Below are 69,266 nucleotides of genomic sequence, written 5' to 3' on the forward strand. Positions count from 1 at the left end.
GGACTGAGGAAAGATGTTAAAAGCAGAGCTCTCATTTCCTGGAGGATGAGGTCTTCTCCAGCATCCCAGGTGGAGGAGAGCAGAGGAGATGCCACAGCTCAGACCAGGAGCAGGATCTGCCAGCACTTTTGTCCCTGTCACATACATCGTGACAAGGAGCAGTGCACATGTTGCAGTGTGCCCAGCACTGAGACAGGCTGTGGTGAGGGCTGTGCTGGCCTGACCCAGAGAGCAGCAGGGTCAAAAACATTTGCAAGAGATTGGTTTTCAGTGTATGACCATTTATACCAGTCATAGATTCATCCCACAGTCATATTCCTATGGGTCCATACTTCTCCTTCACACCTGTTTTAGCCCTGTCTAACTCCACTCAATGCTAGGGTATTATTGCAAGGAGGTAAATTTGTCCCCAGCATTAAAGAAATGCTTTGGACAGCACTGCTGAGCTCAGTCCTTGATGAGTGTCATGGACATGCAGAAGTAATTCCATAAATGATCTTTCAAGTATGGGAGACATCAGTGAGAAAGCAGGTCTGAGTCTGCTGACCTGTCACAGTCTAATTCCACTGTTCCACCAGCACCTGGGGAAGAAAACACTCCTTCCTAAAAACTCAGCATGCCCAATCCAGTCACTGCATGGTGAGACCTCAGGTAATATTTTTACAAGTGCCCCAGTGAGGTGGGACATGGCTCCACAGCCCTGGCATCACTGGCAGCTGTGAGCCAGCTGGATGTTTCAGATAAAGAGCAGGTAACAGAGCACATGAGAACCTTGCCTGGAGCACCAGATCCTCTTTTGGTGAGCTTTTTTGCCTTTACTCTTCATGGACACTTCACACAGCCATGTCAATGGCCAGGCCTGGCTATGATGAGTTCTCCTCTCTATCAGATGGGAATAACACTGGGGAAGGCATTGTAGCCAGAACAGCTTCTGCATCACCTTCCCTTTGCAGGTCCTCATCTGCCTCCCCATCAGCAGGCACTGCAGCACAGGTTTTATGTTGCTACAGAGAGTAATCAGGGCTGTAACCCAGGGAGGCAGTGCAATTAGCCAGGCCAGCTCATTAGCCTCCAATAGGACTCATTTGGAGATCAGAATCCCTTCCTAGAGGATTCAGCAATGTTGCTGTTGGGGTTGGAGTTTGGAGCTGGAGGCAGAGGGGATGCAGGAGGCTGCAGGTAATTTTAAGCATTTGGGTACAGCAGAATTGAAGTTGTGGCCATGCAGCCACTGCCCCTCAACTTTCTTTAGGAGCCCACAGTATCTGAGGTAAGATTTGGCTAGGAAAACTGAGTCTTGAGCTGGTCAGCCCAAGCTTTCAGGGGGATGTGATTCTGCACACAAGTGGGTTGGGGCATGGGGATAAGCACTGGATCAAGGAAAACCCTAGGATTCAGCAGCCTAGCAGGGAAATCAGCTCAGATGGCTGCTGATGGGATCTTCAGTGTGCTGCCTCTTGGGCATCCTCTCCTGCCTTCCAGAGCCTACACGGTCAGCATGGATGCTCTAAACCCATGCTGCATCCACCAACATGGTCCAAAAACCTGCAGAGCTTCTGTTGCCACTACACTTCCCAGTCCAGCCTTGAAGTGTAAACACTGACTTTGACCCAAGGTGATCTGTCTTGAAAGGAGTATTGGCAGGCAAAGAAAATCTCACTTCAGAATTAATATTGTCCCTGAATTAGAGAAGCCATTCTGAAAAGCTATAGAAGACTGCCGTGATGGAAAAATTAATGCATAAAGGACCCACCCTGCAGAAGAGGCAGGGGAAAAAATAGATCACAGTGTATTCAGGGCTCAGACAGGACCACACTTGCCTGCAAAAATAAATCCTTGCATTTGACACATTGCTTACATATTAATTAGTTTGATCAGATTGCCTGGGTGTGTTAGCAAGAGTGAGAGCTCATGTCTGTTTAGTGATAAGCTGTTAAACCTCCCCAAATAGAGCTAGAAATTATGGCAGACTGAGATCTTCCCTTTACTCATGGCCTTTCTTCTGGTTTTCTAGTGCTTTTCCACCCATATTTTCTATTTTATTTCACTGTGTCTCTTAAGTACCATTTCTTTCTCAGTGCAGAACCAGAGACTCACAGGAATGAGAGAAGCAGCTTCTGCACTGAGAAACCAAGGAACCACAACCCCCCACCAAAATACAAAGACAAGAAATGGAAAAGAAAATTTTACTTTTTTCACTCTATCCCCTTCCCTTCCAGCTCCTCTAGGATTGCTGGAGGGACAAAGCCTGTGCAGAGCTGGAGGTACCATCCCCCCTTTAACACAGCCTGACATCAGCGAGCTCTGGAGCCCGGCAGGGCTGGGAGCTGCTGCTCCCGGACTGGTGCCAACACATCCCTGTTTCCCTGCCTCTTCCCGGCTCTTGTTTTTGTGTGCCTTTCAACATGCTGCATGTGTGTCCTTGCCTGCCAGTGGATATCTGCGGGGTTTACATTAACCAGCTCAAGCTGAAGTTGGTAAACAGCTATCAAAGTTTTGCTCCTCATGTATCCAAGGATATTTCTGAATGAGGGAGACACTTGCATCCTTTGACGTCCTACGTGCTATTCCCTTATTTGCAGCCGAGATAGATCTTCTTCCCACTTAGCTATGCAGACAGGGGAGTTTGGGTTGGTTTGTGCCTGGCACAGGGAGGGGAGATCAATCTCCCGCGGCTCAGCGGGGAGTGGTCATGTTTTTACCTGTTTCCTGAACAAGAGGGAATCAGGCTCAAAACACTGAAACTTCAGTGTTTAAAGTTTTCACTCCTGAGCAGAGTCCACTTCTAAAGCTGCTCTTTTGCCCTGGGACAAAATACTGAATCTGGCAATTCCTCCATTCTACAGGAGGATGCAAATTAGGGCTTCATTTTATTCATACTGTCACAGCTCCAAAGTTTCTTGGAAGCCAGAATCCCATCCCAAACGCTACTCGGCACTAAGCAGAGATGCTGAAAGCAATTCCCGAGCGCCTATCCCAGCGGCAGCACCACCACTAAAGCTATTTATCCCCGCACAGGATTTTTTTTTTTTTTTTTTTTTTTCACACATTCTTGCCTTCTGTTTTTGCTGGAGCCTCAGACTCTATTGAGAGGCAAATTTTAGCCATCTGGCAAAGCAGGCTGTGAGCGGGGAGAAAAAAAGAGGGAGAGAAAACACGATGTGCATGGGCACACACACATACACAAAACTCTGGAGATCAGGGAAGACAAAAAAACTCCGCTGAATGCTGGAGCGCAGGGCAGCCCCGCCGCGGAGAGGAGGGAGAGGCGGGCGGGGAGGAGGGCTCGGGTGCGGGCAGGTCTGCCTGCCTGCCTGCCTGGATGTGGGGAACGGCTGCAGGCACGGGAAGGCGTGACCTGCATGGAAAATGCCAGACAGCCCCAGACGCACACACACATAGGCGCACACAAATCTCCGGACAGAGATAAGGCGGACAGCGGAGCGCTGGGAAAGAGGCGAAGCCGTCCCCCGCAAGCGAGCCATCGCTCCTCCGCACCCAACCCGCCGGGGAGCTCTCCCAGCGGCACAATGAGGTGAGTTCTCCGCACGGGCTCAGCCCGGCTCCCTCCCCGGGCCTCGGGCACGGCCGGGCAGGGGGGCCGTGCTGCTGAGGAAAGGCTTCTCGGTGATGACCGCGGCTCCGGTTCCCCTGTCCCCGGGCGAACCAGGCGCTGCTCACGCCCCGGCTTCGTGCCGCAGCGCAGCTTTGAGCGCCCGCATCCCGGCCAAGCCAAAGGCGCAGCCTGGCACGGGCAGCGCTGTGCCACGGCCGAGGGGAAGGGACGAGCGAGGTGGGACCGCGCGGGCTTCAGGTTTCTGTGCGCACCACGGTCATTTGTCGCTTTCACATGAGGTTAAGACTTTCCTGTCACGAGGAAGAAGTTTGATGCTGTCTTGCCTCCCCTGCTTCGGAGAAAGCAGAGCCGCACAAGAAAAGAGCTCGTTGAAATGGAGGAGGTGATGCCCATTTACACCGGCTCAGCATCCAGCCCCATGCGTGTACTCTGACCAGAGGAGTAGCAGTTTTTCCTCTTCACACATTTTTGTGGTTTCAGAACATCTGTCAGAAAAGGGCATGTTCAACCTCACTCTTCTTGAAAGAAAAATCAATCCGAATTTCTCAGCTCCCATTTACTTTTCTTTGTAACGAAGAGCTGAGAAAAGTGATGGCACTACACAAAAGAACCCCCGAAATTTACTGGTTTTGAAAGAACACAGGTTAAAAATAATCCACTGATGCAGCTTCAATTTCCTCACCAGCATACCTAAATCAAGCCCTGATTTTGAAACCAGGTGTACATGTGAGTAGTTCCCAATGTCTGTTGTACACACCTACTAGTCTTTGCCAGGCCTTAGCACCTATTTTAGAAATTTTAATCTCTAAGGGCTCTTATTTCCTGCATGTTTCTTTTCCTTTATATGCTCCACTATGTATAAAGAGCCTGAGGTCTGCTCTTTTTGGTGCTATGCAATAGCACAGGCTTTTGTAGTCACACCTCCAGCATGGGTGGTGTTCTCTCCTTGTGCAGAGGAACACAGTTCATGCTCCTTTTCATATCAAATGAAGCTCAAGGCTGGTGTGAAGTCAGCTGGACCACCACAGATTTACCTGTTTTCTCTGCCCTCCTCTGGGATAAATAAGTTAGTGACAAGTTGGGACAAACTCTTCAGACTGAGATTTTTTAAAAGAGAAGTTTGATGACAAAACATCTTTATGAATCTCAGCCTCTGCATACCGAAGAGAAAAGGGAAGGGAAGGGAAGGGAAGGGAAGGGAAGGGAAGGGAAGGGAAGGGAAGGGAAGGGAAGGGAAGGGAAGGGAAGGGAAGGGAAGGGAAGGGAAGGGAAGGGAAGGGAAGAAGTAACATGCAGGGTTGCAAAGCTGAGGTCTGGTTCCATCTTTGCCCAGGTGCAAAGATGTGCATTGTTTACTGAGGGCTAATGATCCCAATTTGGCAGGATGAGGCTCAGCAGTAACAGTGATAATAATAATAATAATGATACTTAGCAGTTATTGCCATGATGCTTCCACTAAATCGATTTAGAAAGCATCATTATTTTATTAAGCATGCTTATGTTTATTCTTCCATTAAATTAAGATTTGCCCATCAGAGCTCCATTAGTTAACGGATGCGTTGCCAATGGCTGCTGCTGCCAGGAGCATGGAAACACCAAGCTCCTGATGGCACTTGAGGCTGGCTGGGACCTGTGGAGGTGCCTTTGCATCACTTGTGGCACCCATCTTTCAAAGGGGCATTCTCCTCATGGGAGCCACATGAAGATCCCCCTCCACCTCCCAGGGGTTGCTCATGTGCCATGGTGCTGCATCTCCTCTTGCGCGATCCACTTGGGAAAGAGATGAGCCTTGCACAGGTATTGTCACTGCCAGATTTTCATCTCACCTCCTCACATGTGTGTTCCAGGTACCCCCTGGCCTGGCCCTTCTGTGCCTTGCTGCTCTGTGTGGCAGATGCCGTGGAGCTGACAGACATGTTTGGGGAGATCCAGTCTCCCAACTTCCCTGACTCCTATCCCAGTGACTCGGAAATGACGTGGAACATCTCTGTGCCTGATGGATTTAAAATCAAGCTGTACTTCATGCATTTTGACTTGGAGTCATCCTACCTCTGTGAATACGACTATGTGAAGGTGAGCTGTGACATCTCAGGGCACATGGTGGGATAGACAGCAGAGCTGCTTGGCCAGCTGAGGAAGGGTAGTGCTGGAAAAGCTGAGAACAAGACGGTTTTCTCCATTTTATTGGGCTCAGGAGTTGTCAGTCCAGTGGACCACAGGGAGAACACAGGTAAGCTGGCAGCATCCACTGAACCAGCAGTGAGTGAGATACCAGAGTCAGAACTTACCCAGAGATGAACAAATTTCTGAAAGTATTTGTGCACCTCATTCTTACTGCACCCAATGGGATTTTCACACCTATGGGCTGATAATAAAACTGGCTAAACACCAGTTTGTGCCACTCTGATGCCAGCAAGGAGAACCTCTAAGCTAGGCACACTTTGTCAGGCCATGGCTGTGGGTGCCTCTTGCAGCCAGCCTGGATCCTTGGCCACACCTTGCAGGCTTTTGGGACACTGTCCAGCCCCACAGGAAGCAAAAGGGAAAGGTCAGACCTGAGCTTGAGGCTGCTATGGAGGTTTCCAGGGAACTGTCATGGCCAAAACCTCCAGACATTTCAGTCTGCTTCTCTGCTGAGTTATGGTAACCTACCCAAAACTGTGGTGGCCACATGCTGTTGCCCCAGAGCAACCTTGCCTTTACACCACAGGTTTCTCCAAGCAGAGCTCTCCTTCACATCCAGGACAAGGGTGGCTCTCCACATCTCTGAAAATGAAAAAGTGTGGTGCTTCTGGCTGATCAGCAGTAGCAAGCAGGTGCTTTCTAGATTGCCTGCCTGAACATACCTTACACCATCACCCAGGACAAGCTCTACCCTGATCCTTCACACAGAGGCAGGTGGAGCTTGCTCCCAGGTCTGGAACCACAGAACTTGGCCCTGGTGCTAGTTGCCAGATAATTGAGATTATTGTTTTATTCTTGCCCTAAAAAAACAAAGCAAACATTTGTGTGTTTTTTCCTCTAGGATCTGTTGCTCCTTGCTTTAATTTCCCCTTTGTGCTGGCACTCACTCTGCTACTAACAGCTTTCATTGAGGTTTGATTAGCTCTTTCTGCTTCTCCTGGATCTTCTCCAAACACAAGGGCCCAGGGACATATATAGAGATATATTGCTTTAAAAGCCCAGTAAGCTCAAGGAACAGATTTCTTGGAAACTTTCCCCATTCCAAGCTTTACCCCTCCTCCTGCCCTTCACCCCCTGGTCTTTTTAACTTTTTCATTAAGGTCCCCGTTATTTGGCCATGGTGCCAACTTGGCATCACAGCTCTCCCTGCTGCTGGATTTCCATAAGAAGTAGTTATTTTTCACAGGGATTTAGATCTCAGCTGTATAAATTTGCTCGGGGCTGTAACTCAGTTTTTGGAGCCTCCACCACAGAATTACATTTGGAAAGTGATGAAAATTGATGGATAACAGGAGATCCAGAGGTTACTCTGCTGGGTAAGGCTGCAGTGTTGATGCTACTAAACCACTGGCTTAGAAAATATTAAGGAGAGAAGTGAATGATTCCGTGGCTGTTTTCTTCCTTGGGTTTATGTGTCCAGCTCTGTCTCCACCAATGCAAGCTGTAAAAACAGCATCAAACAGCCCCCTCTTTGACAGAAGCCACAGTGCATGGCTGTAGAATATAACTATAGACCTAGCACATACAGGTGCTTCTCTGTAATATTCTGCTGGTGACAGTGAGGAAGCTCAGAAACACAGGCAGAGTTCTGTGTTCCATGGTGCCCAATGGATTCCTCATCTCTGAATTGTACCATTGCTTTCTGAGCTCATGGGTAACTTTAATCTCTGCAGCACCACATGCCAGAGAGTCAGACAGGGTAAATATATGATTATGTGCCTCTGTGTGTGTGAAGAAACACCTTCTTGTTTGTTCAGGGTCTTCATCATCTTTACTGCCATAGGAAGCAGGTTAAAAAGGGGCTGAGCAGGCGGGGACTCAGTCCAGGACAGGCAAAATGCCCCTGTGCCCTGGCCTTTGCTTCCCTCACTCCCTGCCTGCCCACACACCCAAGCTCTTCAGCAGTGTAGAAGCTCATCCCAAGTGGCAAGCTCAGGGTGATCTGAGCTGTAAACCCACAAAGACCTCTGTCTTCGGGGTGGTCTGCAGAAGGGAACAGTTTCCAGAGCTCTGAAACAATGGCTAATTAAAACAATAGCTGTTTATTTATATATATGCACATTCACGCGTGCCTGTGTGTGTATATATATAAAAAGAACGTGGCTCCTAAAGAAATGCTCACAGCATGGGAGGCTCGTATGTGCAAATGGGGATGGCAGAGGAGGGGAGCTGCACTTCAGTAAGGAAGTGAGCCAGGAGGAATGGGAGGAACAGACATCCCCAAAATACCCACCTGGAGAAGCCCCCCATGCAGGTAGAAAACTCCAGTCACATGCTGGAGAGCCAAGCTCTGGGCCTCAGCACTGGATACAGCCTCTCCTCAGGTTTTGGGTGGCTGCTGTCAGCCACCTGCCAGGTGCGTGTGGACAGGGATGGAGCAGCCACCCTTCCTGGGCTGCCCTCTTCCTGCTCCTTCCCTTTGCTGTGCCCAGGCTCTGCCCAGCTCATCACCATCCACAGGGAACCAATCTGGGAGTTCCTCATTTGCAGAGGGTTTCACCATGGTTTGCAAGCCTGTAGCACTGGCCCAGGGCACCCAAAAAAGCCACAGCCCTGACTAGAAAATCAGGTTAAATTACTTGAACAGTGTCAGTGAGGAGCACAGTGACAGGGAAATGGGCAACGGGGTCCTGGCTTCCAAGGGACCATCATGAGTAGATCCCCAAGCTTATTACAGAGGTCTGAGCCTGGGGACCTGTCTGTGAGGTTTTGCACATTGCTCAGTCAAGCCCTGGAATTAAATCAGCCCCCAAAAGCTTGGCAGCTAGCTCCTTGATTGGAATGAAGATGGGAGGACACCCATCAATGATTGATGGGGCACTGGTAGGGCACATGCAGGACCAGGTAACAGGCTTGGTTTTTCTTTCAGGGCAGTGCATGCCCAGCCTGGGGCTGCAAGAAGGGTGCACAGGACCCATGTACACCCTCCTCTACTCAAACAAGGGACAAAAAGCACAAATCAAGGTTTGGAATGGACTGGGGGGTTCAGGAGGAGAGCATCATTTTTTGATCTTGTCAGCCAGCCCCAGCCAGAGCCACTCATTCCCTGGGAGTGTGGGGTCCCAAAAGGAGCACTTTGAGCCCCAGGAGCCAGCTGGGAGTAGGGAGAGCCCAGAGCTTTGCTGCTTGTCTTTACTATCCTGATAGGAAAGTGCCACCAGACACCTCTGCAGAGGCCATTCCCCTGTGCCACTGAGGATAGTGCAGGAGGAAGACCCAGCATGGAAGCAAATGATCAGCTCTTGCAGGACCCCAGCATCTTGCCTGGGTCTCTTTTCACCCCCAGTCCCTCTAGGGAACAAACCTCGCCCAGAAATAGGGCACATGGGTGCAGCTGCCATGCAGCAGGGGACAATCTCTGGAACCAAGCCAAATCCACAGCACAGGAAACCAGCTATCCACCTTTGTCACCCATAGGGGCTGCCACCTATGTTCCCTTGGAAATTCAGGGCAATTTCATGTTTGCATATGAAAGGACCCTTGATGAATCTTGGGGAGAAGATCTCCAGGAGACTTAGATGGAGGCTTTTGCAGGGGCTGTCCCTGCTTGATTCCCAGCAGTCGGTAGCAGCAGCATTCTGGAAAAAAGCCCCGTTGCTCTGGGTGTTGCCTTCTTGCCACACTCTGCGGGGCCGCTCAGCGGGGGCCGCTTCATGCCCTGCCCTGGCTCTGAGCATCTCCTCCCCATGTCATGTTCCCAGTGTCTTCAGCCCAGCACTGCGATTTCTCTGCCTAATGAGCCATTTATATATATTACAAGTGGTATGTTTGGCCTTCATCAGTCCAATTAGTGCATTCCTGGAGGGCTGGAGTGGGGGGGCTGGTGGCGGCTGTGTTTCCGTATTGCCGACTGCCTGCTCCTCTCCAGCAGCAGACACCAAACTGCTGGGCCAAATTCCCCATGGTGTTTCTGGCATTTCATTAACCCCCTGGCTGCAGGAGGCACCTCCAGAGCATCAGAGCTCCCAGGCATCCCCAACAGCCCCTGCCCTAGGAACAGCCTTTTTTTTCCTGCCAGCCAGGGCATCCCAGCTCCTTCACCCAAGGAGGGAATCAGTGTGGGGCAGAGAGGGGCCCCACATCTTGGGACACCCATTAGTCACAGCACCAGCCAAAATGCAGAGGGATAAAGCCACAACCAGAGAGGGAAACCAATCTGCCTCCATCCAGAAGGGCAGAAGTCTTAATGAGGCACTGAGGATGCAAGAAGAAGCAGGGAAGACAGCAGCAGGCATTGGCAAGGGTAAATTTAAGGCACAAGGGTGTCACTATATTTTATTTTTCAAAGGAAGATTCTTTCAGCGTATTTTTATAGGGAATTTCTCTGTGGCAATTGATATTTCCCTCAGGGACACATCTTCTCTAGTGAAAACGTCGACATCGTGACCCGAGAGGGAGAAACTCCAAACAAACAACCAGGATTTAATTACCAGCCTGCTAGCTGGATGTAAATGATCTACAAAAAAGTATACAGTCCCCAGCAGCAGCAGCAAATATTAACCAGGGATGATGACCTCTCTGTTTAGTTTACTGCTGAAGAGCTGCCTCTGCTCCCTGTGGCTGGGGGCATGGGACCCGTCTCAGATAAGGGGCTGTGGATACCTCCAGTGAGGAGAGCACAGCTCTCCCGGGGCATCCTGTGCTCCAGGGCTGTATCCAGGGATGCTGGGGGCAGTGTTGGGGCTGGCCCCATGGCTGGAGCATCCTCAAGCCAAGACACAGGGTACTGGGAAGATTTTCCAGCACTTCATGAGTGCTGCGCTGCAGGTCCTGCACTCTGGGGCTGAAGGTGAGGAATGGGAGCCCCCACCGTGGCTCTTGAGTCCTGACAGAGGTGACAGCCACCAGCCCCACACAGAGCAGCTGGCTGGAAATGCCTCCTTCCCACAGATTTCCTTTAAAAAAGGCATTTTCTGTGGAAGAGGCTGTGTCCCACGTGCTGGCACAGCCTCGTCTGCGCATCAGGGCTGAAATGCCTTTTTCCTTCGCTTCTGGTGATGGCACTCCTGTTTTTCAGTCTGAAACACTATTTCATTTCAAAACAATCTTTCAGATTTAAAAGCAATTCTAAAGCACCACAGTATATTTCAAAGGGATTGAAACCAGATGGAGCCCGAATTACTTGTTTTCTTTTTTTTGCCCCAGAATGCTGTTACAAAAAAAAAAAAAAATTCAATTGGGTTTTTGTCCCCAAAGCAGGGTACGTGTTTTTTCTCGAAATTCCCAAAATTTATCATCGGAAAGTGTCTCTCTTTTCTGGCCAGCTCCAGCTTGTATGAGAGGATGGAAAATATCTGGAGGCAATGTCAAGGCATGCTGAGTTGCCATTTCCATGTTGGCTTTCCCTGGTGTGAACGAGTTTCCGCCTGTTTGTTCAGCTCTGGGAAATTTCCCTTTCAGCCCCAGACCCTCCCCAGCAGGCACGTCCTGAGGGTCTCTAGGTGACAGGGATGGAGTCAGCGAAGGGTCTTTTCTTGCTGAGGCCAAGCAAGCCAGGGACAGCATTCCAACACCTCCAGGACCCCAGGGGCCCTTGAGCAAATGACTGTTTTCCCCAGGCATGTGCCGGGGGGCTGAGGACTTCATCACAGCCTCAATAGCGGTGGCTTGGCTGGAGCAGTGGAGGCTGCCTGGTGGTGTTCATCACATTCCTCTGCCGAAGCTTATTCAAATTCAAATCCCCTGGGGAAAGCAGGCAGGGTGCTGGGAACTGCCTGGGAGAGGTCGTAGTTGAGACAGGGGTTGGGGATGGGATGTGTAGGAGAAGGAGATGGATCAGTGCTGGAGAAAATGGCAAGGAAAAAGGAAAGGAGAGGGTTTCCAGGGAAAATGGAAGTGTTTTCTGCAGGGATTGCAGTGTTTTAAGACACAGATAAGGCTGTGTTTTAAAGGGATGCACATAGAGACTACTGAATGTGCTAATATGACAATAGAGCACCCTGGCTCATCACTCCTCTTCCTCAGCCCTCTGGGTGCATGGTCAGAGTCCCAGCAGTGCCTGGAACCACAGCTCTGGAGCCAGACAGAGAGCCCAAGGTGGAAGGGACAGGACCAAGCTTGTCCAAGGCAGCCCAGGGGACAGAAATTACAGCTGCTGCTTTGAGCTGATGCAAAACCAAAAGGCAGGAACTCCTCTAGGTCCTTCACACAGATGGATCAGTGTTTCATCCATGGGAAGAGGTGAGGGAAGCATCTCAGGTACCACCAGCTCTGAGTGGGAATAACACAGCCCAGGGCTGATTTTTACACCCCTTCTTCTGCACTGCCACCCCATCATCTCATCCCACTTCCCAAATGTGCTCCCACCCTGCATTCTCCCCTTACACCTGCTCTTGGCATCTGCCTCACAGGCCCCTCCAGGCAGAACAGGCAGACACTGACTGGTGAGTCCTGGCAGGGGACAGCCTGGGCAAGCACAGGCAGGGCTGTGAGCTCCTGGATAGAGAGGATTATTCCAATCCCAGCCTGACCTCCCCAGGGAACACACAGCAGGCTCTCCAGACTCACCTCTTCTTTCTGCTAACAGATTGAAACTGAGGACCAGGAGCTGGCAACCTTCTGTGGCAGGGAGACAACGGACACAGAGCAGGCTCCAGGACAGCAAGTGATCCTGTCCCCAGGGCCCTACATGGGGCTTACCTTCAGGTCTGACTTCTCCAACGAGGAACGCTTCACTGGCTTTGATGCCCATTACACCGCTGTGGGTAAGCAGCATTTGAGCCTGCAGGGCCAGCTTGCTGGGATAGGGAACCAAATTTGCAGGGACCACATCTCAAGTCAGCCTTGGGTTCCCTGGGAAGAGAAGAACTCATGTGCAGCCCTTGGGCTGTGCGGGACTCACTGGGTGCACATGCGACCCGCCACATGGGGTAACAGATTTCTCAGTGTTGTGACAAATGTCCCCACAAAGAGTGACGTGTGGAGAGCTTCAGGGTGACCTCCCTTCCTTGTTAACTTCATTCTAGATGTGGATGAGTGCCAGGAGAAGAGTGATGAGGAGCTGGCTTGTGACCACTACTGCCACAACTACATTGGCGGGTACTACTGCTCCTGCAGGTTTGGCTACATCCTCCACTCTGACAACAGGACCTGCAAAGGTACCACAGGCACAGCCCAGACCCAGGGATGGGCACACAGAGGGCCCCTGAGTAGGCATCACACCTTCCAATCACAGGCAAAACAGCCCTTTTTGTGCTGCCAGGAGGGATGAGGTGCTTCTTCCCGTACAAACCAGTAGTCTGGGACTCCTTCTCCCAGGGGCTGTACTCCTCAGCTAAGCTCTATAGATCTCCTCAAGTCAGAAAAATGAAAAGCTTTATTCCCTGCTCTGAATCTGCATCATATAGATTAGCTAGGACTAGCTCTCAGCCCAGGGCTTCTGTGCCATGGCATATTTGGAAGTTGGCTTTGAGGTTTTCCTTGTATGGACATATATTTGGGGTCCATGTACCCATATTTGGAATCCATGGATCCACCCAACAGACCCCACTCCACTGGGAGGATTCCTGAGTATAGTCATGGCTGGGGCATGACTGTCAGGGCCCTGATGGAGCCACAACTGTGTTTCAGTGGAGTGCAGTGACAACCTCTACACCCAGAGGAGCGGGGTGATCACCAGCGCCGACTTCCCCAGCCCCTACCCCAAGAGCTCGGACTGCCTGTACCGGATCGAGCTGGAGGAGGGTTTCTTCATCACCCTGAATTTTGAGGACAGCTTTGATGTGGAAGACCACCCCGAGGTGACCTGTCCATATGACCACATCAAGGTGAGCTGGGCTCTGCACACTCCTCTTGTGATCACCTTTCATGTGCCCAGTCTAAACAGGCATGACATAATCAGCAGGAGCCTTGTGCTCTGCTGACCCCACATCTTCCTGTGACCCTTCTAACCAACAGTAACCCTCTTTTTGTTCACATCCCTTTAACACATGGTGCTTGAGCCCCACTCCAGCCCCATGCTTTGGTCTCAGGGATTAAAGAGCCCCCTTAAATCACTCACTCATCTTTGTCTCGGCAGATCAAAGCAGGACAAAAGGAGTTTGGACCTTTTTGTGGAGAAAAGTCCCCAGGACTCATTGAAACCCAAACCAACAGTGTGCAGATCCGCTTCCACAGTGACAACTCCGGAGAGAACAGGGGCTGGAAGTTGTCATACACAGCAATTGGTAACTCCTGCTGCTTTCCTTTGTTTGCTGGGCTTGGGAATGGGAAGGGCTTTATAAAGCCTGCAGGTAGACACCACAAATTTGGTAGTCCATGATCCTGTCTCTAGAAAGGATCTGTTCCAAAAATCACAATAGGAGAGGCATAAAATAACACTAAGCCCTTCCTTCAAAGGATTATTTTTTTCCTACAGCAACTGGGCTCTGAAACAAGACCATATTGCAGAGCAGAGCGGTTTTGGGCAGGATAATTGCACAAGCTACTGTTATTAGCTCCCAGATTTTGTAATTCTCAAAGACAGAGAATTACAGACTGAAGGAAAGTCATGGAGCCTCCATGTCTTTTAAAAGAGCCTGGCTGAGCTGTGCCAATGTAGATTAAGGGTAAAAGCAGGGCAGAGATGCTCAAATTCTGCTATATGGGCTGGGTAGAAGAGCTAGAACTTTATGTTTGCTCCATTTATTCCTCTGTTTAGCCTCATTTGTTTTCTATTTGAAGGTAACCCATGCCCACTGGTGCAACCACCAATCAATGGGAAAATTGAGCCTTCTCAAGCCAAGTACACCTTCAAAGACCAGGTTGTCATCAGCTGCAACACTGGATACAAAGTGCTGAAGGTATGGATTGACAACATGGAGCTGGGAATATGGGTAGGAAGAAGAGGATACTTCCTCTCAAAGCCATTGCATCTTTGGGAGAGTGAACACAATCACACATCATCCTCATCCCCTTCCCAGGGGCAAGGAAAACACCTCCTCTGAGAGCCAACACTTTTCCTTTCCAAAGATGCAGAGGGAAAGAGGAGATAGCACTTCCCTGAGCCACCCTCTCAGCATCCCCCCGGAGCAAGCAATCTCATGGTTGTTGAATGTCAGTCCTGGCACCCCTGCCAGAGGAAAAAATCAGCAAAACCTCTGAGGTAGCTGCCAGGGCTCTGCCTGCCCCCCACCTCAGTGGACACTGTCTCAGCAGCCCTGCAGAGGCCAGCCTCCTCTGACTGGGAGGTCCTCGGGGACTTGGGGACAGCCTCAGTGAGTCAAGGGGGCAAGATTTTGGCAGGCTCTCCTAGGAAACAGCTGAGAACCACAGAGCATGGCTGACTCATGGGGTGGCTGTCTTCCCTCCAAGCCAGTAGCCCACTTTGACTTCCAACGTGGACTTGGGTATTTCTCTGATCTCCTCCCAGTCCTATCCTTCATGCAGAGCTGCCTCCTTACCCATCTCATCATTTACAACAGGAATAAGTGACTCCAGTTCTTTGGCTTTCAGTGTGCCACTGAGTTGCTGGCAGCAAGAAAATGCCTCAAGTTTTTCATTACGATTTTATTGCAATTTTTAACTAAAAGAGCCCTCTTCCAGGGGACACTAGCTATAACCTGACTAAATCACTAAGAAATTCCCTTTTTATTGAGAGATTTATTTCTTTTCTTGAACATTGATAGGTTTTTTTTTTGTTTTTTGTTTTTTTGTTGGTACCTTCTGCACAGGATAACGTGGAAAGTGACTCCTTCCAGATCGAGTGTCTGAAGGATGGCACGTGGAGTAACAAGATCCCTATCTGCAAAAGTAAGGACACCCTTCCCTACCCTGCCAATGTCCTTCTCCTGCTAAAATCATTTCATGCTAATGGGAGCTGCCCTGCCAGAGTGGAGTTCCTTACTCAGAGACACAAACCCAGCCAGAGAGGCTACGTAACCCTGCAAAGCTCTTTTGGCTTGTACTTGGATAACATAACAGGGCTCAGGCCAAATGCCACAAGCAGGAGATTGGTGCTTTTATTTAGGTTACTCATATAACTTGATTTGTGAGCCACTTTGCTGTCTCCTTGTCAAAGAAAGAGCAAGCCTGGCTCTTGAGAACTGGCTCTGTCAGGTAAGCCTGGGACAATGGGGGATAATCTAGTTCCTGCTCCAAATTTCCTTCCAAATGAAGGCTGTTAAAATGCAGGGCATTAGAGAGGTCCCAGGTACTAACCTAAACTGAGCACTGCTCAGGTAAGTGAGAGGGGAGAGAAAAATGTCCAAAGATTTACAAACCTTGAAATGGGAGAAAATGGAAGAAGAAAAGAATGCCATTTGAAAGGACAGGTGATAATTTGAATCACCTCTTCCTTCATCTAGCCCAGCTCTTCTCTCAGCTCAGGTGTGGGAGATGTACCTGGTCACACCTTTTCCCTTTTCCCCAAACTTCTCAGAGCTCAGGGAGCCTCTCGCTGCTGTTCAGTGCTGTAAGTCTGGCCCAGAGAGAAGAAAAGCAGCAAACATGGTCAGAGATTGTCCCAGGTCCTTCCAGGAGAGGCAGGGGGGGATGCTTTCTAGGGGTGTTGGGATCCAGGTTCTTTTCATCTGGGCAGACTCTTTTAATAATTGTGCACCTTACCTTGGAAGAAAGAGCATTTCTGGAGTTCTAATTCATGTTTTCTCAAGCCAAATGGAAACTGGGAGGTTTAATAGATTGAAAACTGAAAGGGCTCCTTAAAACTGTTGGGTCAGTGATGCCTCTGCGCTACTGAGGAACTCCCCACTCCTACACTCTCACTGCCACAGATTCCTATTGATTTTATCCAGCTTGAACAGTGATCAGAGAAAAATTTGCATTGTCTAAAAATTAGAAAAAAATCTAGGTAAATATTTTAACACCATTTTTTTTTTTTTTTTCATAAAATTTAAATTATTACCTGCATTCTTCCAGCTGTGCTGGAAGTAATCCCTTCTTGTGTAATATGACTTACTACACTAAATTTCTAAGACCTCTTTGGAAAGCCAAGAAGCCCCTAAATGGGCAATTTAGGCCTCCAGACTGCAAAGATTCCCACCTCCCTGGGATGTCTGTGCGAGGCAGGGCACAAACAATGCAGAAAATAGAAAACTTCTTAGCAAAGTGGATAAAATCCAGCTCCATAGCCTGGAGAAGCTAAACAGAAACCTGTGATAGCTTCTCCCAGCCACCTCCCCCAGGTTGCCCTGGCAGAGCGGAGTGAGGGGGTCCCCAGCAGGGCCATGGCTCCGCTGGCATCCACGGCACCCTGGCACAGCTCACTGGGAGCTCATTAACGATTTCTGGTGGTTTGGGGGCTGGGTTTCCTGCATGTCTCTCTCTGCTCATCTACTAATTGGGCTTTCTCTCTCTGCTCTCCTCCTTCCCCTCTGCTTTCGGTGCAGCTGCAGATAGAGCCGACAACCAGACAGAGGGAAGAGCCGGCTCGGAGCAAGTGGCCGCGTGAGGCTGGCGCCGGCCGTGCCGCCCCGACGGGCAGCCTGTCTCCGTGCCCCTCTGATCTGTCCAGTACCCAGGGCAGGTTCCCTTTCCACTGGCCTGGCTGCCAAATCCATCTCTGTGGCTTGTCTAACCGGCATGGCACTCTTAACCCCCACGCCTGGTGCTTTCTTAACTCCGTCTCGAGAGGGGCGAAGGAAATTGGCATCGAGCCCCCCTGTCCCACTGACACACTGCCCCAGGGGAAGGGGGCCCACCTGGCCCCAGCACTGCTGCCTGGGCAGCGTGGGCTGCTGCCAGCTCCCAGCATTTCTGCATCACTCCCTCTCCCTTCGGACTCCTGGGCCGCCCTGGCTCCCCCTCCAAGGCAGCCGTGCAGGGACTGTGGCACGGCCGCCCGGTTGGTTGGTTGGTGGGTTGGATTCAGTCTCCCACTGTCCTTCCTCACTGGCCCAGCGTTACAAATAAGAAACACTCCTTCCTCTCCTCTCTCCAAGAGTCCTGGTGCCTTTCAGACCCTCCAGACAAGGAGGCCTGGAGGATGGGTTGGCATCCCCAGCCCTTTCCTGCAGGCACCGAGCCCTGGCACTGAGACAGGTGGATGGATGTTCCTCTGCTTCCCCTTTGCTCCCCACAGCTGGCCTGGCAGAGGTGAGGACAGACTGGCCTCAGGCTGACTGCAGCTGAAGGAGGTCAGAGCCTGGTATCTGGCCCCATTCACATCCCCAGGAACCATGGGCACACACCCTGTGCTCTCTGGGGCATTGGAGGCTCCACTAAGAGGATGCTGGGATGTGGACCACAGACTGGGAGAGGAGGAGGAGGAAGAGGTGTGTGTTGGGGATGTCAGTCCACCTCTGGTCCTACAAAGAGATGCTAAATGGCCCTTTTCCTGAGGTAAAACTCTAGAAAGGCTCACAGAAGGAATGACCTCCCCTCACCCTTTCAGCAGGACCTGGGACGCTGGTGCAGCAACACCTCTCTGAAAGAGCCCATTCTCCAGGGATCAGGCCTGCCCAGGTCTGAGGGACGCAGGGATGAGATGGGCTGTGAGGGCCATTGAATGCTGCCCTGCAGCCCTAAACAATCCCAGAGCAGAGATGGTCAGGATGGTCCCCTGACATTCATGCCCTCTTTCCTGCAAGGAAACAGGTACCCAGAGTCTCCACCCAGCCTGCCTGCACCTACACACTAATCCCATCACCTGCTGTCTCTACAGACAGTGGAGGGGACCCTGGTAAATGGTGAGCTGCAGTATTTTGCCATAAATCAGGCTTTTTTCACCCAAGGAATTAGCAATCCTGAGCAGTGGTACATATCCCTGTTTCCAGCTACTGTGTCTATGTCATTCTCTCTTTGTTAGCCTGGATCAGTTAGGACTTCTGTCCTCATTCCTGTCACATCCTGGAGCACGTGGGAACCAACAGACCTCACATCATCCCTGATCCACAGGATCTGCTTGTTGCAAAGTCACTGTTTTCCTACTCGACCCCTCAGCCTAAACATAGCAGAACCCAGCTCCACAGCACTGCATTTTTTGGCAGGATCAGACCCTGGTTCCTGCCCTCCACTGGGGCAGGTCACCCAGGATGGGGTAGGGGAAAGCTGCACAGCATCACCTGAATGTGCTGTGAACTGCCCACGTGGCAGGGAGGCTCGGTTCCAAGGAGGTGACTCCTGGATTTGGCAGATGAACCCTCCCACAGCCTGGGGTCCTCCCTGGGGTGTCTGGCACAAACCTAATAGTGGGGACAAGCCATGGGGAGAGGCTAGGAAGGGCACTCTGAGGGATCATGGGAAGAAAGGGAACCATGGACAGGCCATGGGGAAGGGCAATGGCACCCCAAAATTCTTCTCCCTCCATCACACCCTGAATCAATACCGAGGACTGGTAAAGCAGAGCCAACCCTGCTGATGTCTTGGGGGATGGAGCAGGTTTGGTCTCACCCACGTGCACTGTCCCTACCCCTGCCTGCAGACCAGCCAAGCCATACTCTCAATGTCCTTCATCTCCTGCTGTCATGGGACAACCAGGATCAGGGGTTGTTCCACCTGATCTGTACATGCTCACAGCACTGTTTGGTGAGCAAGACCAGAGCAGGAAGGACAGGGCTGTGCCCTCAGCAAAGCCTTGTGCATAGAGAAGCACCCCTGAAGCACAGCTGGTGAGCCACTGCCTGCCTCTCCCTGCACACTTCTTCAGTGCAAAGACACACTGGGACCATCTCACAACACACCTCACCTGCCAGGACAGGCTTCTTCCCCTCTCACTGGTGCAGCAGAGAGATCTTGATCCCTCATGGAGGGGCTCCCGAGCCTGAGGTCTCCAGCAGAGAGTGGTGTTGGTCACAGAGCCTGCAGGTGGGACACACTGCTGGTGTTCCATGGTGCCACTCATGTGCTCTGTCTGTGCAGGGTGGCTTTGGGGGGTTTCACAGAACCAGGCTGCCAGGACAGAGCCTCCTGCAGTGCCATAGAGAAAATGGACACAGCACCACACAGGCCCTTGGTCTGCCCCACAAGACCACCATGCCATGCCAAAGCCCAGCACCACCTGCCTGCTGGCTGGCTGAACACCCCAAGATGCAGCACAGGGTTCAACCCCCCTTCTGTGTTGGCTTTCAGTTGCTGACTGCAAAGCGCCGCCGGAGCTGGAGCATGGCTTTGTCACCTTCTCCACCAGGAACAACCTGACCACCTACCAAGCAGCCATCCAGTACCACTGCCAGCACCCCTACTACCACATGGCCCCCAACAGCACCGGTGAGCAGTGGGGCCAGGCCACGTCCCCACGGCACAGTGAGGGTGGGCACACGGGATGCACGCGGGGCAGCTTGGGATGGCAGCTCCAGGGTGTTCTGCAAACAGCAGGCTGTGGATGTAGCTACACACACCAAGCCCTGTGTCTGCCTTGTGACTGTCAGCCGGGACAAATCCTGCTCCACAATGAGGTAGGATGGAGTTGGCCCTGCCAGCTGCTTTGCCTGAGTGTTTCACAGCCTAGGCAGAGCAGTGTGGGTGTTTGTTTTGCATTCTGCCTTCTTACCCTGCCATCTGCTCTCTGCAGACTACAAAATTTTCTGTTGTCTCTGTGAAAAGAGCTGCTGTTGGAAAAAGCACCAGGTCCAGCAGCCTCTGGAAGGGTTCTGCAAGGCTTCTAATCCCAACACCCAAATGTTCAGCACAGACAAAGCTGAACAGATAGCAGTGGGATCATATCAGACTGAGTTTTTCCTGCCATTCCCCCTTGGTCCACAACCACAGAAAAACCACAAGGTGGTTTATCAAGCACCACAGTTCTCTGTACCCTTCAGACCCAGTTCTGGACAGTAGAAAGGGTGCGTACACAGCCCAGCCCTTCTCCTTTCTCCTCCCTCAGCAACCAAAGCCAAAAGAATTCCTCACATTCTTGTTTTCCTGCTTTTATCTCCCTGCATATGGTCCTACCATCACATATGAATTAGCAGAATGGGCATTGGCAGCATTTTTATATGGAGGCAGCTGCCAGCCGAGGCTGAGGCTATAGCACACCCCTCCAGACAACTCAAGGCAATGAAACTGAGGATGGAGACATACCCCTGCATGGGGGCTACCATGACCCCAGGAATGGAGCACGGAGGGCATTAAAAGGGAGGTCACTTCCTGCTGTGAAAATTAGTTCAAAGGGCCATGACAGCGGGGCAAGGTCTCCTCTCTGGAAAGGACAATCCCCCATGCCAGGATCAGAGCCCAGCTAACACTTTGCTCTCTTGCAGCCACCTACACGTGTGATGCACTGGGGCAGTGGAGGAGTGAGGAGCTGGGGACCAAGCTGCCATCCTGCCGACCAGGTACTGCGCTGGGGTGGCTTCAGCACAGCAGGGAGGGGATGCTGCCCTGCAGGAGCCCTGCTCCTGGCGACAGTGCCAGCTATACGTACCCAAGTGCCACAATGCGTGGCCAGGAGGGTGGTGGGGATGGAGGCTTCCTGCTACCCCAGCAGGCCCAGGTGGTCAGGGTGTGGTGGTGACACTGGGGTCACAGCCATCCCAGCTGTCAGGGCTCCCCAAGCTCCCCACTGCAGCACACAAGAAAACCAGCAGCCCACTGGCCAGGCTCAGCCCCCAGCATGCCTGGAGATGATTTTAGCCAAGAGCAGAGCATTACCTGGCTGTCAGCTCCTGTTGGCAGTGTGTACGCATCCAGTAGCAATTATCACCTCTTCAAGCCTTACAGAAAAAAAACAAACGGATTTACAAGGAAGGAAATGTCCTAAGTCTTTCAGCAGTGGTAGAAATGTTTGCAGCAAGCAAGTTTCCAGGCCAAGCACCTGCTTGGGATTAAACAAGTCTCCGGGAGTTTCTGGCCATAGCCAAGCATGGGGCCAGGCTGGCTGGCACGTCAGGGGCCTGGAGGCAGCTTGGGTGTGGATTTGTGGATTGTAGTGGGATGTGCAGGGATGGCTCTCCAGAGAGGTGCAGGGATCCGGCTGCCGTGCAGCAGCTGCAGCTGCAACCACACTGGGGTTCAGACACTGGCCCAACCCCATGGAGGGCATCTGCTCTCCAGCCATGCTGAGACACTCTAAGGCTAGAGGAAGGACTCCTAAGATTCCCTGCATCCCACAAAACTCCAAGACCAGTGCTGTGGCTGCTCTTGTTGTGGCAGCTGCTCTCTGCATCTCTGCTTGATGTTTCAGCCTGAACTAATTTGAGCTGGGAGCATACGGGGACAGCTTTGGGGCCATAGCTGCTTTCATGGGCCATTTCCAGGCCCTGTGATTAGTGACAGGAGTCAGAGAGACTTCAGGAAAATGGAAAATCCCAGAGAGAGGGTGACGCTCTCCTGAGATCGGCATCTGCAGGCAACAGCTGGCCAGCTGCTCTTCAGATCTTTCCCTGTGTCTCACGCACCTCCCCATCAATAGGAACCTCTCTTCCAGGAACTTCTGCTCCATGCCTGCCTCTGCCATTAGTGGGAGCATTTGAAGCCTGGTCAGCATTTTTGATATGTAATTTAATAGAATAAATATTTGGCTGGATGCATTTCCTCTAAAAGCATCTCCCTGGGACAGCCATCAGCTTTGGTGCAGCAGAGCAGCTGGGCTGGGACACAGGAATTTTTTTCCTGAGCATGTTTTTTATTCCTTTCAGCACTGGGAAAGACAGGAGTGTGAAGCACATGCAGAGACACATTCACCATGTTTCCTCTCTAGAGGGAGGGAGTTACATTTTTCGTAGAGACAGATCCCATCCTCAACAAATCCACAGTAGCACTTTCCAGTGCTCCTGCCCTGGTTCCAAGACTGATTCTCGCCCTGACCCCACCACCCTGAGGGATCAGAGCCTCTGTTTGTGGGGCTTTGCATCCACCCCTCTCAGCACAGGTGGCATTGAGGCAGAGTCCTGGCACTTTCCATAGAGTATTTGGGGTTTTTTTGCGGACTGAGAGGGATGAGACCAGCACCTGAGTTGCTGTGATTCAGGACTCTTTCAGATGTAGGACAAGCCCAAATAGGCTCCCACAACCTCCTGGTGACAGTAGCATTCCCAAGCCACCTGAGTCCCACTCCACAGTGCTGCTACAGGCAGGAATCAGCCCCACCAAAAACCATATCCTAAGGCTTAAATTCCTTAGGGACAGGATTGTCCCTCCCCACCCCGTCCAACCTCTCAGAGCCACCTTCAGCATCCTGATTCCCGCATCTTCCTAACACTGTGCCTAGACAAAGCTCCTGGAAGCAAAGCAGGCACGATATCAGGGCTCTTCATGCATTAGTTCTGTGTCTGTTGAAGAGCTGAGCAGAGAGCTTCTGGTTTGGCTGCCAGAATTGTGGCTGATGAGACGCAGGAGTAAAGCCCATGGTGCTAGGCAACATCCCATGGCTGATCCTTCTCCAGCCACAGCAGCTCCAGGAGGGCAAATGCCATGGCTGTGAGAACACAGACCTTGTGACAGGTCTCAGAGTGAGGGGTGAGACTGGGTTGATGTCAAGCTCCAGTCCTCCCATCATCATTCCTCTGTGTCTCTTGGCACACTGAGCAGGAGCCAGGCAAGTGCCTGAAAGGTCTGGGAAGGGCTGGGTGAGCTCACAGGTCACAGTGAGGCTGTAAGATTACTCATTTGACCTTTCTGCTTATGAAGTGGTGTGAATCTAGCCAAATCACTCCAAAAACTGAAAATGGAAACAAAAACAAAAACAAAAAGGACAAAAGAGTTTGGTTTGAAGGTAACCAGCCACATGGCCCTTTTGATTTGTTCCGTAGATAAATAAGCTGGAAGTAACTGTCCTGTCCCTTCTGTCCCCAGTGTGCGGCCGGCCAGCTCGTCCTCTGCCTGGCATCATCAAGCGCATCATCGGTGGGCGGAACGCGGAGCCTGGGTTCTTCCCCTGGCAGGCCCTGATTGTGGTGGAGGACATGTCCCGGGTGCCCAATGACAAATGGTTCGGCAGCGGGGCCCTGCTCTCGGAGTCCTGGGTGCTGACGGCTGCCCACGTGCTCCGGTCCCAGCGGCGGGACAAGACCGTCATCCCCGTCTCCAAGGAGCACGTCACCGTCTATCTGGCCCTTCATGATGTGAGGAACAAGATGGAAGCTGTCAACAGGACAGTGGAGAGGATCATCCTCCATGAGGAGTTTGACATCCAGAACTACAACCACGACATCGCGCTGGTCAAGCTGAAGGAGAAGGTGACCATGGGGAAGTATGTCATGCCTGTCTGCCTGCCCCAGTTTGAGCACGAGCTGGAGGGGCCTCACCCCAACACACTGGGGCTGGTGGCTGGCTGGGGGATCTCCAACCCCAACATCACGGTGGATGAGATCATCAGCTCAGGCATGAGGACCCTGTCTGACATCCTGCAGTACGTCAAACTGCCCGTGGTGCTGCATGCTGAGTGCAAGACCAGCTACGAGTCGCGTTCGGGCAACTACAGCGTGACAGAGAACATGTTCTGTGCCGGCTACTATGAGGGGGGGAAGGACACTTGTTTGGGAGACAGCGGGGGAGCCTTTGTCATCCAGGACCCAGGAACGCGGAGGTGGGTGGCCCAAGGGCTGGTCTCATGGGGTGGCCCCGAGGAGTGTGGCAGCAAGCAGGTGTACGGTGTGTACACCAAGGTCTCAAACTACGTGGACTGGGTGGAGCAGAAAACGGGCTCCTCAGAGAGATGGACATTTCTGGACCCAGAGCTGGAGAGATGAGTGACTAAGCAGCCTGCTGCCACCGCGGCTCCCTTTCTTCTTGTTATTGTTTAATGTGCTCCAGACTCGGGTCTTTCGCAAGCAATAGCCACGATACTCTACGCATGCCAAGCCCTTGCCAGGTCATTTGTTTCGCTTGGTCCCGCATCCCTTCGCTTGCATTCTTAGGAAATGCTTGCTAGGGAGCTGGAAGGAGGGGGGTGAAGGACAAGATCTCAGCTGGTGTCCTCTGCATGTGCTGCCCATCTGCAAACCTCACCCACACTCCAGGGAACTTCCCTCCAAGCCAGGAAAAAGGCACAGCAATTGAGGCGGCGTCTCCCTGACACCAAAGCTTTGTGCTGTGTACAGGGAATTATCCCCACCCCCAGGACTCTCTGGCCAGATCTCTCTATCAGAAGATGCAACTACAGAGCTTCAGAGACTATGGACAGTGCAGGTAACCCATGTGGGCAGGCCTGCACCTCACAGGTCCCCCACATTGGTAAAGCCCTTTTCTGTGCAAGGAGTAGTGAGAGAGTCCTGGGAGTTTGCCATTATTTTTATATACAAATAAACATCCCTTTCTGATAGCATCTCAGGTGATATCCACCTGACCCCAAAGATATGAGGATGCATCCCTATTTAGCTCTAAACTTCAGCCATGGCTGCCAAGACAGCATCAGCCCAAACAGGATACCTGTATCCCACCATGTGGGATGAGTGACCCACAGAGAACACGAGGACACAGAGCAGGGCTTGAACTCAGCATCACCCCAACCTCCAGCCACAAAAATTTCTCCAATCTTCTACCACCTGAAGCCCTCTCCAGTCCCACCCTGAGATTAGCTCTGTGGTTTCCAGCCACAGCAGACCTCCCAAGGAAAATTTTCCATTACAAGACAGCTTCACATCAGCTGTATCTAAGCAATACTTATTTTCAGCAGAATCATTTCATATGAAGCACTCTTTCTTGGCTTTCGTCTCTTTCTCAGGGGCCTGGTTAGTCTGCATGACAGTTTATTCATTTTTGCAAGAACCTAGTCCCTTCTTATTGCTTTTGAGGCCGATGATTTAGCTGATTTACAGGTTACCAGTGGTGTTCAGTGTTTGTTCATGGCTCTTGTGGCCTATTGCAGGTGTTCAAGTCCTTCTAGACTGACTCAAACCCACCTAACACACCAGAAATATCCATATCTCCCCAGCTTCCCTCCATGGTCAATGCAGACAAGTCCCAACAAGGAACAAGGTCAGGTGAGCTGTCCTTCCTTCAACTGGACCTTCTCCTTCATTTTCCAGCATAGCTGTAAGCAACATGCAAAAACTGCCTGCTGTGCTTTCTGCATGCCTGTACCCTCCTTCAGGCCTCTCTTTCTCCTCCTCCTCCTCCTCCTCCTTTGGTTTTTCCATGAACAGAAGAAGCCAACAGTGGATGAGACACTGACATTTTGCTATCATCCAAAAAGCCATCTGCAGAACTTGTAGAGGAGCAGAAAGCCTAAGGAAGGTTGAACTTGCAGATACACTATGAACTGTACTCTTGGCTATGTCATGTAACTGCAAGGTATTTTTTAATATATATGTATTTCTTTTTTATATATATATTACATTCTGTAAAATGCCTGATGTCAGGTAAGGGTGGTTCTCATAGTCTTCCTCATGAGAACAAAATAAAACTTTTGTATGTACTGAGCTTGTGCCCTGTGGCTTTTATTCCAAGAGGAACATGGTTAAGGCTGGTTGCTGATGTCTGCCATGCACGCCTGCAGTCCCAGGAGAATCTTCACACCATCCCTCACCCTGATGGCTGCTCAGCCTTGGCCTGTGCAGCTTTCTTGGGCTGAGACAGACCCTGAGCAGCCCCTGAATACAAATCACAAAAAAAGGGTGACAAAGGAGATGCTGCCTTTAATTATTTATGGCCTTAGCACATCACTGAAGATGAGGGTAGTGGCAGGAGCAGAGGGCAGCAACCTGTTTGCTGAGAATAGCAATTAAGCCTGAGTTCAATTGACATGAGGAAAAAATATGAGGTATGTGACTTTTGCTTTAAAAGGTGTGAAAAATCAGCCCATTCCCACTATTGTTGGATTGAAAGAGCATGTCCTCACAGCAGAGGACGTGCAGTGAGCTCAGATGTGAGCTGAGGCAGGGACAAAACTCTGTCAGACACCACTGCATCAGAGATTGTGAGAATCCCCACTCTGGAGGGAGCTTAAAATAATGGAGATTGTTTCCTCCCATGTTCCTGGATCCAGGGCTGGGAGCTGGGTTATTGATCCCTATTTTCCTATGGCACAGAACTGAAAAACAGCACCAGGCTCCTCTGTGTTGATGGCAGGGAGGAGGGCAGTGGGTCTGGCTGGCTCACAGGTCTGCTAACATTTCCAGAGACATCATGGGAGTAAAGGAGAGAGAAAAAGCAAAATAAAGGCCTGGTCCCCTGAGCATTAAACCATCATCTGTAGGATTTGAGCCTAGACAGCCCTGGGGCACATTAAAAAAAATTACTGGCCTTGAACAGATCACTGGTGAATACAGATTCTCCCCCACTCCCGTCAATAGCTTTGCCGGGAAAGCCCAACCCAGCCCAGCCCTCGCCCCTGGTCATGGAGTGCAGCCCCGAGTGACCCACGGGCACTGCGGTGGCTGCAGGCTGGGCTGGGAACAGGCAGCCGAGGAGAAAAGTGACACCAACAACGGGCTTTGCATTTCTGGCACCTCGCAACCTGCCAGAGTGGTGAGAGCTTCTCTCCAGGGAGACAGGCGTGGAGACAGCTATTTATCAGTCTGGCTGTGCTGAAAAGCCAGCAAAACATCTTTGGGTGAAGTTTTGCTGTCCCTGGCTGTGAGTGCCAGGCATGAGCTGAGAGCTGGCTGTAGCAGAGCCCAATCTCAAACAGACTGGGGGGCAGACAGGACCTGCACAGAACCCACAGAGAGAGCATCCTTCTCCCCTCGTCCCCTGGGATGGGCTTGCTGCTCCCATGACAGCTGGGGGCCTGACCAGGCCAGAAGTGCTTGTTCTGAACTCAAAAGTCACAGAAAGCAGAATTTTGAAGGCAGTTTGCTAATAAACTAATAATGGTCAGAGCTGCATGTTTAGAAAGGGGTATCCTGGAAAAGACCCCAAAAATGAGGCCATGGCTGAGAAGCCCATGTATGCACAGGTGGCTCTCAGTACTGGGGGGGAGATGAAGGGGCTGCATGAGGGAGGGGACATGCTTGCACAGGATGAGGACACAGGCAGGCAAGAAGGCAGCAGCAAGGATGCGACCAGGGGAAAAGGAGCATATTCACACAAGGCCATGGAAGGGGGAGCACAGGAGGTATGTAAAACCTTGCAGGGGAGCAAGAGGTGGGTCTGCCCTTGTATAAGAGCAGAGAGACTCAAGCAGGAAAACAAGGACTCCTGCAGGGATGTAGTCTCCACCAGAGTTGACATCTCAGGCAGAGATGAGGGAGTTCCCACTCAGCAGCTGGGTGGCTGGGGAGGTGGCAGACAGCCCAGATGTCACACTGTGACACAAAATAACTCACAGAAGCAGGCTAGATGTAAAAGTAAAGACAAAGAACCCAAAAAAGCAAACTATTTTCTGACTCCACTATATATACAATAGCAAAAATTATAGTGGATTGAAGGGTGAAACTGCTACCTCTCCAACTACACCGGTCAAACTAACAGTCTATCAATTCTCTCCACTCACAAAGAAGAATGCAAAACAATTATTATTTACATGAACAGTGTGTGAGAAAACTCAATTGAAATATGTAAATATCAGAAGGGATAGGAACCTTTAGAAAAACTTTAAAACTCTCAAAAGAATAGGGTGACACCCAGACATGGTAATGGGCTGGGAAAACCTCAGCATGGAAGGAAGAGGGCTGTGGGCAATGGCAGCGAGAAACTTGGCCATATCTTTGCTGGCAGGGAGGGAGCTCCTGCTCCCAGCGCAGGAGGGAAGGAAGCTGGTCCGGGCTGCAGCATCAGCCTCATCCGAGCACAGCCCCGGCAGAGCCGCAGCAGAGGCACGCGTGAGAGGCAGAACCCACAGAACAATCCCCACGTACGTGGGCTTTGGGGGGACCACGCCACAGGGCAGCGGCTGGCCACAGAAATAGGAGGGAGGGCATCCCCCATGTGGGGAGCGCCGTCCCGTCCCAGTGCTGGCGGGTCACTGGTGCCGCTGGTTCCCAGGGCAGTGCGGAGATCTGCAGCTCCATCTGGTGGCTCCGTGGCCAGGGCTGCTGAGGATGCGGAGAGAAGGCGCTGGCGAAGGGAAGGGTTGGTGGGATAAAAGTAGATTAGAGCGCTTGAGAAACCAAATCCACACGGCGTCTGGACCACACAGCGTTTTCTTGTTATATTTTTTTTTTAACCAATAGCCTGCAGGTTGCCTAGCTGAGAATAAAGATGAACCTTACCGTAGCAGAAAAAGTACCATAAAAGGCTCTTCAGAATACTGCAGGGAGGAGAGGATAGCACCTGGGAAGCTGCACAGCCAGGGATTGATGTTGTGTGAGCCACAGTGAGTTTGTTTGGTTTTTTTCCCTTCAGTCCATCATTCTTCGACTAATTCTGTCACAAAATCTTTGATATCATACCCATCTTCAGGATCAAATAATTTGCAAAGCCAGGAGAGGATGGATACAGCTACCTCAGTGGTTCTGCTCCTTGTTGGCCTAATTTGATAGACAGGCCTAAAATCAATTTCAGTACCTGAAGTAGTTTGGGGGTTGTTCAATTCAGCTTTTTCTACTCAGGTAAGCAGCATGTCCCCTGGTGTCTGTGTTTCAGCTCCTCCATCACACAGGCAATGAATCACAAAGAAAACAGCAAAGAAGAGGGAGCCATGAATGTGTTAGAAACCCCCACTTAACACCAGCAATCAGCATCCTAGCGAAGCAGGTGCCTGGGGCCACTGAAGCAGAGTGAGCCAGGAAGTTGATGGAGTTAATAGAAGTCATTCACCAGCCAGGATCACTGGCCAGCCTCTCTGAGAGGTATCAAATGAAAACAAAAGCCATGATGAGAATGTTGCAAGCACACCAAGGGGTGCTGCCTCTTAAATTGCTCCTAAACCTTTCCATCTAGGGTTCAGCAGTGAGCCGGTGACTGCATGCTCATCACTGGCACCTCGCTTCCCCAGGGAATGGTTGCATCTCCTGAATTCTCCTGTGGCCCCGTGGACACTGATTTCCCATGGCATCCGTGATGTCCCCAGTGCACTCCCAGGTGACAGCCCTCACAATGCTCTCTCTCACAGGGCACACCATGCCCCCCCCCCCCCCCCCCCCCCACCATTTGCTCACCCCAGGATCCTGGAGAAGACAGACCTTGGTAACCATGGTTGTGTTTGAGGCTTGTGATGTATAGGCTACAGGCTATTTCAAAAGTTTATTCAAGTTGCTGTGGTTTAAGCTCAGTCAGCAACTAAGTACAGTACAGCCTCTCACTGAGTCAAACCACCCTGCCCCAGCAGTTTGGGAAGGAGAATTGGAAAATAGTTTGTGAGTTGAGATAAGAACAGTTCAATAATTGAAACAAAGTAAATATTAATAATAACAACAATCATTAACAGAGAGATAGAGACATAATAAAGATAAGAGACATACAATACAATTGTTCACCACCCTCTGACCGATGCCCAGCCCATTCCCCAGAGCAATCAGCCCCTCCCAGCCCACTTCTCCAGTTTATCCACTGAGCCCGATGATCTATGGTGTGGAAAGTCCCTTGGGCCAGTTCTGGTCAGCTGTCATGGCCGTGCTCCCTCCCAGCTCCTTATGCACCTGCTCCACTGGCAGAGCACAGGAAACAGAAAAGTCCTTGACTTTGAGTAAGCACTACTTGCAACTACTAAAACATCAGTGTGCTATCAACATGATTATTCCCATATTAAAACCAAAGTACAGTGTAGTAACAGCTAAAAAGATGAAAATTATCTCCTTCGCAGCTGAAATCAGCTGTGGCCACAGGACATGCTGTGCCCACAGGTAAGTTCTGCAGGAGCCCAGCTCCCCTGCAAGGAAGGTAAGAGTCAAGATGTTAGGCTGCATGGGGACAGCACATTTCCTCTCAACTTTATGACACCCACCAGGTCCCTAAAGCCCAGCAAGGTGAAGTAGCAGAAGGCAAGAGTCTGCATCTTCACCTTTGCCCAGACCCTGTAGCCCAATACTTGCAATTTCTGCATAATTGGGGCATAGACTTTGGACTTGCTGCCACAGCCTTCTTGCACTTGCCAAGTTTGGCACCCTTTGCCCCCTCTGCAGGGTACCCAGACAGCTGGGCAAAGGTAGGGCAGACTGAGCACGTGCCTCCCTGGAAGCAGAGCTCTGCTGGTAGATAAAAACAGCCCCAAGCTTCCCTTCGAGATGCCCACACACACCTAGAAAAGGCTTTTGAGAAATTAAAAAGCACAAATGCATTTTTGGGCTGAGGAGAAGGGTATTGTTTTATTCTTGCAAGTAATAAACCTAATCCTGTGCATGAGGTAGCTGGGAGATTCATCCTCATATAGAATATGTCCCATAAGAATCCACCAGACCCATCAGTCTTCCAGAGGCTGTGGGACAAGGTGCCTGGCTGAGGCACCCCAATGTGTTGGCATGCCACCAGGAGCTGGGGAGCTTGCTGAGCCAAGAGCAAGGGCTGATCTTGAGTACCCAATTTTCCAGACAGTTCATCAGCTTCTCTGGTCTCCTGATTCCTCTTTGTGATCCCCAGGTCCCTCTACATAATGGTAAAATAAAGCACAATGAAGACGATCAGTGCCAAAACACAGAGCAAAGAGCTGCTGATGCAGCAGCACCACTTCCAGGAGAAGTTGCTGTTGGAGGATGAGGGGTGGTGGGTCGAGGCTTCACGGGGCCTTAAGCCCTGGTGATTCAAGGTCTGAGAGGTCCTGGACACGTTTGTATTCCAGGCAACCCATGCTGGGGCTGACTGCAACTTAGTGTGATGGGTCCTGGCCTTGCCCACACCAAACAAGGGCTTGCAGTCATCTGATCCCAGGGATGGCCATGATTCCGTGCAATGGATTCCGGCCTCCTCCTCATTTTTTAAGGACTTCCAGACTCCTGATGGCCAGGCCAGCCCTGACTCGATGCTGTGCATCCTGGCCTTGTCCTCATCCCTCAGGGGCTTCCAGGCATCCAGAGCCAGGGCCCGCTGTGCCCTGCTGCAAATGCCGAGCCCGCAGGCCTCGCAGTGGGCACGGTCGTGCGGGCCCGTCACCGGTGTATCCACCACCACTTCCAGGAGGTCAGAGGGCTGGACAGGCTTCTTGTAGAAATGCTGGAGGATCTTTATCACCAGGTTGTGCAGAATTGTCTCCACGGTGTCCAGGCTGAAGTCAGGATCCTCCAGCTGGGAGTTAGGGCAGCGCCTGCATTTCTGGCGAAAGATTCGCATCAATACCGTGCCCCAGCCTTGGCAGTGGCACATGTGGAACAGGATGTGCACCTTGGCAGAAGACCAGCTACAAAAGCACTGGGAACACTGAAACCTGTCAGGGCAAAGAGGAGACCAGCTCACCACAGGTGCCCCATGCTGAGTTAGAGGCTTTTGGCACAGTCAGTAGGGACGAGGGTTAACACAGACTATGGACTAACTTCACTCATGCAAGCTTTAAACCAAGCTGTCCCCACCCTAACAGCATGATGCCAGTCTGGGAAGTTCACCATAGATGTGAGCTGAGGGCTGACCCCAGCATTAAAGATTTCAGAAGCCAGGCTGTCTTTTGGGATCCTGGCCCACTGCCAAAAGCAGGGGCCCTTGGAGTGGGAAGCATCAGGTCCCCATTTGGGACTCCAGCCCCTCACCCGTGCTGGCTCATCACAGCTCAGTGAAAAGCCAGCATCGAGCCCAAGTCTGGGTAAGACAATAAAAAGAAGCAAAATAGAAGGAAGGCGTGGGTGGAGGGTGCAGGGCAGGTGAAGAGATATCTTGAGGAGCCAAAAGGTGTGCAGCTCACAGCTCTTCATCTTGCACAATCTGCATGGGAGTCTCCATTTGCTGCCACTCAAGCAGGGTGTCTGAACAATGCTCAGGGTGGAAATGTTTGGGATGGGGCTTTTCATGAGCAGTGCAGAGCCACAGCCTCTCTCTGCCCAAGGCCCTGCAGCCTGGTGCAGGTGCAGCAGCTGCTGAGGCATCACCCCATGTCCCAGCATGCAGTGGTTCTCCCTTTCCTCACCCTGGTGAGTGCAAACCCAGAAGATTTGGTTCTAGTGAGGTATAACTCCCCCTATTTGCTGAAGGAGCTCTTTTCATCTTGACAACAACATGGAGAAATTCTGGCCAAATAGCAGCTGCCCTTTGGACCTGCTGAACTATTCTCTCCAAATGTCATATTTTCCAGTTTGGCATTAAGCCACTGAGATTCAAATAAAAATGAAGAAGCCCTTTGCAGCCTCATCCACCTCCAAACTCTCCCTTTTGCTCAAAAACCTGTTTCCTGCAAACAAATTTTGAAAAAGGATAAGGTCCACATGGCAACTCATCAACCCTGATCCCACTCCAACAAGGACTGTCAGCAGCTCCTTACCTCCCAAGAGCATGACGCTGCACAAACTCCTTCCAGCCAGGCCTGCAGGCTTGCACCTGCAGAGCATCATCCTCCTGAAGTGTCCACGGATCTGTTATGTGCATTTCTTCCATCTTCACTGCAAAAATGCTCTGCCACGTGGTCATAGTTCAACTTGAAGCTGGGAATAGGGTAGTGACCAAGCTTGAAAGTCAAGGTTGCAGCTCCTGAATGCACATATGCAACTGCCTTTTCCCTATACTTTTCCTCTTCGTACAATGTTTTTGTGCTTGGAGAGGGGAACCTTTGCTCTTGCACAAGCAGCACCACCCCAGCCCAATCTCTGGGTCAACAGTCTCTGCTGACACTGCACCAGGTCTTGGCCAGGTGAAATGTCCCATAAGGCGAGGACAAGGTGTGTTTCCTCAATATATATACATGAACCCCTGACCTTGGAAAGCCACAATGCTCCTCTGTCCATAGGCAGAAGGACTGGAAAAAAAACTCCCTGCCAGGCTGCCATGCCCATCACATTCATGGCAGTGGGGAGAATTTAGAGAGATTTGCCCAGCTTAGGAATAATGAAAGTGAAACCCATTGAAAATGCAGGACTCAGCAGCTGATAAAACTCCAGATAACCTTATCTCTCTCAATAGCTGCCACCAACCATGGGCTATTTTTACTAATTTTCAGTCAATTTGGGCAGAAAAAGGCCTAACATGAAACTTCAGGGTGGAAAGTTGGGGAGGATAGCAGGGTACGTAAAACCAAAAGAGATGAAGTGTGCTCTGAGCTGAGAGCACCCAGGCAAGGTATAAACAGCAGGGCTGGGGCCGCCTGCAGCCCTCTGCCTCCCAGCTCACAGGAAATCCCATGGAGAGTAATCCAGGACGAATCCCATGGAAAGAAAACAGGTTAGATAAGATGCCAAATGATAACAGGGCTTGAGTTTGAGAAAGAACTTGATAAGGCAGGTTTAACTCCAGGCAGTCCATGTAGGTAAATCTCAGGAACCACAGCCTGGCAGGGAGGCTCTAATCTTTGCTGCTGGAAGGGAAAACCCAGTAAGTGGTTTTTACTGAGAGCCCTGTAACACCTTCACAACCTGCACTGCCCCTCCTGTGAGAGAAGAGCCAGGAGACACCAGGAGATCCCAGGGCAGAGCAAACCTTCAGATTCCACATTTTCCTTCTTTGAGGTTCCTTCCACTCTCGATTATACCTTGATACCATCATCTGGAGCAGGACTGGAAGGACAGAAAGTGCTTGGAAGCAGGCAAGCCAAGACAAGGTCTTCAGGAGGCTTATGAAGAAAGCTCTAACCAATGGATAGACCCTGAGCCACCCTTTTGCCAAGACCCCTGTCATGGGTTCATTGGGTCCTGCTTGGGCTGGGGCAGTGAACTACAAGCAGGACAGTGAAGGAGGGATCATCCCACCAGTGTTTTCAATGTTCACAGAATGAGGCTGGGGGACATCCCTGGCTCAGGGCTGGTGCATGAGGAGGAAGAGATGAAGCAGCAGATTGTTCTGGCCTCCTCTCATTCCTTTCCCTGGGGCCACCACGTCTATAGGTTCATTATAGAAGACCCCTTCATGTATCCTGCCACAAAGGGGTCTTCAGGGCTGCAAATCTCATGGTGCAGAAGGTGGGAGCTAAGTAGGGAAAGGGTTGGCCTCACAGCTGGCACCATGGCCAAGCATGGCATGGAGACCCAGCCAGCAGCAGGGTGACCAGGATGGAGCCCCCACCCTGCAGCATCTGCCTGTTCTCTTGACCCCTTCTGTGTTATTGTCTAAGATTTACCCTAGTGGGGTTGAATGCAAGAAAGACCTTCCCTTTACATTTGGGCATGCTTGTGTTGAACACCTCCAGCTATTTTGAGGAGGAGAAGCCCCTTGGGGACACTCTCATATTCACCCAAACAAGGATCTGTGGTTTGAGTCCAGCTCTTCCTCCTCAAGGCCGCTGACACAGGGCAGAGGGATTCTCCCCACAGGACAGGCACCACTCCCCACACTTCCCACCCCAGGGGCCAAAACACTGCCCCTTTGGCACATTGCTCAGTGGGAATACAGGGGCATACCTGGTTCCTCATGTGGGAACGGGTCCCTGCCTTCAAAACCTGGCTGTGATGGAAACCAGTGCCCTGTTACGTCATGGCAACACAACTCAAATCACGACCCACAGTGTGCTGAGCCCTCATAGTCATCTCTGAGACAGCCGAGTGCTGGTCCCTCTATTAAAGCTTTTGACTTGCTTTTACTAAGGGGACTTTCCTAGAAAAACCCACAGAAACAAAATTGCTTCAACATCCTGTTCCATTTCACACACATCTCCTGGCTCTGCCCAAGCACCTTGCTGCTTATCAGTACCTGCCTGGAAACAAAAGCTGTTCCTACAGGATCTCCCTACAGCCCCGCCTCAGCAACAGTGGGGACAAGCTGTGTCCTGCACACAGCATGACATCGTTGGGCTGGCAGCCCTTGCCAGGGTCAGACCCTGCCAATCCTCTTCACTCCAGCACACTGGTCATGGCTTCTCCGTGGGATGAGTGAAGGAAGCACACAAGGTGCAGCCTGGGTGGTAATTTCCCTGCTGCTTTTGCACAGCACGAATTTATTTTTGACTTGAGCTCCCACCCCTGGGTGAGCCGCCTCTGTGTGTTCAGGAAGGTTTCCCAAAGTTCTTTCTCCTCCTCTTCATCTCTCACTATGTGTCAGCCTCTATATCCCCCACTCTTCCAGCCAAGGGACAAAGTGCCCACATTGCTCATGAGGAATCTCCTTGGCCCACATGTGCCCCATTCCTGCTGGGACATCCATCCCTTCCTTTGGCATGGGTCACCCCATACCCTGGCCCATCCTGCCAGGAGTCCCTGGAAGGGGCAGAAAGGGGCATTCAACCTCATGCAGGACTGGAGAAAGGAACATGCCCTCAGCAGTGGGGATGCTGTGTCCATGAGCACATCGAGGTTTACAGGACAGATGAGCTGACATCTAAGCAACAGGGCAGAACGCTAAACACTTCTCACTGCTTGCTTCATACTGAGGCTTTTTCCCCTTCTGAAGACTTCCCTCATTTTTTTCCTGTGCTGAACATACCCAATTCTTTTCCATCAGTCATTCTTTCAGGAAATTTTTGCTCTTTTCTCCAGGTCATCAGGGTGAATTCGATTCCTAAACCCCCACCCAAACAGCCCCTACACCCTCTTTCAATAGCATCTTGCTTTCATGTGAGCCTGGCTTCCCCAGAAAATCTCTGTTGGATGTGTCTGCTGTACAAGCTATTGATAATTGCTCATGGCATAGAGCTTCTTGAGAATCCATCCACCCACAAAAGCAGAATTTCCCATTTCCTCATTTACTTATGAGAATGTAATGTAAGGCAGCACAAAGATAGCATCACTCACGCTTTCCCTGTGGTACCCAGTCTGTCACCCTAATGAAGAGAAAATGAGGATAGTTTGACACAAGTTCCTGCTAAATCTGTGTTCTCATCCCCAGCACTGCCCTGTCAGTGTTTGCCACTTGGTGTTAATTTGTTCCAGCAGTTTTTCTGGTTACTGAGGCAGGTTGACTCTTCTAGAATTTCCTAGATCCTCTTTTTTCTGCTTCCATGAAGCTGATGGTGAATTCATATCCTCCTGGGACATGGCTCCATGGCAGGTCTCTGTGCCTCAGTCCCCCTCCAACCTTAATGCATTTGACAATGAATGGTTGCCACCCTGTCATGGTGAAACCCACCAGCTCTAGGGACAAGCAGTAGCTACAGATTCCCTTCTATGCTGAACCCTTGGAGCAGAAGGGTCCACCTGTCTAAGGGTTGATTTGAGGAGAGGAGGATCAGTTCCTCTGGAAAGGGGGCTATGCCCAAGCTGGACTATAGAGAGGGCACACTGCCCCATCATCCTGGACTTCTCACATGGAGAGGGATGCTGAGCAATGGAAAGAGATTTAAGGGGGCTAATGGATGTGAAGATATGGGCAGGCATCACCCCACATGGGTTTAGGCTCCTTGTCCAGTGATGGTCCTTCCAGGCATAAGGAGCGAGCTTCCAGGCATAAGGACCCCCTCCAAGGCTCTGTGCCAGTGCCATGGGCAGTGGGTTTGGTCTTGGGACAGAGGAGCAGGCAGGCACAGGGCTCCTGCCTGGCCCTTCAAGCCCCATGCACCAGGATCTGGACTGTCATCTCCCTCATTGAGCATCACATCCCACCAAAGGGAAGCAGAGAGGGGAGAAGAAACTCTGGAGACAGCTCAAAGCAAAACTAGAGAAAGCAGAATGAGGGTGTAGGAGGAAACACAGATACTCTATAAGGCTGCAACAGCTCAGTGACAGGTAGGGTGAGGGGTGAGACTCTCGGTGGAATAGGATGGAGGAGATGGTTTGGACCCAGACCCCTCAGGACACACCAGAGCCATGGTTAGGGGTCCAGGCAGCCTGCACAGCAGCCCACCCTTCCCACCACCAACCACAGCACCTCCAGCCTTTCTCTTTCAGGAACAACAGTCACTTTCCCAGATAGTCAAGTCCATGGCAATGCTCCCACACCACAGTTCCTGAGATACCAGTCCCACCCATAAGCCATCTCATTAACCCAGTGGACAAATAACCACACACCTGATGCATCACCTCCAGTCCAAACTGTCCTAATCAAAAACCTCTGAGACATCCCAGTGCCCAGGACCGTGCTCACTTGAAACTGACCCTGCTGTCCTGCAGCCTGACCACCCCTTCTCCCCTCAACATCTGCAATGCCCTGGTGTTCAGGAATGGTGCTTTGCTGCTCTATGGCACAGCTCTCCTCAAAGACACAGCTGCAAAGTGCAGGAAAGGATTTCCTTTCCATCTTCATCTGCCTGTCCAGTTTTCCCAAGACATGGTTTATAAGGTCAGGTTTCTTGAAGAGATGCTTTCACACATGTTGTTTCCAACACCTTTAATCAAGGCTGGGGTGCATAAGGAGCCAGGCTGGCTCTCAAGCACCATGTAGTAGGTTTTTGCTTGCTTAGGTATAGCTCAGGCATGTTGCCTCTCATCCAGCTTTCTGCAGATGCTGACAGGAACCAGTCCCAGGTCTCTGAAGTCTCCCAGAGGGCTCCGGCCATCCCTCATCAAGACCCTAGTGTGGGACCAGGGTGAGGCTCTCCAGAGGTCTCAGCTGGTGCGTGGTCTCAGGGGACTGACGAAGCATTTTGGCACTGAGGTGGTGGCAGCCACTCCTCGAGGGAGGGCTGGGTGACTGCGGTCGGAAGCAGCTGCTTTAACTGCCAGACCAGACTGTACAGGAAATGCCACAGCTCCAGCACCCACAGCCTCCCCCTTGGCTGGTCCTGGGTCCCAGCACAGCAGGAGCTGTGGCACAGGGATGGGGGGCTTGAGGGGATGTGTGTCTATGAGGGGGGTGGTATTTGGTACAGTAGCTGTGCAAATTTTTGGATGCGCACACAAATTTGTCTGGTAACTTGCTCACACATCTGTGTGTTCATGAGCATTCGTGTGTGCTTGCACATGTGTGCATGAAGAGCTCTGCACACAAACACACTCAACTCCCCATTCCCAGGAAGGATACTGGGGTGTGGGGCCTGACACCCACCTCAGGGCACTGCTTGGTCTGGGGATGCTCAGCCAGCACAGCCAGTGCCATGTCAGGTGCAGGGGAGTATAGCTCATGTCTGTTAGTGCTGGCCATCCTGTGCTCCAAGCAGAGATGGGAGATGGTGTCTGGCAGCCTGGAGCATCCCCAGCACTCATCCCATGCATCTTGAGCCCCCAGCCTTCCTCTCTGCAATGGGCAGCATTGCAGCCAGGCTGATGGGGAATGGAGGAGCACAGGCACTGCTGCAGACTGGATGCTCTCCCATCCCAAAAGGCAGTGGGAGATGCTTTTGCTACACCTCCAACCCCACTGGATGGCTTGGGAGCCTCTGTCAGCTGCAGACCACCATCCAACCAGAGAGGAAAGGCCTCACCCCAACTGCACCTGGAGGAGTCATAGCTGCAGCTAGGGAGTGCAGGAAGTGCTGAAGATCTGGCACCTCTGCTGCCTAAGAGGTAGGATGGAAAATATGAAGCAGGGTCCACCCTCTCAGCTATGTCAGTGTCGTGGCTGACAGGAAAGCAAAAGTGCTGACTGAGCTCCCACTTTCCCACTGCAGCTGCCTCCTGCCTCATTTTCTGGGCCCTGCTGGCCACAGCAGGTCTCTGTCAGAGCTGCTGGGGCAAAGAGCAGGGCTGCTGCTGGCAAAAAGCCCCAGTGGACTGAACCGTGAACTGGCATGAGTTGTGTGAGCTATGGGCAGTTATGGCACTGCCTATGGAGGCTACTGGGAGCCTTCAGCAGCACTGGGGACCAAAGGGGACACTACATCCATTGTCCTACCCTGAAGAAAGGGGCAAGCTATCCCAAATGGATATTTATCCCATCTAGTCCCATCTGGAAGTTTCTTCTGGACTTTCCAGTCCCCACAGAGTACAAGATATGGTGCCTGGCTTGCCTCACCCCTTCCCCCAATGCCCAGGTTTGCTCCCACAAGGCTGAGCTGGTTTTACTGGGGGTAAGGGAGGAAGAAACCTGCTGACAGTGCTGCCAAAGTGTGAGATGCAAGTGACTCTTCTCAGTTTTCACTGAGTTTCACACTCTCCTGGCAAGCCTCTGCTACCTCCAGAGCCACTCCTTACTGGGGTTTCTCCTCTCTCAAGCATCTGTCACTTCTTTCCGCTCTGGTTTCTGGCAGGTAGCACATCTCTTTCAAGAGAGAAAGTAGAAGTTTGAAGCCAAAAAAGCTGCACTGAGCACCACAGTATGAGCTTTGCCCTGGCTGATGGCAGCCAGACCCCTGGCACAGCAGGGATTCTCATTCCCATGGAGTGGGTGAGTGCCCCAAGACAAGCCTGATAAAGGGTGAATGTTGGGTTGCAGCCATGCCTGGGTGACCAGCTCAGACAGGGGCAAGGAGAAAATGAGCACCGACCTCTCTAAATTCCTAAGAGCAGGTCTGTGGAAGAGCAGCTTGCATATGTCACGGAGAGCTGGGGAACCACAACAGATGCTGCCACCTCCCAGCTCTGCCCTGCACTGCAAGAGCCGTTTGTTGCTGCCCACGCATTTGCTATCGCGAGTCAACAAACGCCTCGGCTACAAAACTCTTTATTCACCTCCATGGCCATATCTGACTCCCACCTGGGGAGGGAGGGACACGGGGGTAGATTACCTCTCGTGCAGAGGAGGAAAATGCCTGGAGACAAGCAGAAGACCAGCTGCCTGCTTCCCAGGGGTTCCTGAATAGAAGTACATAGGGCAGCCTCTGCTCCGAGCAAGAAGCTTGCAAGAAGCCTTGGGCTCCAGTGAGCAGCATCTCACAGGATTCACTCCAGTTCTGACCTCCAGCACTTTCTTCAACAGTCATGCTTTGATAGCTGGTTCAGACCAGGGGCAGGGAAGCAGCATGGCCACTCCAGAGAGCACTGGGTAGAGGTAGAATTCTGAGGCATACTGTAAATCACCTTTGGGACAGACCTGTTGGCATCACTGCTCTGCCTCAGCCCATTCTCCCTGTCCTGAGTGAAGAGGCAGCACATGAAGCACAGCAGGGACCTTTCTCATCCTGTGGTACCCACCCCATAGCCACAATAAGACTGTGGCCAGGACTGCTCAATATTGACTCCAGCAGCAGCATCTCTGTTGCTTTAGTCCTGATACGCTGGATTTTCCCAGAGTGAGGGGCTGGGGCAGTCTGTTCATGCTCACACCCTGGTGAGGAGGGACCCTGACCCTCAGCAGGGCAGTGATGGCAGCTGTCGAGTCCTCTCATCCAAGTGCTTCTTGCCGCGCTCCGGCGTGACAGGTTTCTCCTCAGGGAAGATGATGGTGGCGTATTCAGTCTGCTCAACCGGCTGAGTCTTGGGGGGCACTGGGCTGCTCTGGTCCCTCTGAAACTCCAGCACACCATAATCCACAGTGGATATGGACACCACAGGGAGCTTGTCTTCCTTCTGCAAGGTAACCCCATCGTGGTGGTTCAACATCCAGAGGTACCCACCATCCCCAGCAAAAGCCCTGGTACACTTCTTACAGCAAGTGCCAAAATCAGCTCTGAAGCATCCTGGGAGGGTGAGAGTGATGCACAGCAGAAAGATGCACAGACCTGGGGTAGAACATGCACAGAGGAACCACATCATGAGCCTTGGGGTCTCAGCTCTCTGCCTCGGCAGGCAGGCTGGACTCTCTGCCTACCCTGCCATGGAAGGCAGGGCTGTGCTAGGAGCCCCTTTCCCACCTCTCCATTGGGCTCCAAGGTGGCATAGTGTGCAGGAGAAGAGCCTAGGGCTGACTTTGCTCAGCCCAGAGAGGAGAGAGCAAAGGGCAACCTACTCACTGCCTTCAGCCACCTAATGAATGGGGTAGGAGAGAAGATGGAAACAGATCCCTCCTAGAGGTGCCTGGCTAAACAGAGAGGAAAACAGGCACCAGCTGCAGCGAAATAAATTTCAACTTGATATATCTGAGGGGAACATCCTCCCATTTTCTACAGCAACACAACCCACTGTCAAAGATAAGCCTTCTTAGAAGAAGAATTGGATTAGAGAGTCACATCCTATCTTGGATTGTTTGATTTTGTGATGGGGCTGTGTGCTTCTGCATGTGCAGAAAAGCAGTTGTAGCTGTGTAGAAAAGATCAAGCAGCCACAGAGAAGACAGAAGAAGTGAGACGCTTGTGAAGAGCTGATAAAGGAAGGCTCAGCACCCTCCTTGCCCCAGCAATGCCACGGTGCTCTCCTGCAGCACAGCAGGGTGACAGAGGCAGAAAACTCACCTCTGGCATGTTTTCACTTGGTGGTTTCTGCACATCTGCAAAATAACACACTTGGTTAGAGGAGGTTTGCACGCCATGTAAGCCGGCCCAGCCCCACCAAAGAGCACACCACAATTTTTCACCACACGTCCTCCTTGTCCATAGGGTCTAACACCCAGAGCATTACAAAGACAAGTGAAACACCAGCCCACAGTCTAGGGTTTAATTTGGGATTAGTGGAGTGAAGCATAACTCTCTGTGAGTCCTTGGGTGCCTGTGGTGTGTCTGAGGGGATGCCCTGTACTGCAGCAGGGTGAGGTGCTCCAAAGTTACCTGGGCAAGGTGCATTGGAGGGATTCAAGTTAACCATTAAGGCACAACACTAACGAGTGGTGTAGAGCCACTGCACATGGTCTGGGGGCTCTACAAAGGGCAAGTGGGGCTCAAAGCACCCCTCTCCCCCCAGCATGGAGATATCTGTTCCACAGGGGTATGTCACAGCTGAGTTTAACACATTGAACCAGTCCGTATACCCCAGGCAGCTGCAGACATCTGGGTGACACCAGGTCCCAAACTGGGTTTGCGTGGCCTCCAGGGGAATCATACCTCCTCTCCTGTATGTGAAGGTGAGGTAGCCAAAGATCAGCAGCACAACCACTCCAGCCAGCAGGAGGATGCCCAGGAGCATGGCCTTGATGTGCTCTGAGGGGTTACCTTCCTCCATCTCTGGCTCGTCAGTAGCATTTATCTGGGGGGCTGCTGCAATAGGCATTCAAAAAAGGGGCAACAAAACAGCAGGTCAGGAGTGTAACATGGCCTCTATGGTCTTTGTGAAAGGCAGCAGGGGAACATGGGGGCTGTCCTCAGAAAGGGCTCAGTGCCAGGTAGGCTGTCATAGTCCCATTTTTCCTCCAGGGTGCAAAGGAGACGGGACAGGGCAGGGCTGTGCTCTCCTGACCCACGACAGGTCCTCTGCCAGCAGGTTACTGCCTGCCTTAACCCCTGGAGCTACAACGGGCTCGGGACCCATCCCTTTCAGCTCAGCCCCTAGGCTGACCTGTGACTATCAGCTGGGACCGATTGCTCTCCATCACTTTGTCGGGCTCATAGAAGGTGATCAATCCACAGTAGTAGGAGCCCGAGTCATTCTGGTGGAGGTTCAGGATCTCAATCTCAAAGACAGGAGTGTGGTTGATGAGCCTGTACTTCTCTGTCTCCGTCATGGGCTTGTATCGGCTGATCTCAGCAGTTTTCTGGGCTTGGCTGTGGTGGGTCTCCTTGTACCAGTTGAGGCTGTACTCTGAACCAGAGTCTTTCTCCATAGAGATATTGCAGAAGAAAGTGGCTTTGTCACCTTCAGGGCGACTTAACACTGCTGGGAAGATGGTCACTGTTTGGGAGAGAGGATACAAGGATACAAGGTTACAGAAGGCACAGGTCTCAGAAACAACCACACCCTTGTGTGGGAGCCAGGGATGCAAGCCCAGTCCACATCATCACTCTGGGACATGGGCAGGTACATCTGTCCATGTCTCTCCCATTCCAAACCTATGGCTACTGGCTGGGGAGGGGCTCTCAGAGGTAGCAACTGCACTGTGAAATGGTTTCAGCAGACTAAATTGTGCTCTGGGCTACCTAAAATTAAGACTGAACACCTGTACCAGGGAAAACAGATTTTGGGGGTTGTATTATTTTTAAATATATGCTGTATTTTAATGTCTGAGTTATCCTCTCTCCAGCTGAGATTGACTCTGAAAGTGAGCAGAGGAACAGTGTCCGTCTGACTGCTGGGGCAGTGTCCTGTGGTGCAGCCCATCACATGCCTGGCTGCCTGCTGGGATGCTCTGGCTCTCCCCACTGCACAATGTTGTAGTGAGCATTGTGTAGGGAGCTCAGAGCAGGCAGGGGCTGCCCATGGCACAGTATTTGTTATCTCCAGCCTGAGACCACCTGACAGGGAAAAACAACCTGGAGCTTACAGTGCCATCCCTTTCCAGGTGCCTGTCCCCTCCTTATGTATGCATGGGCAGCCAGGCCCTGGGGTTCCAGCAGGGCTTGCCAGGCTGTTCCCAACACAGAATCCAGGCAGCCAGAGCCACAGGCTCCTCTGCTTTAGCACCAGCCCCTGCTGCTTCACCCCATTTCCCTGCCCATTATCCCAGTGGGTTCATCCATCCTGCGTGGTGGGAATGCTGCAAACACAGCCCAGGCACACAATGTGTGCCATCTTCAGCCAGCCCCACACAGCAGAACAGCTGTTGTATTAATTTCTGTTCAGAACAATGAAAAGTGGGAAGAAACATTTTTCACGTGGGTCACCCGACCAAGCTATTCAAACCACCATAGTTCTGAAAAGTCTCTGTCAAAGGAAAGTTGCCTTCCCTTCTCAGAAATCACCACCGATAGCAGCCCCAGGGCTTGCACACAAAGTCCCTCCCATCCCTCCAACTCTGGCCTGAGACCATAGAATCATAACCTCAGCATCACCAGAAGAGGAACCAGAAGAGGAACCTGGAAATTCTGTGAATAAATACAAGATCAGATAGAAAACTGGGCTGAGAAATGAGGTCTGAGACCAAACAAGAGGCGGGAAGGAGAGAAGTGCCTCAGTTCCCACAGAAGGCACTGGCTGTGTCAATGTCCACATGAGAGATGGTATTTCTTCCGTGTTTTGGATTTCTTGTGTTTAACAAGAAATATTTGGCAGTTTCAGGGCTTTATTTCCTACTAGTGCCACTGCCAAAAATAAATGAAGCATTTGGAGGACTTCTGAAAGTAGATGTTTGGTTTACATGCTTGACTGTATCTTTCCAGCTCCAGAAGTAACATCTGCTCCAAGGGATACCCAGCCTTCTCCCCAACCTCAAGGCAAAAAATACATTAATCCACCAAAGAAACAGCGGGCTGGAAGGAACGGGAGACACAGCCTCATCAGAGTTCTCACTCACCCTGCCCAGACTCACACCTTCCCTTCAACCTCTCCTCTTCCCACAAAGTTCACCCAGAGCAAGGATCCTGGATCCCTCAGGATCAAGTCCAAACCAGGAGGTGTAGCCCAAGGGTGCAGACTGAAGCCATGAGAACTAGAAAGAAAACTCCACACCCGACTGGCAAACCCATAAGCTCAACACCAAACTCCAACCACCATCACTGTGTTACAACACAGCTCTGTGTCAGCACTGTGATCTGGGGACCTGTCCCCTTCTCCATCCTTTAATCCCATTTCTGCCCCATGAATTCCCAAGTCCTTTGCTTCAGCTGCACATACCCAAAAGTTTTGGGGTTTCTGCCTTCTTGATGCCAGAGCTAATTTTTAACTACAAAGCTCTCAGCCCTTAGACATTTCCACCAGCTTCAAATTACATGGCCATGCCAGTGAGCCCGCCACACTCCTGTACCTACCCCGGCGGCAGCAGGTCAGCATGGGCCCACAGCAGAGCAGGATGACACAGAGGTCAGCCAGGGCCACCTCCACACTGCCCCACGACTTCTTCGAGGCACCTGGAGCCATGCTGAGCCGCTGTGTCCCCTGCCCAGGCAGGCGGGAGGTGCTGTGCCGTGTGTGCTGTGTCGCTCCCGGCTCTCCGTGCTTGCTTCCCCACAGCGGCAGCTTGTTCTCTGTCGTACACAGCAAGGGCTGGGTGGAAGTGAAACGTACCCATCTCTGCCCCAGAGGGAAACCCGGGCTGCCTCCCGCCCCCAGCTTCCTCCCCACAAAGGCAAGGATCAGCTGACCCAGACCTGGCCCCTTCCCCTCCCTGAGCACTCCTGGCATGTTCCCATACAAGGTGCCCAGCTGCCAAGCAGTGGGGACGGGCACCTCTGAGCCTGCACTCTTTTTGGGGAAAGCTTCCATGGAGGGAGGAGGCAGGGACCACAAGGGACACGGCCTCAGCTCTGAGCCTGGCCCATAAGTAAAAGTCATCTTGGGCTCCTAGGCATCCACAGGTGCTTCCACTGTTGTGGGATGTGTGGCACTGGGTAGATAGGGTCTGAGAAGCCATGGGACACCAACTGGTTGGCTGTTCCCACCAGGATGGGGATAGGATGGGAGATGAGGGGGAGGGGGAGGAGGACAAGTTCTGCCTCCTTAGGTGAATTTCTTCTCAGATTTGAAGAGAGTAAGGGCAGGTGCCCAGGGCCAGGGTGCTGTTATTGGGACAGAAGACTTCTGTAATTTTTTGCCATCCATGCTCCCTTCTCATCACACTGACCAATACTGGCATAGGAAATAACCAGTGGTGAAAGCACGCTCTTCCACTTCTCTAAAACACAGCCTTAATGCAGCCTGGGGCTCGGGGGTCCATCCGCCCCGCGGCTGCCACTGCTGTAGGTGTCCCGGACAGCGCTGGGCTGATAGGCACAGCCTGTCTGGGTCCCTTGGGCCAGCTCCTGGGCACGGGCAAACCTAGCGAGCAACTCTGGAGTGATTTCAGCTCTGGTGAATTCAGCTCTTAGCTGAATTTCAGCTCTTAATCTTAGCAATTTCAGCTCTTTGCTCGCAAGTGCCTCGGCAGACGCAGGGATGAGAGAGAGAGAGAGAAGGCTGTATGTGTTTCTACAATGGTGTCTTTTAATTTCAGCTCCTGTGAAGGGGGCAGTGACAGCTCTTCTGCCAAACTGGACAGGAATGGGGGTTTATATAGCGTACAGGGATGTTGGAAATTGTCCAATGGCCAGGGTTGAGGAGAATACTACCTGTAGCCTTACAGACGTAACAAGGGTCCAAGGACAGAAGAGGGGCTTCTTTGGTCCAGTCATCCTGCCTTGGCATTTCTTATCGTAGGCAAGTGACCGCCAGGGAGGCCTTGCAGGGCCTCTTACTGATACACAGTCTCGGTGCTCTGCAATTTTGGAAAGTGTCAGGGGAAAATTAGTAACTGAAAATTAATAAGAAGGATGTGGTTCTAATGATGATTTCATTATTATTTTTCCAAACTTCCACAAACAAGCTGTGGGGCTGGGGCTTACTCACCTCTCATTTTCAAACATGTCCCTGGCAGGCAAGTGGGCTGGGGCAGCCACCCCGAATTTCATAGAATAATGAAATCATATAATCGTTGAGATTGGAAAAGACCTCTAGGATCATCAGGTTCAGCCATAAACCCCATGCCACAAGGATGGCCAAACTAGGATGGCCAAGGAGGGGGTTCTGAGCTGGGGCAGACAGGGCTCACCCTGGGAGGGTGCCTCAGTCCAGCCTGTCTTGGCCCTCTTTTCCAGTCTCCTCCTGACATTGCAGCATCACTCCTTTCTCATGAGCTGCTGGCAGTGCTTAAGTTACAGAGCCAGGCTGGGTGCCATACCCACTTTGTCACCTCTCTATGCCACCTGGCCAGAGGTCACCACACTGCCTGGACAGGTGGCAAAGGGAGTGCTCTCCACCATGTGCAAGGGTGCACATGGGTTTGGACTTGGACATCGCTTCTTCTTTCATAATTTCCTGGTTTCCCACTGAAAAAAACCCTGACTAAACTAAACTAAACTAAACTGAGCTGAACTCCAGAAACAAGGAAACTGACAGCAAGGAGGCTTTTCCACCTTGAGGCTTTATGTGCCCAAATGGTGACACCAGGCACTTGAGCCAGTCGTGGGGAGGCTTCTTTGGCACTTGCCACATGTTTTGGTTTCTAGAGGTGGAAGATGTGATGGGTATTGCCACCAAGATCACAACTCAGCAAGCCAGGGATAGGCAGGAAAAACTGGCTCATCCTCCACACCCCATGCGGCAGCAGTGAAGGGCTGATTAGAATCATAGCACGAGTTGCTCAAACTTTCCAATGCACACTTGAATAGGTATAAACTGGTACCCAGGGCGGGGAGGCTGCTGTGTCCATGAGAAACCAACAACGGCAAGGGCCCACTCTTCTGCAGCCATCACTGCTGGGGCACACAGCTGTCAGCTGAGCACTCACCTCAAAGGGCAGAGAGTCAGCCCCACAATGGTTTAAAAGCATCTGGGGTATTTAAGGAGCGCTTACAAATTGGAAGAAGAAAAAGAAAGCTGTGATCAAACATCTCTCATGAAGCCCAGAGCTGCTTGACCTTGAAGTCCAGGGAAAGCACAGCTTCTCAAGTGGAAGAGGAAACACAAACTGCCACAAAAAGATGCTGAGGAAGAGAAGCCCATACATTCCAAAGATCCTTCCCCCAGCAGTTTAACTGAATTCACATCTGTGGGTCTGACCCAGGCGGGAGCTGAGTGCCTGGGGTGAGAAGAGGAAACGGTTAATAGTGTTTGCAAATAAACACAGAGTTTGAGGTCTTTCTGATACTTCTCAGAAATTATGAAGATCTCTGAAAATGATTTGCATGAGAAGCAACATCTGACCCTGTGGGGACAGGCAGCGTCCTGTGGATGTGAGTAAGCAGCGGTAAGCAGTGAGTAAGTAGAGGGATGGAACAGAGACACAAAACTGTTCCTTTAACAGGCAGAAACCTGCAGGGCTTGGGCAGAGCAATGGTAACTGTGATGGGAAGGTGCCACATGGGTATGGCAAGGGACCATGTCACCTCCAGCATGACAGTGAGTGTACCTGCTGGTGGGCAGAGCTGACACCCAGCCCAGTGGTACTAAGGACTCTAATGGTCCGTCTCTAGCAAGAAGTGCTAGTAAAGTCTGTGGAAATTAGGAGCTGTTGCTGCTCAGGGTCTCGGCAACCCATCCATGCTCAGAGCAGGCTGGGACAGGATCTGGCACCAGTTGGGATATGCCTGTTCATCCCAAGCAAAACTCTTGCAGTGGTACCCCTTTTCTCTTGGTGCAACCTCACACCTCCTGTACCCAAGGGGCACCTCCAGGCACACCTAGCGCTGTCACAGTTCATGCTCCCCTCCAGCTTCCCATCCATGGCAGTGGCAACACTCCACAGCAGCACTGGCTGTGCCTTCACACTGTTTCCATTCAGAGCTGGGTGAGGTACACAGGGACCTTTCTCAGCCGTGTCATCCGCTGCACGTGGGAAGCCCAATCAATCGCAAAAGATCGCTGCTTCGAGATAACCTGCAGAGGAAACAGAATGTCAGCTTCTCAGCAGGGGCTACAGCATATGCAGCTGTCCCTGCAACACACAGCATCTATGGGCAGGGAAAAGGGCACAAGGGGTAGGATTCTGGGGAGCAAGAATTTTAAGCATTTATGGAGGATTTAAGGAGTTGCTGGAGGAAAGGAGCAAGGCTGGGATCTCCTCCCTGATGTCTGGGATCTCCTCCCTGATGTCTGGGATGTGTTGTACATAGGCAGGAAGGGAGCCTCCTAGCCCTGGGCAAGGCTGAGTGCACGGGCTGTGGCTGCCAGCTGCTTTGGGCAGGAGTGGGGCGCCGGGGAAGCAGCAAGAGAGGCCAGGCTGTCTTACCCCACTCTCTCCCCATCACACCTCCAGCTGCACCCCAGGCAGCAACCTCTTCAAACCCTTTACTTATAGAATCACGGAATGAATCAGGTTGGGGAAGACCTCTGAGATCGTCACATCCAACCTGTGACTCAACACCACCATGACAACTACAGCATGACACTAAGGCCACATCCAGTCTTTCTTTAAACACCTCCAGGGACAGTGAGTCCACCACCTCCCTAGGCAGTCCATTCCAATATTAATCACCCTTTCTATGATTAAGAAATTCCTCCTAATGTCCAACCTAAACCTCCCCTGGAACAGCTGTGCCCTGTCATCCATTGCTGGTTGTTTGGGAGAAGGAGCTGACCCCTGCCTGGCTACACCTACAGCCTCCTTTCAGGGAGTTGTAGAGGGACAAGGGCCCCCTGAGCCTCCTTTTCTCCAGACTAAACACAACCAACTCCTTCAGCTGCTCCTTATAGGATTTGTGCTCCAGACCCTTCCCCAGCTCCACCGTCCTTCTCTGGACTTGCTCCAGCACCTCAGCATCCTCTACATTGCAAAACCGCACCATTTATTCTAGTTATTAAAACACCCTGCAATTATTTAGCACTTATTCGCCAACTGCTTCATTGTACAAGTCTTACTGAACAAAAAAAAAAAAAAAAAAAAAAAAAAAAAACCACAAAAAAAAAAAACCACACACACACACAAAAAAAACCCCTTTTATTTTCTCGTCTCTTTTTTTAAACACAACAATCCCATAGGCTGTGGGGACATAAAGCCCAGAGTTAGTCGCACGCACCGAGCGCCGCGGGGCCGGGGCGGAGCCGCGCGGGGCCGGGGCGGAAGCGCCGCGGTTGTCCCGGTAACCAACGCCGGGGCCTGCGGGGCCATGGGCGAGCTGGGCCCGGACGAAGCAGCCGGGAACACGTACAGCCTGCGGCCCGGGCTCCAGCACCGGTGAGGCCGCGGTGGGGGACTGGACCGGGGCCCGGGAATGCCGGGGGCCGTCCCTGGGCACGGGGCTGGCGGAGGCGGCGCGGCGCTGGGAACGGGGAGCGCCGGGACACCGGGATCCCAGCTGTGACACCCACTGATGCTGCTGGAGGGACAGCTTCCAGTGGGGCTGGTTTCACCCATTCATAGGTGTTTGGCTTTCGGCAATATCTCCATTTTAGTAGGGCTTTTTTTCCCCGTGGCTTGTCATCTGTCATTTTTTTTCTCTAATGCATAAAAGCTACATTTTCCCAGGGGGTATTTGGCATTGTGTATGTTTCTACATATTGTGTGAACTTTCTGTTGCACTTTTCTTTTTTTTTTTTTTTTTTTCTGTTGCCGCGGTAGGTTTAAGTCGTCCACAGTAAAAGAATGCATCCGCGCGATACTGAAGGAGAAGCTGGCCAATGTACAGTACATCCCAGAAGAAATGCCTGAGCTTACAAAGTCTTTATCAGACACAATAAAAGACAGACTGAAAGGTAAGGAGGTTTGCTGGGGATGTAATTTCTTTTCTTGCCATGTCCTCTCCCTTTTGACAAGATTCCTCTTTCTTCCTTTATACTTGAAATGTATTCCTTCCCTGTTGACTGATTCGAACCTGCTGGTATGAAGCAATCTGTCCTATATATTCCTTGCCTGTGGAACTGGAGACCTAATTCAAGCAGACAAGATTTGTTTTCATATAGCTTGGCAAGCATGCGATGTCAAACTTGGAGGGTATGCAGGGGGAAAGAAGCTGCATTAGAGAGAAGAAAGAAGTGATGTTTCATTGCTTCTTGCTTCCATAAACAGAATCATTCCTGCTTTTTTTGTGCTGTGGGTTAGAGCTGGAATATCAGTGGAGATCAGAACAAGGCTCAGGGGGCACAGGGAAGGGGTAGAGAGGAGCAGTCAGCCAAGGAGGAGAGTGACTACAGCCTTACAGCTCTGGAAAAAGGTTGTGCTGCTGCACAGGATGCCCTCCAGCATTTTTGAGTTCAAGAAAAAACGTGCAGGCACCAGCAGGTGTTTCCTGAGTTTTGTGCTGGAATAAGTACATGGATGTGTGTGCTGGCACGGACACTTTTTTTCGCCTTCTTCCTGGGGCCACGCTGGTGCTCCATCTGCTGGGCTGGCCTGACGTGGTGGCACAGCCACGCAGTCACCCTCGGCAGGAATCGTGGATTTGTGCTTCTCCCAGAATTGCACATCTACTTTAAAGCCAGCAGCAGCTGTAGTCCCTGAACGTGTTTATGCTGAGCTCCTCTGCACAGGGCTTGGCTTCAGCAGTGTGTAACCACAGTGGCAGCAGCCTGCAGTGAGGGTGGCCACTCTTATCAGCTGGCATCTCTGATAAGCATTGACATGTTGGATGTTAGCAGAGCCAGCCTGCTGTGTTCAATGCTCCAGTGGAAACAGGGTGCTGGAGTCGTCCCAGGACACTGCTTTGTTGAAGACAGGCATTGGGATCTATATTTTATTTTAAACATGCTTGTTCTGATTTGGCTTCTGGAACATTGCCATGGCCTGATTAGATCTGGCCTGTGCCCCAGAGGTACTTCTGTACTGTTGTGAAACAATAGCACATCTCTGAAGACACATAAATAACACAGCTATTATGTGGCCTTTTATACTACTCAGAAACAAAGGAAACACCTGTGGGGCAGAAGAATTTCACAATACCTTTGCATCAAAACAGTTTTAAAATAAGACCCTTTTTTTCAAATTGCATTTTGTCCATCAGCAGCCTAATTTATGTTCTTTCCATGCGGCCAGTTCTTGAAAGTTGTCAAAACAGAAGGCTGACACACCGTGTGGCTGCTCAGGGGTGTCTTGTGACTTAGGTGCATCTTTTGATGGATGCCAACTACCCCGTTCACCCTTCAACTCCAGCAAAACCATGGTACTCCATACTAGGAAAATGAAGCTTTGCGAGGCAGTCTGTCCACTTGGCTACTTGCATAGGCTTGTACAGCCACTTGCTTTTTAGCCAGAAATCTTTAGCTTTCAGGGTTGTGTCTTGGACTCATATTTTTAAAAAGTTACTGCTCTCACTAATATTTTTTTCTCTCTCCAGAGGAGGGATTTGACAGGTACAAGATGGTGGTGCAGGTTGTTATTGGAGAGCAGAGAGGAGAAGGAGTGAAGTAAGTTTTGCATCTTCTAATTGTATTTCTAGCATGTTTTTTGGGTTTAGGTGTGTTTTTTTTTCCCTTCGGAAGCTGCTTCTGACTTCCTTGCTACAAACATCTGTCTGCAGATGATGAAGTGTAAATCACTTTCTCTTTTAGTGGCAACTTCAGTGCTTAGGTTGTGACTGGTTGAATTAGCCAGTGATAATTGGCTCCATGGTGGTTCTTAACAAGCTGAAATGCTAAAAATCATTTCTGAAGAGTGTGGTAGAAGCATTTTGTGTTGTATTCATGATGAATTAGTGTACATCCGCCCCATCCATTCCCAAGGCCCTGCTGGAGCACAAAAACCATAGTAACTCACTTCTGTCTAAAGCCAGAAAGCTTCCATAAGCACTTCATTTCCATTTTTCAGAAGTTTCAATTTCTATAATCCCCCTGCAATATAGCCATGGGAACCAAGCCTAGATTCCCATGTGGGTGCTGAGCACTTGCAGTCAGCTCCAGATGCCTTCAGTCAGACGAAAGAATTCCTCTTGGCTGCAATAATGGGCTGTAGATTTCCATTACTCGTGGGTAGGGAGAAGGCAAAGGGAACAGCTCACAAGGTTTATATGCTTTATCTGCTGGCTTATCTTTATTATTGTGCCTGGTACTCCAGCAGAAGATAAGTGCAGCAGAGCTGGAATCAGATCTGCTGCCTCCCTGTTCTGGAGGTCAGAGAGGAATATCTGTACCTGCTGCTCAGGCTTCTGTCAGGAATGTGTCTCTGTAGGCAGGCTGCTCCACAAGCACCGTGCCAGGGTGAACAGTTCAATGTTCAGGTGGTCTGATCAGAAATGTGAAGTCCAGCCACACAGGCTGACAGAGCAGTTGGAGAAATCTTCCAATTTGTAACAGACAGGAGGCAAGATTGAAATACAATCACTGACATCCTTAATGCAAAATACACCTTAATACAGTCACTCATACATTATGGGACTGTGCCCCAAAAGGAATCCTGTCAGCTGAGGCTGACTGGGGCAGGCAGGGAGTGGGACCCTTGCAGCAGAGAAAAGAGAATGTCAGTGCCTTTAGACAAGGCAGCAGCAAGGTCTCTCATGCAATACCCTGTTATAGGCTGGTTGTTTGTGCTCAGGATAGGGCTTGGGTGTCCATCAGGATAGTCAGGGAGCAGAGGGTATAGGTACAAAAAGACTTGAAGAGGTCATGGTCTCATAGTATGGCATCTGCCAGGGAATAGGATAGCTCCCTATAAATAAGCTTGGAGTGTGTACCATGAGGGTGCAGGAGGTGAAGGACAAGAACAAATCAGCTAAATTAGCCACTGATACGCATAGGCCAGAAGTCAAAGATTCTTAAGCACCATAGCAATGAGGTTTCAAGCCCTGCTGCACAGTGAAGATGGCAGTCTTGAAAGCTGATGAGTTTGAAAGCAGAGCACATACAGAGGGGATTACAGCATGTGGTACAGAATTCAGCAGTAGAAAACTAGGCTTGGGATTCAGGAGCACACTTCCAAATTCCATTACCTTTAAAGCAAGGTCAGTTTGGTTTTCTCTGTGATCACTTATGTCATTACACATGAACTCTGGGTAATGTCCCTGTCTGGCTCCTTTGTCTAGCATGGCTGCACGATGTTTCTGGGATGCTGACACTGACAGCTGTGCTCACGACGTGTTCATGAACGTAAGTACAGGCTGGATTCTCATGGAAAGTTCAGAGCTACTTGCTTTTCTGTGAGAGGCAGAGTGACCTTAAGTATGGAGCAGGAAAGAAACAACTACCAGAAGGCAAGGAATCAAGATTATTGAAACAGCCTGATTTACATCCTCGTTCACAAAACATACTTAGGTATAATAGCCAACATAGTAGAAGTTCTCCTCTGGGGAGGTGACACAGTACAGTACAAAAGTTATTGTAGTCACACCATTTTAATGGTGGGGAGAGAAAGCACAAGAGACAAAGTCTTTTCCTACGTACTTTGCTGAACTGCAGTCATGGAGCATAGCTGAAATCCAGGACTAAGACAAAGTCAAGGTTTTACTCAATTATTATTTTATTTTAAACTGACACCTAGATACCTGTGGGTGTGTGGATGGAGGAAATTGAGGCGCTTCTGACATTCACATGCACTGACCTGGGTTACACCACAAGTGAGGTGAATAAGAAACTTAAATAAAAGACAGAAAAGTGCTATATATTACCATACAGTTATGATCTGGTCTAAATGTTCCCTGAGGTTTGCCTATTCCACTAGACTAGTAAAAAGCTTGCCTTGACTAACAGAGCCTTTCTCTGTTTTCCCCAGGACAGCTTGTTTTGTGTTGTGGCTGCATTTGGCTGCTTCTACTATTGAAGGTGACAAACATTGCACAGAAGGATGGACACTGGGGAGAATGCTTTGGAGTATTTTTTATTTAAGGGCACAAAAGCTTCATATTCTGTGTACAAAACACAATTAACAGCTCTATGAAGCACATCCTACACCTGTTCTACGTACTATAACATTCCCTCTTCCTTGTGGATATTGATACAGCTTTAAGCACAATATTATTATTATGTCCTTTATTTAAATGGTCCTTTGTTTTTTATATAGTGTTGGTTTTGTCCTAAAAGTGTATTGCCAATAGCCATTGCTTCTAAGGAAACTCAACTTCTGTCTCAAAAGGATTCTGCTACTTTTATTTTTATTTCTACGAAATTAATGAAATATTTATTAAAAAAACCCATAATAAATCTACGTATTTAATATTTAGTCTCCTGTGGCATTTTCTTCCACTCTTCAAGATGCACTCTCCTGGATAGCTTATCTGCATTTCTCAGGTGAGTATTTTGACAGTTCTTTGTAAATTAATCCATAAAGCTGATCTCTGATTCTGGTTTTCCAAATCTGTTCCTATGACTCCCACAACAACTGGGCTATGAATCCCAGCTGTGTCACATGAGATGGTATTAATTGATGGAAAGTTGAGGTATTTAGGACATTAGGTCAGGCCAGCAGCCCACACACCCCATGGCTGCCAGAACTCCTCCCTGCAGTAGCTGCTCCTTGGTTCGGATGCTGTGAGTGATCATAGCTCCTCATGCTCTTCAGCAGATACTGCAGTGATTTCTCAATCTCTCTATAATTGTTTTGGAGTATGAGGATGGATGTTTGGAGACCAACTTTGCTAGGACTCCAGCCTCAGAAAGGCTGCAGTAGGTCTGCAGAAGAGTGCTAAATCTTCTCATCTCCCCAAAAGCTGGAGGACCAGGTGGGTTCCTGAGGCAGCGGGTGCCAACAGAGTTTATATTAGCATGCCCATTGGAAGATGGGATGCTCTGTGGTGGTGCCTGTTCTCTCTCTGCTGACAGGGAAAGTACAGCAGAACCATTCCAGTGGGATGAATGGCTTCCAGAGTGCCGAAGCAGGGTGAGGTGAACCTGAATCCCACCCTTACCAACTGTTACAGCAGAACACACCCTCCCCATGCAGCTCTTGGAAGCCAGGGAAGTAAAAAATCATTATGCATTTTCTAGAATCCCTTTTTCAGCTACAGTGCTGGAGGCAGCACACTGCTGCTTCTCTGTTGTATTAGTTGGAAATATTTTGGTTATGAGTTTTCCTCTGGTGGGAAATGAAAGGTGACTTTTCTGACTGCTTTGTTGCTGCCTGTGGCTGTCACCCACTGAGGAGCCTGCAGAGAGATGTGACAGCACCACTCTGTTTGTGCACTACCTGGGAGCGTGACTTTTAGGGAACAGCAAAACCCTCCACACAACATTTTCCAGGAGCTGGTACATATGACCTCAGACTCATTTTGAAACTTCTATAAAGCCATGGCTGTTAAATCACAATTTTTCACCTTGCACTTGCTCCATTTTGGAGGTGTTTAATGACTTCTTCACAAAGGTGTCGTACGCAGCAGGTGAGCAGATTAGAGTCTGTAATCACTCAGTCTCACCACCCTTGGCTGTGGTATGGGACATATTAGGGATGCTGTATTTCTCCTGAATGAGCCACTGCTGGAGCACTGCACGTCGGTGTGGACAAGGCAGGGCAGCTCCCTCCTTCCAGAACCTCTGGAATTTACCCCGGATACATCCATACACTGAGATGGATGGAGAAGAGACTTCATCGCAGTCTCCCCTCCTCAAGACGGGAAGCAGAAGGGCAGACACTGATCTCTTCTCTGTGGTGACCAGTGGTAGGACCCAAGGGACTGGCCTGAAGCTGTGTCCTGGGGGTTTAGGTTGGGCATCAGGAAAACGTTCTTCGCTGAGAGGCTGGCTGGGCACCGACCAGGCTCCCCAGGGAAGCGGCTATGGCACCAAGCCTGGCAGAGCTCAAAAAGCGTTTGGGTAAGGCTCTCAGGCACTCGGTGTGGCTACTGGGGATGGGTCAGGAGTTGGGCTCGATGATCCTGGCGATCCCTCCCAGCTCAGGATATTCTGTGCGGCGCAGAGCCGCGGGGCAGCACCGTCGCGAGCCGGAACGGAGGTTCCAGGCGCGGATTCCCGGGACGCGGCTTCCCGCGGCGGGCCGGTGCCTGCCGCGGTTCCGGGCGGACACGCAGCGGCTCCGCCCGCGCCCCGCTGGCGTCGGCGGGAGCGGGGCGGGGCCGGCGGCGCGGCCGGGCCGGGCCGGGCCGGGCTGGGCTGCGGAGCGGCGGCGGCGCTGGTAGGGGCGTCCGGCGGGAGCGGCGGGCTGTCACTGAGGGCGCTGCGGGGGAGCGGCGCCTGTCGCCGCAGCGGAGGGTGTTGGGTGGGTTTGGGCTGGCGGCACACGAGGGCACCGCTCGCTGCCCCTGCGAAGCCGGTCAGGGCTCCCGGGCCGGCCCCTCCGCCAGCCTGGTGGCCGTGGCACAGGCTGGGGGCTCCGGGAGGTGCGGCCGGTCGGGACGTGGCGCGCTGGCTTTGGGCAAAGGGCAGGGTCCGCTGGGGTGGTCGTGATGCGCTGCGACCCCTTTGTGGGGGCTTGGGCAGGGGCCGGGGCTCGGGCGTGATCCTCCGAGATGGCAGGACTGGCAGCTGAGAGAAGACAGAGGCAGATCAGTGGGAAACTTCCGTAGCGCACCCTCAGCGCTTGGAGCGTGGGGGCTCCTGGGGACATCGCCCCACCCAGGGGACACACAAGGCCTCGGGAGGACAGTGAGGAGGTGGCCCTGGCTGCGGCGGAGTCAGGTGTGACCCAGCTGCTGCACGTCCTCTCTAACCCGCTTTTTGTGTCCACCGAGGTCCTGGCTGCACTGATTAATGGTTTTGTAATGGGACTTAAAGTCCTCAGGAGTTCTGAGAGCTGTGATGCTCCTCTGTAGTCCTCACTCGCTGCAGGTTGCTGCAGGTGGCCTTCTCTCTGTCCCCACCCTGTCTAGGACTGGCAAAGGTTGGGGTGGTCAGGAGCAGGTAATGCTGGGTTTCCATCTGCAGGACCCCAGGGTCTGAGGACAGCCACAGTGTTTGGTTTTGAAATTCAGATGACAAATCCCCACACATTCCCAAAGAAATTTGTCATATATACACAATTATTGAAATTCCTGATTTTGAAGTTTGTCGCTGCGAGGTCGGGGTTGTAAGATTCTTGAAATTACTGCACCAAGAGCCACAAACAACAACTGTTGCAGTAAGGAATTGGTATTGGTGTGCAAACCTGCTAAAGGAAGTTTATACCTTCAGTCTTAAGAAGCTCTGTTGCTAATCCCTAAAAACAAAAGAGTGCAGAAGTCAGGTCAGAATGGCCACCTATTCTCACACTTTATTGTCCCTGACAGTGTATTTTCTAGTATTCTGCATAAACCCTCTTTCTGCTGCTTCACTCACCCAGCAGAGGCTGTGGCATGTTGAGATACTCAGTGCCTGGAGGTTATGGTATAGCCAGAAGGGCTGTGAATTCACAGAGGTCTTGACAGCAGTTTCTCTTTTTTATGTGTATTGCTCAGCAACACTATCTAGGTGACTGCACTGAACTGTTTTCAGTTGTGGTTAGGCAGAGTTACCTTAGCCATTTGGGACTTTGTTGGTGAGAAGCAGCATCTTTCCATCAATTGCAGGACATGGGTACCAGAGCTTCTGCTTGAGGGAATGTTACCAGCCTGCCTGGAGCAGCAGGGGATGCAAGGCCTGGGGGGTTGTTTTAGCAGGTATAAAAATGCAGATACAGCAAAGATGCTGTTGGACCAGTGTGTGGCACTGGCTGGATGGGAATCCCTTTTATATGTTCATGTGTTTTTTAACACACTGTGGGACAGATGCTTTTGTTGATCTTGATCCAAAGTAGCTGAAGCAGCCTGTGTTTTAAAAGTGGATGGGACTGTGCCAGATCCTGCAGTAACCTTTTTAAGGGGCTCAAGGGCTTGACCATCCAGGTGGAGCAGATGCTGACTGTGGGGAGCGTCACAGTCTGTCTGGAGGTGAGCAGGCTGGGTCACAGCCAGCAGCACTCTGTTTCCAGGCAGGTGCTCTGAGTCTGGAGACTGGGACAGAGCTGGGCCTGGCAAGCCTGGGCTGAGCATGAAGTTGACTTGGAGATTGGGCAAGATTTTTAAGCGCTGATAGAAGAGAGATCCATGATGAGTCTTCTGTCATTAACCTCTCCCAGGTCTCTGTGTCTCCACAGATCTCCATGGGGATACACGCCAGTAAGGTTAATTCGAGACTGGGTGTTGCAGATGAGGGAGGCCAGGGGGAAAAGGATTCTCTTTGATCTATGGTCAAGGAATTCAGAGGCATATAGGGTCACTTTGGTACTTTATAGCCTGGCGAGGGACCTATGTGAAGTGACAGAACTTCTGCCTTTTCCCTGAGGCTCTTGCTTACATGCTGTCCATGTGTCAAGGCAATTCTCTGCAGACAGCTGGCAGAGTGCAAAGTTTAGTAGTGTTGCCTGCAGATGAGTCAGCAGAAGAGAAATATCTTGTTCCTGTAAAGTGCAATGATCTTGTAGACAAGGCAGCACATGACAGTCACATCTGACTGTGCCAACACCTCCCAAGTTCAGAGGGACGATAGGACAGCCTTGGAGCAGGCAGTGCCACCCAGGGAGCTGTGGGTGTCCCAGGGCCTCAGTGGTCCAGCTGCCAGTCTTGTGCTTTGGCTTCCTCGTGAGAATTGCAGCAGCCTTGGGCTGGAGTATTTACTGAGTTGTTTCAGCCAGAATGTTTTCAGTTTAAGTAGCAGCATTTATTTTGCTTCACAGGTAAATCTGCAAGTGAAAAGCAGCATAAGTGGCAGAAGAAATCCTGCTACTGACGTAGGTTTGCAGTTAACCTCCAAGAAGTTCTTCAGGACATCAAAAAAAAAGGCAGATGGACCAGGTCCTCATGCCATCAGTGTGCTTAGGCTGCAGAAAGATCTGGCCTGCTTCTCTGGTGTAGTGTGATGCTGGAGTTCTCTGACACCACCGAGATTAAAAACAGCAGCACTGTCCTTAAAGATGCAGACAGTGAGGTAAAGCTTTGGCTAAGCAGGAAGATTTGCTGGGCCTACTCTGACCTCTTCCACCTGCCAGAGGTGTCAGCTTTGGTGTTGTGGTTAAATTCCACCTCTGATGATGGTGTAGTTAGAAGAAGTTTTAAGGTGTAAGGGAGAAGTTTTAAATTCCTTCCCTGCCTATATAGTTTGGTTTTTTTTTCCTTTCTAGTAATCAATACTTGTCCTCATTCCCCTCCCAGAAGTGGCTGTGTTTCAGTGGGATTCAGTGATTCCCTGACAGGAAAAGCAGCTCTTTTCTCATCTGGCAGTCAACTCCTCCTTGCAGAGCCCATGCAGGTCTCTCTTTCTCTCGATGACTTAGCTGGCAGGTGGTGCAAGGTCCTTCTTTGATACAGGATGCACCAAAGAAAAAAGTTTAAGAAGAAAAGCCCTGAGTGTTTTATAAAGTGGTGCAGGGATTGTGATATGCCCATGGCTTTTCCAAACAGGGCACTTCCAGCTTTGCTCCTTTGGAGCAGTATCTCGTATTCAGCCATGAACTCAATAATGGAGGAGGGTGACACCTTAAAATAGAACAATGTTAATATTTTACAGCAAGGCTCTTTCTTCTGGTTATGGTTGGTTTCTATCTTGGAGTGTTCAGAATGAGCTTTGAGAGTTATCTTCTCTTTCCTCTCCCCCATCTGCTGAAAATGTAATTAACTTTAGAACAGGCAGTGTTTTATGCATTTGGGGAAGCAAAGCTGTGTCCTCTTGTGTTAAACTCAGCTACAGATGCTGGATCCCACTGTTGGTAAATAATTGTTTGGGATGCTATTTGACACTTGGGTCAAAATGAAGCATTCTAAGATTAGTAGGTTTATTGCAGTAAAGTGTGGTGTGTTCCCTGTTTTTTATGAAGACCAGCCTGGTGATGGGAGGACTTCTTGGAAATGCACTAGCCACAGGACAGAGGTTTTAAAGTTCTGAATAGTCGTAAAATTATTGTTTAATTTCTGCATTGATTTGAGTAATTAACAGAGCTGTGTCACTCATGAGGTGTCCGGACACTGCAGAGACTACTTCAGCAGCATCTCACCTGTCAGGTCAGAGCAGACAGAGCATATTTATCCCACCCTTGAAGCTGGTTTCTCACTTGGTACATTGGGTAGAGCTGTTGCTGTGTGACTGACAAATCTTACCACTGCTGCTGATTTAATGCACAGCAAATAATAGAATCTCTCAAGTTGGAATTCATTCACTTAAGTTGTTGTTTGCCATCATTTAACTATGTATACCCTGAGAAATGGAAAAGTTAGGGTGGATGCTTGGGTGTGGAAGGAGCTGGAAGAAGGTGTTGGAGTTTTCTCCTGAGCTGGGACAGTGCTGCCCTGTACTGTAACCTGTGGTTCTTTGCCTGGCCATGAGATCTGCACCCAGCAGCAAGGGGCTGGTGATAATTCAGCAGTCTGTACTTGTGTGCAGTGAAGTCTGGTTGCTCTGATCGGTCACGCTGATGGGGCAGGAGCTTCACCTGTTTGTGTGTGGGACTGCTGTGTCTGTGCTTCAGCACCAAAGCCTCTGCTTTTGATGTTTTGCTAGGCAGTGGTTAAGAATCTGCATTCAGCACATTAACAGACCTTTTAATTCTCTCCCAAGGGAAGGAAAGAAAGTGGTCAGAGACCAACAAGTGACTTGAAGCACAGTGAAATTATTTTAACCAAATGACAAGAAAATTTGCTTCTGTTTCCCCCGTTTCCATGAATTCTGGGGTTGTTTGAACCAGAGACAGACATTTGCTGCTCTTTTTGAAATTCATGGTTTCTGCTAGGACCAGGGTGGTAAATGACTGATGCAGCAAGATGGCACCTTGAAAAATGTAAGAATGACTTGTGTCATACCCTGTGTTTTCACAGAGGCACTCTGGAAGCTGCTGCATTTATAGCATGGATCTCAAATGCTTACTTAAATGTTTGAAGACTTGGACTTGAGGGTTCCAGACTTTTTTGCCTGAGGTTATGTTTGCATTCTCCCATGTGTTTGTTCTCAGGAAATAGTAATTTAATTACTGGAATGGGGGAAACAGCAAGTTTGACTCACAGTGAGTGCTGGATGGGTCACACAGTTCTGGAATGTCCTTGTGGCTGCTCTTCACTGTCACTTTTATCTTCTCCACAATAGTTTTTTGGCTCTTTACTGACCTGAGATTCTCTTTCCTTGATCGTACATTGTAGTAGGTCTAGCAGAGCAGCCAGGGATATTTATCTTTATGTAGCCCCAAACCAGTTCAGCTGTGTCTGACCCTAAAACTGTCCATGAGGTATCAACGTGGTGATACTCAGTGGGGAGGCAGAGATATTTGCATCTCGTTGAACTGCATTTGACTTGTTACTTTGGAGCATTCCTTAACCTTGAGTCATGTGTGCTTGAGTAAGTCCGATCACTAAATCTGCTATTTAACAGCTCTTTCACAAAACACGCCCTTCTTGGCTGCCAAACAGCACAGCTTTGCCAGTGGCCCTTTGAGGGCAGTCACAGCTCATCACGAAGCTCATCCCAAGGAGAACACTCAGCAGAGCCCCTCTCCTGCGGGAAAAGGTGGTATTCAGAGGGGCATCTGCTCTTTGTCACACCTTGCATTTGCCCCACCTAACATTCCAGCACACCCACTGCATGTGGGTGGGGAGACGTTTTAAATTCCACACCAGTCTTACTATTAGGGAGTTGAAGCACGCACATTAAGATCGTTAAGGATCCTTGCTGGGCGGAGGGGTCATGCATGCTGCTCTCTCAAACAGCAGGCCAGAAGTGCCATGTGCTGCACTGGAGAGGTGCACACTTCAAGTCAACTAGAGATAATGCTGGCTTTTCAGTTTTTGCAAATCTAGCACCCATTTCTAACTCCTGCAGCAGCTGGAAAGGGAATATTCACTGCCATGCCTTCCTATAAATCCCTATTTTTGCTTTAGCTGTGTAAAGGAGGAGTTACTAATGCTCCAGGCCCTTCTGGAAGGGTACAGTGACTCCGGCCAAAAGCACACATCTGTCTCAAATTGGTGGTATGTCTGTCTGTTCATCAGAGAAGCAGTTCAGCTGAACCACCACTATTGCAAACTAGTACATAAAGTGCCAGAAGTAAGTGTGGCCTAATGTGGTGTCAGCAGCTGCTTCACCATCTGCTGAGTCGCCACTGCGGCAGGGACAAGAGGGGAACGTGGTGGCAGGTGTCCCAAGGTGTGTTGTCCTCACTGGGGAGCTGCAGCTTGCTCTTACACAAACGGCAAAGCAAACAGCAAGCCTGTTTAAAGTCACTTAAGTTACGAGCCCTTCCCTCACTGTTAACCTTCTGCATAGACCTTCCTTCCTCTCTTCAGGACTGTACAGGGATGCAGCACACCCACCAGCTGCCCTTGGGGGTGTAAAGGATAAAGAACCCAAGTGAGAGCTGGACGAGGGCTAAATGTGAACTGGACATGCCATAATCATTAGGTTGCCTTTTAGATGTGAAAATACCTTTATTAACCTCACAGTAATGATTTATAATTTGCATTGTGACTCTTGTTTCAGTGTCTCTCCAGCCAGCTGCCTGCTGCACGCTTCTCTCTGCGGAACAGCTCTGGGTTGCATTAAATGATTCAGTATTCCCACCAGGCACTGTTTGTCAAGCCTTGGCAGCTGATGCCAAATACAACTGGCTAAGCCCCTTGTGAGGTGGCTGTGTCTTTGCACTGACCTTCTGTACACTGTGCCTGCTGTTGACTGATTCTGTTTTGGAAGAACTGAGAAATATCTCTTTTTTTTTTTTTTTTTTCCTTTTTTCCCTCTCCTTCATTTTGTTCCAGTTCTTTCTGGACGTGCTTGGCAAGATGGAGCCGCCAACCTCATCCAGGCTGAATTCCCGAAAGAGAAGAAAAGATGGATCAGGCCCTAATGGGGCAACAGAGCTGGATGGAATCCCTCCAAAAATGTCCCGACGCTCACTCGTAAGTAAGCAGAGATAAGAATTTTGGGAGCCTGTGAGATGAGGACACTGAGCTGTAACTGCAGAAAGATACAGGTGGTGGTTTTTCTGTGGGCAGAGAAAACAAGGTTGGAGGTAGGGGATAAGAAGCAAATGATAGTAGCTCTCCTTCTTGCAAAACCAGTTTGGAATATTCCTTTGTTCATACTAATAACATACTTACAACGTGGGCTTAAATTAGGTCTGAGGCAAGCATTGCTAAGCTGCTTTTGTGGTGTGTCCAGCTTGTCACTTAAGCTGAGCCAAAGAGGCATGCATTTAGATAGCCATGGTGAAGCAGGGGTTTCTCACAGGTGGGTTTTAAGTGATCCCCTGGGAGGGAGAAATACTCAGGAGAAGCACAGAACTGCTGCAGGAGGGTCTGAAGCCTGTAAGCACCTGCAGAAGTGATCTGTTGAATCCACACTCCGGGAAGATCACTGCTCATTTGATTTTCTTGGTCTGGAGAGAGACAGCATTTATATTGCTGGTACTTTGGGAATGTCCAGAAAAAACACAACAAACAACTGAAAGGATTTCTCTTCTAGATCAACCTTGGGATGGCTTTAACTAGCTAAAGTCAGTGGGATCTTTTCTGAAGGGGATCTGATCCAGTTAATGCTACTGAAAAGGGCTGTCTTTATCTTGTCCTTACCACAAGATTGCGACAAATTGGCTTTTTATAGTTCTTCTCTGCCCTCTTCCTGGAGCTGTCCTGTGCATCACGTGTGCTCTAGTTGTTCTTATCTCTGTCAAAAGCCAGCTACCATCCCTGCCACGTCATATCAGGGTCATGGTCCTTGGCACAATGTGGTGATGTGTTGCAAACTTCCTCCTCGATGACAACATTTTGCTCTTCAGGATGGCTTCAGCCCTGTCAGAGAGCATTAACAGAGGTGATGAAATGAGGGCAGCACCAGCAGTGAGAACTGGGGAGGCAGGCACTGGGGATGGAGGCTTGAGCTGTTCTGTGACTTATCCCACAGAACATTTATGTCCTTGGCTGTTGCCAGAACCTACCCTATCCCTCTTAAAGATCTCATGTATTTCAGTAAGGAAAGAGAACTGTGAAGGTTATTTCTTATTCTGTGGGGGTCACTTGCTCTTTAAGTTGCTGAATGTCCTTTGTTAGAAATAAAGCATTGGCAAACAGCACAAGACAAGTAATACCCAGCCACTTTCTAAGCTTCCTGCCTGTTTTTTAGCCACAGGGCAAACTCAGTTCCCCTGGTGAAAGATTTCTTTTCTACTTCTTTTTGCAAAAGTTTTATTTATTATAGCAGGAGTAATAGTGTTGCCTAACTGTGAGATTACCTTGAAGCCTTTTCCACTCCAAACTCAGCAGCTATTGGCAGAATATTCCCCTGAAGCAGCAGGGCTCAGCAGCAGATGGTGTAACAAACCTGCTAACACATAAGCCTGTTGTATTGTGCACATCAGGTTGAGTTTTGACCCTCAATGGTCCTGCAAGGGAAGGGCAAGATTCTGGCAGGACCTTTTGAGGACATGTCTCTGTGTTCCTCTGATAATTTTGATAGGGCTTTTTTGTGCTTTTATTCCTAACTTCAAGTAAACTGCCAAGAGTCTGGTTTTATAGGGAAGTTCTAGACTTAGTGGCAGTGATGAGAGACTTGCAGGCCTTATCTGAGAGTAAGGAATGGTAGAGGAGGTGCTGTGTGAAATGTGGAGCCCTCAGTAATTTAAAGATGTTCAGCAGTAGCAGCTTGTTTGAATGTCGTGGTCAGTGTTTGTTTTCCTGTGCATTTCATTATAAGCACTCTACTAAGTATTGACACTGGCCATAAGAGCAGTGTTTTTTATGGTTGCAGTGGTGCTGGACACTGCCAGGACTTTGCAGTGGGACAGGAAGCCAGAGAGGAAACTGCAGATTAGCCTTTTTCAGCTTGAAGGTATTATTGTAATGATTTGCAAGCTTGTTTCCTAGTGTTCTGACCAGGAACAAGATGTCCATTGCAGCCCTACACCTTCCAGCTACAAGGAAATTGAGCTTTTTGTTTTGTAATGGGAAGGGCAGATGTTTCATTTCAATTCAGAGCAGACCAGAAATGATGGCTGGACTTCAGCTGTTGATTAAATGTACTGCTGTTGTCAAGCTAGCAGGGTGGAGGGGTTTTCTCGCAGCAGTTGGAGTTATTCTGCTGCAGATCAAGGACAGTCTCTCACTTGTATGGCTCAGAAAGGGTCGCAACACGCACATTCCCTCAGAGTTAGTGCTGCAGTTGGTATTGCTCTTCTGCTTGTTCATATACTCAAATCAGGGAGCTGTTACAAGTTGTACATCACAGCACAAACACTCAGGCACAGCAGAGTGGTGGTCTTGCCAGAGTGGGCACAGCTGGAGCTGTGACAGTGAGGTTTGAAGCTTGGCTTGTGCTGCTGTGAACTGCTGTTTGTCAAAAGTCTGAGTGTAGCAGCTGCAGCTCTGACCCCCTGATAGTCTTGCTCCAGTATAAATACTGTCCACTAAACTCTACTTTTCTCTCTCTCTCTCTTCTTCTCTAAACTCAAGCTAATCAGCTTGCAAAGCTGATTTGAGGTTTTACACTAATTAGTCTTTTAGTACATATATCTGAATTTTGCAGAGGCAGTGAATCGCCTGGTGACTTGGACACTGTGGTGGCAGTGCTGCCACTACAAACTGCCCTCACTTTTGCCCTCTCACAGTGAAACTCTCCTGGCTGTTTAGGGACTGCGGGAACCGGCTCCGTTCTCAGATGAAGTGGAGATCGACTACAGCAAGCCATACATCAGAGTGACGTATGAAGAAGCCATGAGAGGGACCCCATGTAAGTAAGAATACAGACTGGAAGGGGATTGTATAAATGTTGGATTTGGGGGGGTGTGGGTATGATTGGGATATCTCTGAAACCAGCCTTGTGTGTTTGACCAAGTTTACAGCCAAAGTCTGAGTGCTTTGGTGATAACTGTTTCCATGGGAAATTTGGCCTTTCAGTACACCTGAAATTCAAGTTTGTTTGTGCGAGGAGATTACAGATACTTGTTTTAAACTCTAGCTAAGCCACTGACAGCCATAGAACTGCACACTTTCTGTACTACTTTTTTTGAGGTAGCTTAAAATTAAGCACTTTAAAAGTCATATTTTCTGAAACCTGAAACAGGCAAGTAAAACCAATTTATATCCTTGTCCACAATGTCCCATTCTGGACATCTAGCCTGGATTTGAATTAAAGTCAGTGTCATTAAACACCACAGGCCAGCCCCACAACAAGAATATGTCATTTTATTCTCTAAACCAGGCTGGGAGAAACACTGTTCTCTTTGCAAGTCCAAAGGGAAGGCAGAGGCACAACTGACTCCTGAAGGATGATGGCGCTCTCCTGCCAAACAGATTGTGCAGACAGTGTGTCTTTTCTGGGCTCTCTGTTGTGGCTACAGAGACAATAAAAATGCTGCACTTCTGTCTACCTGACTGCTGAGAGATGAGTCAGCTCAGATTGAGACCTGCCAGAGGTTCTGAAAATCCAGTGTGTTTTACAGTCTGCATTAATTTCCCAACCGAAAATCTCCAGTGTGCACAAAGGTGTCTAATTCAACAGTGGTGGCTCTCCTGCCTGCCGAGACTAAAATACAGTGCACGCTTCCCTGTTGCTGTTTGCGTATGTGCTCAGGAACTGTAGCTGCTTCAGGTACAGAGGAAAGATAAGGATGTCCCAGCCACTTTCCAGAATGTGAATGAACATTCATAAAGGTCTGCTAGGACCAGTCCTCTTCTGGCATACAGAAAGCTTTTGCAGTCACAAATCTCCAAATCATTGGCTCTTCAGAGTCTTCTGGCATCTTCAGATTGAGGTCTTAGAACCATTAAAAAATTATTTTAAGAAGCTGTCCTCAAACTGACTCCTCTGCTTAGCTTGAAGTTAACAGCCCTGACTTTTGCATCAACTCCTCTTCTTACTGCTTCCCAGTCTCTGTCTCTGGGTATCTCCAGGGCTCTGCCAAGACCTATGGGGTCTCACCTTCCTGTTAGGTCTTCTCTCTGCCCTCTCTTCACTGCAGCTTTGGTGTGCCTCTGCTTGGCACTCCTCTGAGTCTGTCTGTCTGAACTGAGCTAAGAGAGCAGCAGGCTGTTCCCAAGTGTGTCACATACAAACACTGTGGCTTTTGATTACCAGCAGCAAGAGGACTGTGGTCCTGTGTGGTCCCAAGATCAGAAGCCTCCCACTATTACATGGCAGAGCTAGACTATCTTACTTTACCTCTGTGCTGCCCTCAAAGGACTGAGCTACAATTTCCCGTGGTAGAGGCCTGACAGAAGTTTTGTTCCTCATGATGATGATGATGATAATTGTTGTTGTTTATTATCTATGCATTTAGCTGATAATGCCAGTGATTCAGCAGAATTTTGTCTGCTTTTCTTTGAGTAGTTCAGCTGTGTTTTTGAATAAAGCCATACACTGCATATTTCTGGGGGAGCTGATGCTGCTGTTCCCTCTGTGGCTGATGCTGGCTGTTCCCACCAGACTGTGGCAGCAGGCTGCAGAGAGGGATGCTGTAAAGGTCTTTAGGTGCCATCCTGGCAGGCAGGAGGAAATCAGGCACCTGTGAAACATTTGGGCCATTTCCCCTCTGGTATCTCACTGTTGTGCAAAAAGTTAAATTCATTCATAGAATGGAAATGTTCAGGGTTTGCTTTTCCCTTGGTCTCCTGTTCACCTTGTTTTGGTGATACATGGTAGGTTTTCAGTCTGCCTTTATATGTGGTTGTATTTCAGCTTTGTGCTCAGATGCCTTTGTTTCCAGATGGGAATGCAGAGAGCCAGGCATTTATCTTCACACTTCTGTCCTAATTTTGGTGCTGCATTCTGTAACACCTCCATGACTTTCAGAAGGTCCTCAAATGTGAGTATGAGCAGCAGCTGCTTCTCCAGGAATGCATATTCACAGCTGTGTCTCTGTTCCTCTGGCACAGTGGATCGCCCTGTCAGAGTTTATGCTGATGGAATATTTGACTTGTTCCACTCTGGACATGCCCGGGCCTTGATGCAAGCAAAGAACCTCTTCCCAAACACATACCTCATTGTTGGAGGTAAGGAGTGACCTTGTTGACTTTGGCTATTGCAGGAGTACAGTTTAGCTCTCTCTGTGGTTGTGCATACTAGGGTTTTGTCTTTGTGGCCTCAGTGACTCTCACTGCAGACACTTGTCCCAAATGTTGCTGGAGTCTTATTGCAAAATGTTGAGGGCTGGATATGTCTGCAGAAAGATATCCTATACCAAATGAGTGTTTAAGGAAAGGATTTTTGATTGTGCTGTTTTAATTTGACCCCTCTGTTTTGTGACAGGTACAGGTGAGTTGCACATCTGAGTATCAAAATATATTAGGGATAGTTGAGCATCTACTTCTGGCTCGTAAATGAGACAGCTAAAGTATGAGTCCCTCCATGGCTGCTTTGTTCACCTGTATTGCCCTGCAAGTCACTCCCCAGCTCCAGTTTCCTGCTGGAGATTGCTTAGTCCCAGACAGATCCCACTGGGAGCATGGAGATCACAGTGGTTTCTTGGGCATGTGCCTGGACACCTGGAAGTCAGTTAAGCCTTCCTTCTCAAAATAGAAGTTCCTCATTTGGTCTGTTAGGTCATAAGTCTTTAGATGATGCCAGGAATGTCCTGCTGAGTGCCTAAAGGGATCTAGCAGAGGTGTTTCAGCCAGGCTCCTTCAAAAATGTAACAGGAAAAAAGATGCCCCTTTTCTGGCTGCTGCAGTACATGGGCCTCTGCCCAGGCAGTGCCTCTGCTTGTCCCTCCACCC

General features: G+C 50.3%; 4 protein-coding genes across 4 annotated transcripts in view; 3 read left to right on the top strand and 1 right to left on the bottom strand.

Annotated features, from left to right (window-relative positions):
• Positions 1-3,395: 3,395 nt before the first annotated feature.
• Positions 3,396-25,995, top strand: MASP1 (MBL associated serine protease 1). Its single transcript, XM_077785687.1, has 11 exons — positions 3,396-3,535; positions 5,425-5,650; positions 12,288-12,465; positions 12,727-12,858; positions 13,331-13,527; positions 13,779-13,926; positions 14,423-14,541; positions 15,412-15,490; positions 19,766-19,903; positions 20,896-20,970; positions 23,429-25,995. Exons 1-11 carry the CDS (start codon positions 3,531-3,533, stop codon positions 24,322-24,324), a joined length of 2,193 nt encoding a protein of 730 aa, XP_077641813.1. The 5' UTR covers positions 3,396-3,530; the 3' UTR covers positions 24,325-25,995.
• A 14,619-nt stretch (positions 25,996-40,614) lies between these two features.
• LOC144246791 (programmed cell death protein 1-like) lies at positions 40,615-45,144 on the bottom strand. The gene is made up of 5 exons (XM_077785554.1): positions 45,036-45,144; positions 42,691-43,023; positions 42,240-42,392; positions 41,655-41,689; positions 40,615-40,833 (listed from the first exon to the last, which is right to left on the bottom strand). Exons 1-5 carry the CDS (start codon positions 45,142-45,144, stop codon positions 40,615-40,617), a joined length of 849 nt encoding a protein of 282 aa, XP_077641680.1.
• A 4,651-nt stretch (positions 45,145-49,795) lies between these two features.
• On the top strand, positions 49,796-54,837 carry DYNLT2B (dynein light chain Tctex-type 2B). The gene is made up of 5 exons (XM_021536796.2): positions 49,796-49,933; positions 50,318-50,451; positions 52,029-52,098; positions 53,709-53,772; positions 54,395-54,837. Exons 1-5 carry the CDS (start codon positions 49,866-49,868, stop codon positions 54,440-54,442), a joined length of 384 nt encoding a protein of 127 aa, XP_021392471.2. The 5' UTR covers positions 49,796-49,865; the 3' UTR covers positions 54,443-54,837.
• Positions 54,838-56,690: 1,853 nt separating this feature from the next.
• The window catches only part of PCYT1A (phosphate cytidylyltransferase 1A, choline), a 19,951-nt gene continuing 7,375 nt past the window's right edge, over positions 56,691-69,266 (top strand). Inside the window, exons 1-4 of the mRNA XM_021536833.2 lie at positions 56,691-56,746; positions 63,318-63,458; positions 66,183-66,282; positions 68,427-68,543. Of these exons, the coding sequence (XP_021392508.2) occupies positions 63,342-63,458; positions 66,183-66,282; positions 68,427-68,543 (334 nt within the window). The 5' untranslated portion in view covers positions 56,691-56,746; positions 63,318-63,341. The remainder of the gene's footprint in view (positions 56,747-63,317; positions 63,459-66,182; positions 66,283-68,426; positions 68,544-69,266) is intronic.

This window comes from Lonchura striata, chromosome 10, assembly GCF_046129695.1.
Source record: "Lonchura striata isolate bLonStr1 chromosome 10, bLonStr1.mat, whole genome shotgun sequence".
Classification (NCBI taxonomy): domain Eukaryota; kingdom Metazoa; phylum Chordata; class Aves; order Passeriformes; family Estrildidae; genus Lonchura; species Lonchura striata.

Bases quoted from the DNA above. Each gene is read 5' to 3' on its own strand.
- MASP1 (XM_077785687.1), top strand. The intron at 12,466-12,726 runs GTAAGCAGCATT...ACTTCATTCTAG, and splicing joins TGCCCATTACACCGCTGTGG to ATGTGGATGAGTGCCAGGAG. The intron at 12,859-13,330 runs GTACCACAGGCA...ACTGTGTTTCAG, and splicing joins TGACAACAGGACCTGCAAAG to TGGAGTGCAGTGACAACCTC.
- DYNLT2B (XM_021536796.2), top strand. From the start codon at position 49,866: ATGGGCGAGCTGGGCCCGGACGAAGCAGCCGGGAACACGTACAGCCTG. The intron at 49,934-50,317 runs GTGAGGCCGCGG...TTGCCGCGGTAG, and splicing joins CGGCCCGGGCTCCAGCACCG to GTTTAAGTCGTCCACAGTAA. The intron at 50,452-52,028 runs GTAAGGAGGTTT...TTCTCTCTCCAG, and splicing joins AATAAAAGACAGACTGAAAG to AGGAGGGATTTGACAGGTAC.
- LOC144246791 (XM_077785554.1), bottom strand. From the start codon at position 45,144: ATGGCTCCAGGTGCCTCGAAGAAGTCGTGGGGCAGTGTGGAGGTGGCC. The intron at 41,690-42,239 runs GTATGATTCCCC...GTTATTTTGCAG, and splicing joins CTTCACATACAGGAGAGGAG to ATGTGCAGAAACCACCAAGT. The intron at 40,834-41,654 runs GTGAGTTTTCTG...GTTACCTTGCAG, and splicing joins CAAGTGAAAACATGCCAGAG to AAGGAAGACAAGCTCCCTGT.